The sequence below is a fragment of the Pleurodeles waltl genome, chromosome 2_1 (assembly GCF_031143425.1).
Source record: "Pleurodeles waltl isolate 20211129_DDA chromosome 2_1, aPleWal1.hap1.20221129, whole genome shotgun sequence".
Taxonomy (NCBI): Eukaryota; Metazoa; Chordata; class Amphibia; order Caudata; family Salamandridae; genus Pleurodeles; species Pleurodeles waltl.
In genome coordinates, this window is record NC_090438.1 from 873091513 (window position 1) to 873163601 (window position 72089).

Below are 72089 nucleotides of genomic sequence, written 5' to 3' on the forward strand. Positions count from 1 at the left end.
CACTTTTGATAGTGACGCTTCTGGACTGAACTAGCTTCAAACACAAACAATATATTACATCTGTTTGGTTTGCCAGAGAAACCATCAGAACCTTCATCACATAAATCGAGCACTAGCAGCAGCCACAGTTTTGGGATAACTGGTGTTTTTATTTTACTGGTCATAGCGTGTTAAGTTTTCCCATTTTAGAAATAAAGCGTGGCATGGCATTTCACAACAAAACAGTCAATGAAATTGACTAAAGGGAAGAATTAATGTATGGTTTTATATTAGTATTACGAGTTATATGTGTTAAGGTTTTGCAAATTAATCATTAGGTTTTAGTTAGCATGAGTCGAGGCCTAGCTGCACGGTTTTACATTAAATGTGTTTTTCTAACGTACAGTGTGCTGACTTGCTGAAGGACATTTACTCGTACTTTTCCAAAAACCCAGAGGATGTATGTAACCGTAATGGATCCGTTCTCATGAAATTCGGCTTGCTCAAGGAAACATTTTTGCCGAATGCAACAGTGTAGACTTGTAAAGGTACAAGGTCGCCTAGCCCGGTATAGACAATGGGAATACTGACTGGAGATGCGAGATGACCACATGAACATGAAATCATACCAGACATTCTGCCCAATGAAGACGTCAATCATAAGAACCAATAAAATACGTGAGAACTGTTATGGGGTGACAATTTTGGGGAACACAACTGGTAAACCATTGGAGGGAGATAATGGTGAGTCAAATGTATCCAATAAGAAATTAGGGGACTGTACACCAGAAAAGGGATAAAATACCTTGACACGAGGAGCTAAGAAAGAAGACAGCAAGAGATTATGAGCTAATTACCTAGTCACTTTGTCACTTTGCTGTTTGATTAGTAGAACTATCCTTACCTTATACCCGTGTACTTATCCTCCTTATGAGGGAAGTACTACTTTGCCCCATCTTGCTGAACTTTGCTGAGTTTCCTGGCTGATGGCGAATCAACTGATGTCTGTTTGCCTTTCCTTTCTAGGTACCAACTGCTTCTTTAGACAAAGACCATAGTTAGAAGTTTACCTAAATTGATGTTGCTGAATTGTTTTGCATGAAGCCTAACATGCCAATGCTAATTCGTGATTAGTTAAGGAGTTCACGGGATGACAAAAATAGACAAATGACTGGATCTGTGCTTTGTTGAATAATGCGCTAATGATACTCTGCTAAGGTTAATCCATGTTGACGTCGTACTATGTTCTAATGTTCAGGACTTTTGCCTTGCTGAAATCTTATTTGAGTTGCCACGTTATAACTATGATGATGTGTTTTATGGTTTTGAGACTAATAAATCTGCTATTAGAGTGTAATCAATAGGGAATAAATCTCAATAACTTGCTAAATCTGGTGTGGTTTTTCATGACTGAAATGTCATGGTATGTTTCAACTCTTTGTATATGTTATTGATTACTTTGATTGACTTGCTATTGTGATTATTGATGAAGTTACTGATCTATTGATTGACATGTTGAGAAGCTATCTCGTCCTAAGGAGACTTTGAACAGGGTCGAAAGATTCATCGGCATAAAACAAGTCCTAGAGTGAGTAAATTAGCTAGATTGGGACGCATTAACAGTTTTGGTAGCAGAGTTCGGTTTTGGCCCTTTGGGGGCCCTAGGACGAGGGACCATTGTTTAGAATTGTTTTTCGAGATAATGCAAATTGGGGATAAGATGTGTTTCTAAATTCCCCATGACTTTCACGGAATCTCGGAGCTTGCCTAGGTGAGTTGGGTATGTTCTCGGCGTTCTAGTGACAGTATGTGTGGTGTAGAATTTGCGCTTGCTCAGCTTATGCATACTGCTGGTGATTTGTGAGGTTTGTGAGAGTTAGGCCAGGTAATGTTTCAGTAGGAGTGTGCGTACTCCGCAGTATGAGAGTAGAGAAGTCGTTGAACTTCATGTGATTGTGGCGCTTTGTGCTAAAAAATTGTCCACGTGGTTGTTGGTGATATATGGACCCGTCGTGGTCTAAGACTACGGAGTATATTGATAAGTGTATGAGATACTTGGTTTATGTTGTAATTTGTGCGGTTTAATAGGTCAATCGGGTGTGGTTGACAAGTCGAGTTTGAGTCAAAAGTGTGTGAGTGCAAACTTCGATGGAGATTTGGCAAGTTCTAAAGTGCACTAGAATGAACCATTGACAAGTCGAGAGTAGAATTTGCGGGTCGAATTCTGCTTGCGAGTGCGGGATCTGAGAAGGAGAGAGTAGCGGCTGAGGCTTCAAGTTAAATCTGTAAAGTTCTGAAGCAATTGTGTTACCCTTCCTGTAGTAAACCGGCAAATTTGGGTTTTATTGTAAAAGGTGCTCGCAATATATTGCATTAGTTTTGTGTGAATTTAGTGTGAGGGCGACAAGCCGCAAGACTTTGTCAGCTGCATAGTGTGTGAGTGTGACGTCATTGGAGCCGCGCTGGGATAGGTCTGTTGCCGAGAGGGGTTGTGTACAGATTGGCAGCCGTCCGTGAGAGGCAATTGGTTGAGAAGGGAGGTGAAGAGTGTTCTGGGAATTAAAGTCACTTTCTGATTAGATTCTAAAATAAAATAAGAGATGCAAAAATGAAGTTTTATCAAGGCATTAAAGAGTGCTTTGAGGGGAGATACGTACATTAGAGCGAGTGTGGGGGAGCCTACACCACCAAAGGATACTCCGGCTTATACCGGAATGGAGGAGAAGGGAGTCACGCCATGTCTTTGGCTAAAGCAGTGGTGCAAATTGACAGAAAAGGTGGGATGTTTGGCGTTTTCAGAGTACGGAATGTTCAATATAAGGATTTTGGAAAATTTGCGAAGGGTGTAGAGTGAGCAAAAATCACCTCCAAGACCAGCTCAGTTTGAGGCATTAGCGATTTGGGAATTAATGGCCATACGACAGAGACAGCAGAAATTCATAAAAAGGATGAAGAAAGCTGAAAAGACTCTAGCAGAGGCTAGATGGGATAATGAGACTAAAATGTGGAGAAGGGGAATAGTAGACGGAATAAGGATGTTTCTGGCTATAACACAAGAAGCCGACTCGCAGGGAAAGAAAGCCACTTGTAAAATAGACAAAGGCCATAGTAAGCAGAAAGAAACTCAGAAGTCTTGGACAGATGTAGAGGATTCAGATGACAATGAGTTTCTAAATCAGTTACTACATGACCGACCGCCTCTGTATGCCATGAATAGTGACAGACCGAGTACTAGTGCAGTTCCTGATGGTCGGACACAAAATCAGGGAAACATGGATAGAATACAGACAGCCAATACAGTTTCGATACAGAATGGTATCAGTGTATCTACTGCACCAGGCACACAGATACAGTTGCAGCCACCGCCAATTCAGAGGCTCTACCCTGATGTCCCAGTACTAGAGATGACTACGAGCTTAATGGTGCCGCCTGCTCCGGTATATACTAGATAGAAGTTAGTGCAAATTGAGCCAACTCCACACTGCTGACCCAGCCGCAGCAACAGGTGGTTCTGGGTTATACCTCAGTAGCGGTAACGCAGTCAGCAGCTACAGCACCCATGATGAGCCAAGATATGGGAGTTAATGCTCCACAGGGTTTGGGAACTGGACAGACACCAGCTGCTATATCATTGCCAATTACTGTTGGTCCACCGGTACCGCTGTATGCGCAAGCAAAGCCTAGTGTATGTGACCAAGGGATAATGACTCAAGAAGCGATAAGAGGAGGGTTCATCGGAAGTTCCCAAGGAATGTTGCAGAGAGAGCAGACAGCAGAAGGGTCTTGGTCATCGTTAGACACTAGCCCGATTGGGGTTCCTTTAGAGACAATGAGGCAAGCAGGGTTAGGTACATTAACCCCACAGGTAATGAGTACAAACACAACACAGACATCAATGATGCAGAATGGAAATGTCTCGTTGCAGGGTTTAACTGCGCAATAATTGAACGAGTAGTTAGACAGACTCAACACTCCACAGAATGCTTCAGTAACTACAGAGCGACCAGAAAGAGAGGAATATCTGAATTTTGTGAGACTGGGGGTGGAAGCTAAAGAGTTGGTAGAAGGAACTATGGGGGTGAATAGGTTAGAATCATACACTGAAGCAGAAATGAGGTTTCTGTGTTCCAAATTAACCAAGGAGGTGAGCAGGGTGCATCAGAGGTTGGCGAATGCAGCAGACAAATACGGCATAGACTTCGACAATACTAAGCACTGGAAGAGAAGTTATAGGTTAGACTTTGAACCTAAAGATTTTGATCACCTGAGATCCACCGGAATGAAGGCACACCTCAAAGAGATATTACAGAGTGCTCAAATTTGGGGAGCACTAGAGAAGTGGGAAGGCAGATGGGCGAAGAAGAGAGAAAAGCGACTGCCCAGAACCGAAGCAAGCGAAAGCTGCACCAGACACAGGGACAATAAAGATATTACCTATGAGAGAAACAGCTGGAGGGGTTTTAGTCCATGTACCGTGGCCTAGAAGTGACATTCTGTCATTCACTAATGATTATCCCAGGTTGAGGGAAAAGCCAATAGATTGGTACCAGCAGACAGACAGGTTTGTTAAACTTGCAAAGTGTCTTTGGGAAGACTTGAATACATTATTCGAGATTATAGTCCCAGCAGACTTATGGCTTGAGTGCAAGAGGGGTGTGGATTGGCCGACAGAAGAGCCGACAAGGGACAAGGTTACTGGAGCACTGTCTCCTGATGTGATGAGGTATTACCATAAGGTGATTGAATTTTTAAAGCAGAAGGTGTCGCTGAAAGTTACTGATTGGCAAAAGATTGATCAAATGTCGCAGGAGGGAAAGGAGTTGATACATGCTTATTATGAGAGGTTGTTAAAGGCGTTCAAACATTACAGTGGTACAGAGGTCATAGAGCCGAAAGACATGAATCACCTTGTGTTCAGATTTGTCAAAGGGTTAAGACCAGAGTTTGGCCAGATGATTAAGAATCATTTGATCTGTTGGCAAGCGAAGCCGATTGATGAGGTATTGCAGTATGCGAAATACTGTAGTGATGAGATTGAGTTAAACCAGAAAAAGCTGAAAGAGAAGGTGATGGTGATGCAAATTAAAGCAGCTCAGGCAGGAATGCAGGGAAATGGAGAACAGCAGATGGTACAACAGCAACAGCAAGGGAATGGGATGTTTCAGGCACAACCGAGAGGCCGAGGTCGAGGAGGTTTTGTGAGCCGTGGTCCAGACTTGAATACAGTTGTGGTTCAAAATGATGTGCAAGGGATGAAAAAGATGATACCATGTCATGCGTGCCGGGGCGTAGGACACTGGAAGCGGGAATGTCCAATGATGGCACAGGATGGTGTTGTTCAACAAAGCAATGATGTCAGTACACTTCAAAATATGAGAGGTCCCAGAATAAGGGGTCAAAATCCGAACTTCCAGAATAACATGGTTCAGATGCAGGGTCTCCAGCCCATGCAACAAATGCAAATGCTGCATATACAACCAGCACAAATGCAGCAAGTACAACAGCAGGTTCACATGGTACCTAGACAGCAAATGCAGTTGCCATTAGCTCCGATGGGACAGCAACAGATGATGCTTCCTCAACAGGTCACAGGTCAAACGGTGATTGAAAATGACACAGTACAACAGTTCCCACTGCGTGGTGAGAATGGAATAAATGATGAATGGCCGGATGATTGTTCAGATAGTGAGGAGTGTAGGCCTGCAGCATCCCTAGAAGTAGATCAGAGGGGACCCTATGTACAGGGAAAGTTGTTGGGTCATAAGGTTTCATTCCTGGTTGACACAGGGGCTACACACTCTACAGTCAGAAGTGCAGAGGTTCTGAAGTTGCCATTATCAGGACGCACAATAAAGGTGGTAGGTGTAGCGAATCAGCTCTTGACGAACCCGATTACAGATCCGGTCCAAGTTGAGATCGGTACCTTCCAAGGATTACATAGGTTTGTAGTCTGTGATTCAAGTCCTGTATCCCTACTGGGAAGAGACTTGCTGTGTAAGACGAGGTGTTCGATTACCTGTTCCAATGAGGGAATCAGGTGCAGACAAATAGTGAAGATGAAGGGGATGATGGTCAGATCTCAGAGGCAGAGATGGAAACTACAGATGAGGAGTACCCATTGATAAGCTTCTTCCCAATGTTCACAATGACTGACTTACCTGTAGAATTACAGGGAACAGTGACGGAGAAAGTGTGGGACTTGACAGGAAAGGAAGTGGGATTGATAAAAAGGAGTAGAACCAGTAAAGGTAGAGGTGAAGCCAAATGCAGTGTTTCCCCAAATACTGCAGTACCACATGGCACAAGATGTCCTTATTCAAGTGACACATATAATTGCGGACTTTGTGAAGCAAGGGGTTCTGAAAGAAGTGATGAGCAGCCCATGTAATTCACCAATAATGGGTCTGAAAAAGCCTTGTGGGAAAGTTCGAATTGTTCAAGACCTGAGAAACGTTAATGAGATTGTGCTGAAGTGTTGTCTCATAGTGCCAAATCCAGCCATGATTATGTTTCAGGTTCTGTGTGATGCAGAGTGGTTCACAGTTGTGGACCTGTCTCAAGCGTTCTTTTCGGTGCCTCTTCATGAGGATAGCCAATTTCTTTTCAGTTTCAAATTCCTGGACAAGGTTTACAGTTGGTGTAGAATTCCTCAAGGGTTTTCAGAATCACCTTCCATTTTCAATCAGATATTGAAGAAGGATTTGGAATCAGTGGAATTGCCTTTTAGCTCAACTTTAATACAGTACATTGATGACTTGTTGATTGCGTCCAAAACAAAAGATGACTGCAGGTATGATACTATTGTTTTGCTGAATCACTTGGGAAAGAATGGACATTTAGGGGGTTATTCTATCTTTGGAGGAGTGTTAATCCGTCCCAAAAGTGACGGTAAAGTGACGGATATAACACCAGCCGTATTACGAGTTCCATAGGATATAATGGACTCGTAATTAGGCTGGTGGTAAATCCGTCACTTTTCCGTCACTTTTGGGACGGATTAACACCTCCTCCAAAGTTAGAATAACCCCCAAAGTGTCCCCAAAGAAGATACAGTACTGTCAGAAAGAGGTGAAGTACTTAGGCCATCTGATTGAGAAAGGGACAAGGAAAATATCCAAAGAAAGAGTAACAGCCATACTACAGATGAATCCCCCGACATGCAAAAGGGACGTTAGAATATTTTTGGGAATGGTGGGCTACTGTCGCCAGTGGGTTCCCAACTTCTCGATCATCTCTAAACCCTTGGTGAGGTTAACTGTCAAAGAGATTCAGGATGGCCCGGGTGCCATAACCCTGTCCGAGAAAGAGATGAAGTCATTCATGGAATTGAGGGAGAGTATGTGTAGGGCACCAGCTTTAGGTATGCCTGATTATACAAAGCCTTTTGTACTGTTTTGTCATGAACGTGATGCTTGTTCTTTGCCTGTCCTGACACAGGTCCATGGAGGTGCAAACCGTCCAGTAGCATATTTTTCAGCTACCTTGGACCCAGTTGCAGCAGCCTTACTGGGTGGTTTGCGTGCAGTTGCAGCAGTTGGTCAAAGCCTCACTCAGTGTGAAGGTATAGTGATGGGACATCCCTTAACAGTAATGGTCCCACATTCAGTTGAAATATTACTTAACAAAGACTCAACATATGACGAATGCACGTTTGACTAAGTATGAAACAATTATACTGGGGTCGCCAAATGTATGTCTAAAAAGATGTACTGTGTTGAACCCGGCAACTTTACTTCCCAATGAAAATGCAAATATTGATGATACTGAAGAAGTAGAACATGATTGTCTTGAGGTAACCGATCTGTGCACCAAACCGAGACCTGACATTAAAGGCACCCAGTTAGAAGAAAACGATTATATTATCATTATTGATGGTTCATGCCTGAGAGACTCAGTAGGAGTGCTGAGAGCCCGATATGCCGTGTGTACAATTTTTGGTATCCTAGAAGCAGGCTGACTCAAAAGAGTATACTCTGCTCAAGTGGCTGAATTGGTTGCTCTTACCAGGGCATGCCATGCTGCCGAACATTTGAAAGTCACTAACTACACTGACAGTAGATACGGATTTGGAATTGTCCATGATTTTGGCCAGCTATGGTCACAGAGGGGTTTCCTGACCTCTTCTGGATCTCCAGTGAAAAATGGTAAAAGAATTAAGGAATTGTTGCATGCGATTCAGTTACCTCTTGAAATTGCCGTGGTGAAAAGCAATGCTCATGTTAAGTCACAAGACTTTGGGGTTCATTCTGACCCCGGCGGTCCGAGACCGCCGGGGCCAGGGTCGGCAGGAGCACCGCCGACAGACCGGCGGTGCCCCGCAGGGCATTCTGACCGCGGCGGTTCGGCCGCGGTCAGATGCGGGAAACCGGCGGTCTCCTGCCAGGAACAGGATGGCGGTAGGGGGTGCCGCGGGGCCCCTGGGGGCCCCTGCAGTGCCCATGCCTATGGCATGGGCACTGCAGGGGCCCCCGTAAGAGGGCCCCACAAAGTATTTCAGTGTCTGCTATGCAGACACTGAAATACGCGACGGGTGCCACTGCTCCCGTCGCACCTTCCCACTACGCCGGCTCAATTCTGAGCCGGGGTCCTCGTGGGAAGGTTGATTTGCCCTGGGCTGGCGGGCGGCCTTTTGGCGGCCGCCCGCCAGCCCAGGGCAAATCCCAAAATACCCTCAGCGGTCTTTCGACCGCAGAGCGGTATTTTGGTGGGGGAACTTCGGCGGGCGGCCTCCGCCGCCCGCCGAAGTTAGAATCACCCCCTTTGTGTCAATGGGAAATGGATATGCAGATCAAGTCGCTAGGTTTTGTGCATTGAACTGTGTATCATTCCAAGATCAGTGGGAATTATTACCTGAAACTGAAAATGAAACGTGCTCAAGTTTCGCATTAAGGGTGGTTGACACACTAGATGAGTTGAAATTGTTGCATGGACGTGCCAGCAGAGAGGAGAAACGTTCTTGGCTCAAAATGCAATGTGTACAAAGGCCTGATGAACTGTGGGTTTCAGATGAGGGGAAAATGGTTCTGTCAAATAGCCTTCTGTCACAATTTGCAAGGTTTTACAATGGTCAAGCACATGTTGAGAGAGACGCAATGATCAGGTTGTTCAAAATCGATTGGGTCAATCCAAAATTCAGACAAGCTGCAGAAGTTAGCTGTCACAGGTGCATCATCTGTCAGCACATGAATGCAGGGAAAGGGACCTTGGTGAATTTGAGCCACATTGGGAGAGCAGGAGGTCCATTTAGCAGAATGCAGATGGATTTTATTGAGATGCCTGTATGTGGAGGACTGAGGTAAGTGTTGGTGATTGTGTGAATATTCAGTCACTGGATTGAAGCTTACCCTACACGTAGAAATGACAGTCTCACAGTAGCGAAGCGGCTGCTTAGGGAACTGATACCACGTTTCGGGTTTCTGATCTCTTTAGAATCAGATAGGGGAAGTCACTTCAACAATGAGGTGATTAAGCTCTTGTGTGCTGCACTGAACATTGAACAGAAGTTGCACTGTAGTTACTGTCCTGAAGCGTGAGGATTAGTGGAGCAGATGAATAGTACCTTGAAGTCGAGAATGGCAAAAATGTGCGCAGCTACAAATTTGAAATGGCCAGATGGGTTGCCCTTAGTGCTGATGTCAACGAGAAACACACCCGACTAGAAAACACGACTGTCTCCTCATTAAATTCATATGGGCCGAGCTATGAGATTGCCCGCAGTGCCTGTAAATGCTCTTGTGAATATCACGGATGACATGGTGTTGGACTACTGCAAGGGTCTGGCTGACGTGGTCCGCTCTTTCTCTCACCAGGTGGAAGCAACCACACTGCCACCGATAAACGATCCAGGTCACACTCTAAAGGCCGGTGAGTGGGTTGTTGTCAAGAAGCACGTGAGGAAGTCGTGTTGGAGCCACGTTGGAAGGGGCCGTATCAAGTGATACTGACAACTACTACTGCTGTGAAATGCGCAGGACTTCCAAATTGGATCCATGCCAGTCACACAAAGAAAGTGACGTGTCCAACTAATGAGGAACTTGAGTTGTCGAAAATAACTGCCGCATGAAAGGAAGTCTCTGGGCCGGAGAGTAATCAAAGGGGAACTGAGACTGGAGAAGAGCCCGTTGAGGACGGCTTAGTCACTCAACCAGTAAACAGTATCCAGCAGGGTGACAGTGAGCCTATCTCAACTGAAGCACCTGGAGAACCGACACGAAGAGAGGTTCTCCCATAAGCAGACGGATACAGGTTTGAAGTTGAACCTCTGACAGACCCAGAAGGCTAAGGAGTTGAGGTGGAAGGAAGTCAAAGTATTCTGGCTCCTCCTGAGCTGTTTGCAGAGCCATCAAGAGAAAACACCATAGCACAAGAGGAGGGCGTTGACCAGCAACCTGAAACTTCAAACAATAAAAGGACACTGAAAGGAGATAAATGGCCAGAGTTGCAAGCTGCAAAGGAGAAAGTGGTCATTAATGAAACACTATAGGAAGAAGTCGATACAACAAGGAAGGAAGATTTGAGTGAAGGAGAGTTACAGGGTGATCGTAAACTGAAAAGAAAGAGAGTTGCAAACAGAAGGTACACAGGTCCTGAATGGGCGTATGCAACATCAGCTGAATGGCAACAAGAGTTTTTGGCATTCTGTTTTGATCGTGAGATTCCTGTTCAATACTACAGTACCTGAAGTTACCCACAGAAAAGAGAGTTTGTATTAAAGTTTAAAATAAAGCTGAAAATCTGAGAGAAAAAGAGACTGATAAATTACCGGATGTGACACTGTTAACCTGAATTGACTTTGAAAACCGATTGTGACAAGCTGCTAACCTGATTGACAAGGATCCTGGGAATGAGTGAAAAGCTGTAAATACTTGCCAAAACAGAGACGTTGCACAAAAAAAAAAAAGAAAAGAGCTTTAGATCTTCCTCAGTTGATTGTTTGCTTTATATTATTCTGCTCTCCGATTCTTTACAGATCATGAGTAACATTAGAAATAACAGTAATAGGGGTAGGAGTCGTGCTTGTTTGAGTGTTGTTTTAGGTGTTGTATGTGCAGTAGTGATAATAGCTGTGATTGTGGGTATGCCGTTAGTAACTAAGAATGAGACTAACAATGCTTCAATTCCTGAGACTGCTACACTAACACCATGGGAGAGGTTTGAGCAAGATACAAAATATTTGAATGAGGGAACTAATACGAAAAGGGAACTATCTACTAATGTCTTCTATTGCTTGTTAAATGAGTATGTTGAGACAATGGATGTGAAGAATTGTTATGTGTGTACGAAAATTCCTTCGTCAGTACAAGAAGGGGTTACTTATCATAGTTTGCCGCTAACGTACGGGATAAGCTGTAGTTTGCTACTAACTAGATTCTATAATCAAGAGCATGTTCAGTACTTCTATTCTAATCTAGATGTAGTGTTTTCTTTTGTACCTATAATTGAGTTTCTGAGCAGAACAGCTAAAGAGCATAACATAAAAATAGTTAGGGGTTTCTTTGCGCCAACACTGACATTTGGGACAGCTTATGCACACCGCAATAATCTAACGTGCTTACTAACGCCTGTAGAGAGGAGCTTCTTAGATCACACTGATGATAGAAGAAAAGCATTGAAGGAGAAGCTAGAAAAAGGATTAGAAAAAGGAACATTTGCAAATGACTATGCTTATAGTGAAATAAAAGCACAGGGCATATTAGCTATAGATGCATTTCATGTAGGAAAGCTTTGTATATATAGGGCAAAATATGATCATGACACTTTATTTGTGGGAACTACTGAATGCAGACATGTGTTTTTGGTTCAGAGTAAATGGGTGTTCATGCTAAACGGACAGGATCCAGCGATCCCTGGGATCTACTATATATGTGGACTTAATGCTTATTACCATCTTCCTAAGGGATAGTATGGGACATGTTATTTGGGAATAGTTTTTCCAAAGATCTGTCAATTTGGTGACTTAAAGAGGATTCCTAAAGTGTCTGAATTACATCATGCTAGACGAATGAGAGACACGGCGGCTGCTGTCGTAGGTGACATATTTGGAGCAATAATTCCTTCAGTGGGAGTTATCTTGAACTCGATAAAGATTCGAAAGTTGTCTACTGTTGTGGATAAAATGCTGACAAACTTCACAGGGGCTATACTCCTGATGGATATTGAACTTGCTACGGAGAGGGCTTTTACTCTTTAAAACCGGCTTGCTTTAGACATTCTTTTAGCGAAAAGTTGCGGAGTCTGTAGAATGCTTAATGAGCGTCACTGTTGTGCATTCATTCCTGATAATAGTGATAAGATTAGAAGTATGCTTACTAACCTAACAAAAGAGAGTACAGATTTGAAGGAACTGAAAGAACCTGGAATTTGGGAAAAATTTGGAAAGGGATTTGTTAAAATGGGAGACTGGTTTAAAGATATTTGGAATGGGATATGGGGAAAAATAATACAGGAAATACTAATTGTCCTAGCCTGTTTATTCGGATTATGGTTATTATATAAAATTTGGAAAAGAATTAAGGGGAAATTGGCAAGATGTAATAAGAGAAAGGAAGAGAAGGAAGAGGAGAAAATGTTCAAAGAAATTTATGAAAATTCAAGAATGGGGAAGAAATTGAAATGCGCGAATTAAAGAAAATGAAAGGTTGTGAAGGGAAAGGTTTTATGTGATGACAAGTGTCATCAGAGGAGGGATTGTGAGAGCGTAGTTTTTACAATGAGAATTAACCTGAGATGTTTATGAACTACTGCGTAATAATGCTGCATAGAAAATGTATTAATGTACCTTACCAAACGTTTGCTCGAAAATGTGCTCACGGGGAGTGGCCACCAATGTATACGATGACTAATGAAATTGACTAAAGTGAAGAATTAATGTATTAATGTATGGTTTTATATTAGTATTACGAGTTATATGTGTTGAGGTTTTGCAAATTAATCATTAGGTTTTAGTTAGCATGAGTTGAGGCCTAGCTGCACGGTTTCATATTGAATGTGTTTTTCTAACGTACAGTGTGCTGACTTGCTGAAGGACATTTACTCGTACTTTTCTAAAAACCCAGAGGATGTATGTAACCGTAGTAGATCCATTCTCATGAAATTCGACTTGCTCAAGGAAACATTTTTGCCGAATGCAACAGTGTAGACTTGTAAAGGTACAAGGTTGCCTAAACCGGTATAGACAATGGGACTACTGACTGGAGATGCGAGAGGACCACATGGACATGAAATCTTACCGGACATTCTGCCCATTGAAGACGTCAATCACAAGAACAAATAAAATACGTGAGAACTGTTATGGGGTGACAATTTTGGGGAGCACAACTGGAAAACCATTGGAGGGAGATAATGGTGAGTCAAATGTATCCAATAAGAAATTAGGAAACTGTACACCAGAAAAGGGATAAAATACCTTGACACGAGGAGCTAAGAAAGAAGAGAGCGAGAGATTATGAGCTAATTACCTAGTCACTTTGTCACTTTGCTGTATGATTATTAGAACTATCCTAACCTTATACCCGTGTACTTTTCCTCCTTATGAGGGAAGTACCACTTTGCCCCGTCTTGCTGAACTTTGCTGAGTTTCCTGGCTGATGGCAAATCAACTGATGTCCTGAAGACGAAGACTGATTTTGTATGCTGACCCATTACGGAGGGTAATTATAAAATTGTCTGTCTGCCTTTCCTTTCTAGATACCAACTGCTTCTTTTGACAGAGACCATAGTTAGAAGTTTTCCTAAATTGATGTTGCTAAATTGTTTTGCATGAAGCCCAACATGCCAATGTTGATTCGTGGTTAGTTAAGGAGTTCATGGAATGACACAAATAGACAAATGACTGGATCTGTGCTTTGTTGAATAATGCGCTAATGATACTCTGCTAAGGTTAATCCATGTTGATGTCGTACTATGTTCTAATGTTCATGACTTTTGCCTTGCTGAAATCTTATTCAAGTTGCCACGTTATAACTATGATGATGTTTTAATGGTTTTGAGACTAATAAATCTGCTATTAGAGTGCAATCAATAGGGAAAAAATCATTAACTTGCTAAATCTGGTGTGGTTATTCATGACTGAAAGGTCATGGTATGTTTCAACTCTTTGTATATGTTATTGATTACTTTGATTGACTTGCTATTGTGATTATTGATGAAGTTACTGATCTATTGATTGACATGTTGAGAAGCTATCTCGTCCTCAGGAGACTTCGAACAGGGTCAAAAGATTCATCGGCATAAAACGAGTCCTAGAGTGAGTAAATGAGCTAGATTGGGATGCGTTAACACTGGACTGAACTAGCTTCAAACACAAACAATATATTATATCTGTTTGGTTTGCCAGGGAAACCATCAGAACCTGTATCACATAAATTGAGCACTAGCAGCAGCCACAGTTTTGGGATGACTGTTTTTTTTTATTTTACTGGTCATAGCGTGTTAAGTTTTCCCATTTTAGAAATAAAGCGTAGCATGGCATTTCACAACAAAACAGTCAAAGCAGAATGAAACAAAAAAACTGCAATGCAACAAAACAAATTTGCTTTACAATAATGCAGCACAAAAAGAGCAGAAGAAAAAACAATAGAACACATCACCAGTCCAACAAAATATTTGCATAGACTTGACAGTAACATATTACAATTTTCAGGATCCTGTTTTCATAATACGATTTCTGAAGGTCTTTGAAGTTAGCATTGTCTTAACTTAAAACCAAAGCCCATATTTATACTTTTTTAGTGCTGCATTTGCGTCATGCTTTGACGCAAAAACGGCGCAAACTTGCAAAACACAATTGTATTTTGTAAGTTTAGGCCGTTTTTGCGTCAAAAAGCGACGCAAACGCAGCGCTAAAAAAGTATAAATATGTGCCCAAGAACGTGAAATATCGCCAGATTGTTTGTGATTTGGCCATGGGTGACAGGTAGTTCATGATGTTTTTAAAAGGAAGTCAATGGTGTTTCCGATTGTTTTCCAAAATCTTTACAGGGTTTTTGTAATATGTAGGGTGACCTTTATTTGCACTTAAACTAGGAAAGGAGCTCATTGATTGCGGTAGCTTTCAATAGTGCAGCGGAACCCGGGCTCAGAGAAAGGTAGTGTCAATTACACCATTATTATAGTTTTTAACTGCAAAAATAGTAGGACAGGGCCCAAATTCCCTGCTAGCATTGTGGCCCATTGTCATTACAAAAGACCACGAGGAAACCAATGTACAGCAAGCACAATCATTTCTCCAATGTAGTGGATAAAATATGCATTTGAATTTAAGAAAGGACTATTTTTACATCTAAAATCATGCTAATGGGCTTGGCAGTCAAGAGACTGCATAGTCTGTGCTGCGCAGAGGACCATTGTTTTGTTTTAGATTGTCTTTTTTCAAGTTTCAAAATGAGTCACAGAAACATCTTTCTGATTTTTCCTGCCGCCTGGTAAAGGGGGACCAGGCTAAGGAAACATGACATGTTCATTTCTTTGACAAAGATTACAACAAGAGAAGAAAATAGCATAGGCATTCTGATCTCCAAAGGATGTTAACAGACAGAGCAACAGTAAAGCAGGAATCCATTTTTATGTCAAAGGGTGTAATGAAAAAACAAAAATAACATCAAAAGTGCTCAAAACAACAAGAATTCTTGCTGAAATACTTCTTGGGATTATACACTGCAGCAACTTGTCAAACCGATTCAAACACAGCGATTTAACGTTCGAATACTTCAATTGTTGTTTTATCTTGGCCAGTAGGAATTACTTGGGCCTACCAAGTCCTGTACAACGTTGCCTTGATAATTTAATATTTTTCAGACTAGATCTTTCATTACTATTTTTTTTAAATGTCACTGTATTTCAGATATAATTGGGTGATGTTAAAAAAGTCATTGACTAGTTCACTCTTTTCCTTATCGAGAATGCAGTTTTCGATAAAAGGAACAATGTTAAAGCCTGGAACCAGACCAGACAACCAGCCAGAAAATATGATCATTTTCTTAACAGGATACCCCCTTCAGTGCTTTAACAAACATCCTATTAAGGAGCATATTTACATAGAACTGGTGCAGCACCAAAATTGGCAGCACCACTCTGCATTAGTTCTGAAGCGCAGGGATGTGTTGTATTTACAAAAACTCAGCACACCCCTGTGTTCCCCCTAGGGCTGGAGCTAAATTTAGCTGCCTAAAGCCAATGCAGGCATCTTGCACCATACAGCAAGGGTGTCTGCATGGAAGGGAATGATTGATTATTTGCAGGAAGGTGTCCCCTCTTGAGCGTTAACAATCTACAATGGCGATTTGACACTCCTACATGTGCTACAGAATGCAGCACACCTAGAAGTAGAAAATTGTCATTATTGCATGATTGTTTGTGCGCAGGAAGGGACACACATAGAAAAAACAAAAACGAGGAGAAACAAAAGTATTTCTACTTCGTGCACCATGCTAATGCCACCCCTGTGGTGGCATTAGTAATTGGCGCTGCCTGAGATTTACGTTTCCTTGTAAATCTGGGCTGTGTCAAAAAGCAATGGATGTTGCGTGGGTACACCCACAGGCACACCCATTGCACGCCCCTCTGCCACAGAAACCTGAGTCAGGGGAATATATACAAGGCAGCGTTAAGCCACAAAAAGTGGCTTAGCGCCACCTTGCTAATGTGGTGCAGTGCACTGTGCCACCGGAACTTCGCTAAAAGTGACGCTCCAGTGGCACTAGGGCCATGCAGACATGCTCCTAAGTATACAATGGAAATAAATGCAATTATGAACTCTTTTGAAACTATTAATCAGGTGATGACCAATTACATTAGACATAAGACTCTTCAAAATCAGAATGCACACTGTCACTACTAAACAATGCTAGCATTACTAAATAACCTCATTACAATTTAGCTGGAACAAGGTGAGGTATTTACTGTATGTGGTAAATACCATTGATCAGAGTGAGCTATTTACCATGTGTTGCAAATGTTTTGCCTTTTTTAGTGTGGCTTTTTTCCACCTGATTTAATTAGGCTTCACCTGCACAGACCTGCCAACTAAAAACCAAAAATCTCTCTGTGAAAAGAGGGTGGGGCCTTGACGGTTTCAAAGAGGTGGGGCTCCATGCAAAGAAGTACCAGGGGCAGTTTTTGGCCATTCTCATGCCAAACCCCCTTCTCCAAAAAAAGAGGCTGGTGCTGAAGTTGTGTGGTGCTTTCAAAACCCTTAAAGGGCACTCGCTGTTCAAAGCCTTGAAAGTCGACCTTTGAATGCACTTTATGCAGCAGTGTCTAGCTCATTTTCGTGCCACCATATACTAGCAGCTCCACACCAAATGAACGTGTGAAAGGAGCCTGTATTGTGTGAGACATAGTGACACCATGTGCTTGATTGTCTGCTGCCAGAATCTATCAGGGTGAGCGTGTGATAATACCCACATGTAAGAAAATACCTCTTTTCAAAAGGTCATTACTTGAACTGATGCTGTTTATTTTTGGACTCTGTGCACTGAGAACCTGCTTACCAGCTCCATGGCATGTGCCCTGACCCCTAAAAACTTGCTTAAACTCCTTGATTGGAATATTTAACTCAATTAAGAGTCTGTATAATATGGTAACTATGTGTCCAGGGGGTTGTAAGTTAAATGGCAATAGATGACTGCATCATTAATTGAAGCACCACTAAATTGACCATGTAAAGCATGATGCTAGGCCTGCCTTGCAGCCTAGTTGAGCAGTTTTAATTCTTCCTTTTTCGACCTGCCAATATTACCCTTCTGCCATGCCTAATCCTCCCTTTTAAATCGTAGTGAGTCGCTCCTAAGGTAGGCTTTACCAGTTCTAAGGCAAGGAAAATAATATGCAGCTTTGCCTTCTGGACATGACATATGCAGACTTGATCGAGAAAATCGTGTAGGTGGGGGTATTGCGATTGTATTTAAAAGACAGATACATAACCAACCTCCTGCTGATCCCTGACTGTGAGAATGTTAAGTTTACTATTTTTTCATCCCAGTAGTGTACCTTTCTTGGGGTGCTGTTGTACAGACCCCTAGGAACTTCTACTAGGTTTGTCGAGGCTCTACCAAACTTTTTGGCCAGTCTGGCTTCTGAAAAAACTAACATCACAATTCTAGGTGACTTCAACATACATTTAGAAGATATCAACATTTCAACTACCAGTAGGCTACTGCAGGACTTAGAAAAAATCCAGTTAACTCAAAAAGTAGGTAGTCCAACCCATGATAAAGGTAATTTGCTTAACCCTCTCCTTAGCAATGACCAATGACTCAGGTGAATTAGCCAGGCCCTAAGCCCTGGACAGATCATTTCCTCAATCCTTTCAATGTGCATAATCAAGCAGAAAGAGCTGGGAAAAGGTCTGTGTATAGAATGGACCATAGATGGCCCAAATCTCAGATCAAGGAATGGATGATGGCCATGGTTTCCTCCACACTGACGTTAGGGTGCAACCCAGACATCACTTACAGGCAGTTGGAGGAACGGGTTACACAGGTGCTGGATATTAGCATTACAGTTAATAAGATAAAATAAGGAATGAATTCTAAGTCTTCACACTCGTTTTAACACTCAGCTTGCCACCCTTAAAAAAGACTGTAAGAAACTAGAGAGGAAATGGAGAAGAACCTACAAAGATCATTTGAAAATATCCCACAGGACAGCCATCAGGCATTTTCATACAGAAATTAAAACCATTAATGCGCCTAAGAAAATGCTAAAGCTTGTAAAGTTGCTCACCGCTTCAGAAAATGGGATCCCACACTTCCCCAGATTCCTGTGTAGTTCAATGCAATAAGCTGACTGCATTTTTTCCAGAAAACATTTTTCATGACTCACTACCATCCAACTTCTTGCATTCTTCAACTGAGATAGACAGTATTGTGCCTACGTTCTCCCATTCTAGATTGCTTTTCTCCACTTCCATATCTGAGAAAGGAGTACTTGCATTAGTCAGCAGGGTTAAATTAGGGCCCCTATTAGACCCTGCAGCACCACACATATTGGTTCAAGGAATGCAAGCCATTCTCCCCATCCTTAAGGATAAACTTAATCTCTCTCATCTGACAGATGCTGTACCCAAGAAGTGAAAACATGCAGTTGTAAAGTCTCCGTTAAAAAAAATCCCACCTGGACCCTACCTCTCCAGGGAACTACAGACCGATTTCCTGCTACCCTGTGTCAGCAAGATTCTTAAAAAGCACGTTAATCAATCCCTCTCACTATTCTGGAAGACAATTAGTGTTTGCATGTCAATCAGATAGGTTTCTGTGCCCAACATAGCATGGAAATATCCCTCCTAACAGTAAACTAAGAACTAAAAGCAATGCTAGATAAGGGAGGAGAAACTGCAATCATTTTGCTGGATCTAAGTGCAGGTTTTGATACAGTGGATCATTTGATTCTTACTAATAGACTGACAGAGGCTGGATTGCAGAATTCTGCACTCAAGTGGATCACCTTCTTTTTTAGGGAAAGATCCTTTCAAATTTGTAAAAATGTATGCTTTTCCAAAGTCCTGCCCATGAAGTGTGGTGTCTCGCAGGGATCTGCCCTTTGCCGCATGCTGTTTAATTTGTTCATAAACCCCTTAGCAGACATTGTGGGGGAGTCTGGATTATCACTAATTTCCTATGCTGATGATACCTAATAGGTATCAATCAGTCAATCAATAAACTTTATTTCAGCTGAAGGTCATAAGAGTCAAAATAAATACATTATACTGTAGAAACATTTTAAAAGTCATATCCCGGAGAAGTTTAAGAGGGAACACATGAAACATCTGTAAAATCAGTGCATGCATACAAATTAATAACTAAAAGTATAGCTCCATATGGCGGCAGGGAACCTGATGTGCTAACATCACAATATGACATATGCAGAGTAAACATCATGCTAAGAGGAGCCAGGATCAAGTAATAATAAATCAAACAAGTTAAAATACATAGTTAAATAAACTATATACAACTATAACATTTAGGATCACATCCTTGTTTCAATTTGACATGGACACATGCAGCCTAATTACAATACATCAATAAAACAACAATGTTATACTGCTGTTTGCTTGAAATCAAAGCTCCAAATGGGAATGAAAGACTTAATGGACTTAATGGACTGGAGTCATAATGCACCAATACCCATACTTAATGATGTGCTATGGAAGAGTTACAATCATATGATATCGTGGGTCAATATAAAGTATGAATGCAATAGGCAGGAGAAAAATAAAAAAAGAGAAACAATTCAATATCACACCAGGGTTAATTGAACCAAGTAGACACAGACCAAACAAGTGAAGTTCATAATTTTAAGTACATGAGAACATAAACCTTGTTACCGGGCCCGTCATCTACTCCTACCAACCTATTCGTTATTTTAAATTGCCTTACTTCACTTGCAAAGTAAAGCCTGACCGCCTGTGACTAAATGATTTTGAGCCTATTTTAAACTAACTGACTAGTATAAATGCTAATGGCAAATTTAATACTGAATTTCTTGAGGCCCTAAAGCAATGCACAGGTGATAGTGCAAGCATTTTAGTCACTCTGATACTGTTCTTTATATAGGGAAGAAATGCGTTACAGCTAATAAACTTAATTGCCCATCTCCTAAAACAGTATTGGTTTTAGAATGAAATTGTGGAACCAAAACTACCAAAAGAAAATGTGTGTTAAAAATGTCAGCTAAAAAACAAATTTAATATTAGTGTACCCCTATTGCTTTCTCCACCAACTTATTGGTATGAACTCTCCAAGCCTACATTAAAAATCTGGCAGCAGCAGGAACAATGTATTCTGTTGTGTCATATTTCAGTATTCTGCTTATTGTCCCAGCACCCAGCACCAAAACCTATGACCGACCCACCCCCCAGAATCCACCCAGACCATCCACAGCTGGACCACGCTCACCATGGAGGAAACAGAAAGCATCATGAACAGAACACACTCAGGAGCCCCCACGGACGCTTTCCCACACCACATGTATGTCAGAGCCAGCACAACCATCACCGAGCTCCGGGAACACGATAGACCACTCCATCAACACTGTCACCTTCCCTGAGAATGGAAGTACACCGAAGTACACACTCTCCTGAAGAAACCCTCGGCCGACACAACAGAACTAAAGAACCTCTGGCCCATTTTCCTGTTACCTTACCTGGCAAAAGTACTGGAGAAAGCCATCAACACACAACCAATAAATTTCATCAAGGTCAACCACTCTATGGACAGCTCCCAGTCTGGGTTCCACAGCAACCCCAGCACGGAGACAGTTCTTCTTGCAGCCACTGACGATATCTGATCATATCTAGATTGCGGCCACACCACACCACTCATACTCCTCGACCTCTCAGCGGCCTTCGACATACAAAATGCACCAGACTCCATGAAGTAGGAATCTGCGGAACAGTTCTGAAACGGATCCACTTCTTCTACTCCAGAAGGACTCAGAGGGTCAGGCTACACATCTAAACCTACAGGAATCAGCTGATGAGTTCTCCCAGAATCCTCTCTGAGTCCATCTCTTTTCAACATATACATGACTCCACTCGCAGCCATTGTCAGAAGCCATGGAATGAACATTGTGTCATAAGCCGATAACACACAACTCATTTCTCTCACCGAAGACCCGGACACAGCCAAAAGGAATTTCCATTCAGGAATGGAAGCTCTCACCACCTGAATGAGTAAAGCTGCCTCACGCCTCACATTCAGCTCTGACAAGACAGAGATCATCATTTTCAAAAACACCACCTCAGCATCGGATGACTCCTGGTGGCAAACATCTCTCAGCACCCCGCCTTCACTGACTGAGCATGCCTGCAACCCAGGCATCATCCTCGACTCCTCCCTATCTGTGACCCGACAGGTATACTCAGTCACCTCCTCCTGCCTGCACACCCTTTGAAAACTCCAGAAAATGTTCAAATGGATCGCAGCAGACTGCCACAGGACAGTCACCCATGCCTTAGTCACAAGCAAGCTTGAGCACGGCAATGCTCTCTACACTGGCACCAGGACGAGAAATATTAAAATGTTGCAACTCAACCAGAACGCCTCCACCAGAATTGTCCTAAACCTCCCACACCAAGAACATTCTCCCCGCACCTGAGGAATCTCCACTCGCTCCCTATAGAAAAATAAATCACCTTCAAGCTACTCACCCACACATACAAAGCCATACACAACATCAGGCTGGCCTACCTGAACCACTATGTCTCCTTCCACACCCCCGCCAGATCCCCCTGCTCCACTCAACTGGCTCTGGCCACTATCCCTCACATTTGAAAAAACGCTGCCGGAGGACAGTCCTTCACCTACATTGCAGCAAAAAGCTCGAACAACCTGCATCTATACTTCAGACAAAGCTCATCACTATCTTCAGGAAGAACCTCAAGACGTGGTTCTTTGGGTGAGGTTCCACCCTTCCCACCCCAGTGCCTTGGGACCCTCATGGGTGAGTAGCCATGCTCTATAAAAACTGATTGATTGATTGTTTGAGTTGGGATATACCCACTAGTTTGCAAGCTGGGAAAATCCACCTAATTTGTGGAATTAAATAAGTTGGACAGAAAACAAAAAAGGATAATCTGTATCTGCATTGACCAGTCAGAATGGTCAATCTGAGTTAGAATCACCTTGCTTAGCCCATTTGATCGTAAAAGAATTTATGGGCAGGGTTCAGAATCTATAGTTCATATACAATGTTCTCACTATAGGGGGTTATACTATCCAAGTATATTTCAAATCCATAGTACCATTTATGTAACAAGAATTTGCCACTTAGTTTGCCCTCTTCTGACCCATGCCATAGTAGACACATCTTGTGTCCCAATATGCTTGTTTCACTTTGGTGAGGATACTTTTATTTAAATCAGTGGGTGATTCCCAGACTTCTGTCATCCCAATTTCCTCACTTAAAAGTTTAATTCTTTTCAACCAAGGGGTCCAGATGTATTTATTGATTCCGATAGACTCTGTCAGAGCTTTCCTATTTTGGCCTTATTCGTCCGTGGTCAACAAACACACCCAACAAGCCAGTACTTTGAAAGAATAATGTGGTCAATTCTTTGTGAGGAAAAGTCTATACGAAGAGGAATAAGAGGTGTGCCCTGTGGGAGGCTAAACAGTGACCTTAAGAATTTGTTTTCACTGGCAACCAATACAGGTGCATCCACCCATCCTCAAAGTTCAGCCCCATAGCAGGCACCAGCTATAGCTGTCATCCTGTACACTTCAAGAGTAGGTAAAATGGCACCACTGAAGGTAGCCTTGCACTTCCTTGCTATTACAGAGGATCTTTGGTGAAGAGCCAATCTGCTCTTGTCAACTTGGGGACCCCAGGATAAGTTGGCAGTAAGTCTAATGTCCAAGTAATCGAAGTATTTGACTTGCTCCAAGGGCGCTCCATCCTGCCACATCTTGTCTCTGAAGGATTTATGGGGGGTTTGCAAAGCCATCCAACAATGCTAGCATCCATGAACTAAGGAGCGTATCAGCTGTGAGTTTTGGCAGACTCATGCCTGCAACTCTATGGGGATTGTGTATGCATTGGGCTAGCCAGTTCAACGCTCCATTTGTATACAAGCTAAAGAGTGTAGGAGCTAACATGCAGCCTTGATGAGCCCCCGGTTATTTGGGAACCTGGGGGTTAGGTCCTCCCCCGTTATTCCACCTTAGCTGGGCATAGGTATTGGAATGCAGGAACTGGATAATTTTCTGTAGGCTTTCCCTTGGTACCAGGTGAAACGCTGACCTTAAGTCACTAAAGGTAACATAGACATGTTCCCACCTGATATTTATGTACTTCCCACATATCAGTGTAAAGCATAGGACTTGGTCCACGGTGCTAACCTTTTTCCCAAAACCACTGAGTGATATCCATGGCACCTGGGAAATCGTCCAGGCTTCCTCAGTTAGCCCCTTGCCTACAAAAAGTGGCCAGATGGATAGAAAATTGTCACCTGATATTAAATGGGGAAACAACTGAGCTTACGATCCAAGGGAACAGGCTAGATCTGCAGCTCTCAATTAGCTGGGCATAATGCAGTGAAAACCATCAGTCCCTATCTCTCCCATAAAAAGCCACGGAAGGTGACTGGATAAATTACTGTCCATGGACAAACAGTCCAAAAAGCTTGCTGCCACTTCTTTTGGTGTTCTCAGAGCCCTATGTAAATTTTGGAACTCATCCCAGCTTCATGGCAAAGAATGGTGCTCCAATCCCTGGTCTTATCTAGGTTGGACTACAAGAACTTGTTGCACTTAAGATCACCAAAATACGTCATTAAAAGCCTTCAAGTGGTGCAGAATGCAGCAGCTAGAACCCTATTTATGCTCCTGAGATCTGCCTTAATAAAGGAGGCCTCATTACACTAGCTCCTAGCTACTCAAGATTAAAATTCAAAACATTATCATTGGCTCTTAAATTGCTTCGCTGCAAAGGTCTCAGAAGATCAAGTTGCTGCAACTCCCCTACACCCCTGCTAGGACTCTAATGTCTGCCTAGGGTCACCCATTGAAGGTACCCAGAATTTGCCGATCCGAATGGTGTGGAAGTTCATTTTCATACTTAGTACCCAAACTCTGGAATTTGCTTCTGTCTGCTCTGAGATGTCTGGACAGTGAGCCTCACTTTAGGAAATTACTTAAAGCCTGGCATTTTCCCCATAAATTTTTGCCTGCATTTGTTCCCGGTTGTTTCTCATTCAGCTCCTCACCATAGCACTGGGAATCCTTAGGATATGTATGTGCATTATAAATGCATTAAAAGAATGAAATATAAGTAGGACATCTGAATTAAATGTTTCTACATGTCATCACAATGTATCTCTATAGGAAGGCTGTTTGTGCCATAGAAAATACTAGACTACTTGATTTCACGTAATAAAGCTAAATTCATGATGCATAACCAAGAAAAATACTACATGCACTCATTTTGATAGTTAAATAAAATCAAACTTAATGCAAAAGTTGATTTTTACCTATTTAGGAAATAGTGTGATTAGAAAGCCCCTATTTTTCTGCCTAAAACCTCAAGTAGCCTTTTCAGAGTTAATCCGCATCTGTCACCTAGCAGCCTGCTGACCTACTGCTAGTAGGTGTGAATGGCTCCCAGAAAAGGCAACAAAAGGTGCTTGGGTGGGAGAAGATGTGACCTACCCCTGACAAGATGGCCTGGGGGAAATGACTACCAATGGCATACGCTTCAAAGGGGCATCCTGTGTCATAGGCAGATATAACTCACACCTATCCTTGCCCCTTACATTGACCGGATAGTCAAGATTCCACCAATCCAAGGGGGAAACCTGTTTCTGACCAAATTTGCAAGGGGAGTTTCTCCTTTCCTTAGATGCACCTCAGGGATGTGCACAGAGCACTGCCATTTTGTATTTTGATTAAACAGTGCACTGCAGGATTCTTTAGTTTCAAACCCTCTGGAAATCATATGGGTAGGTAAGCCCCTGGGAACTCTTTCTCTATTGGTCAGGGAGTCCCCGCTACCTACAAGGTAGTATGAGACATAAATGTGGCACCCGCTGTACCTTCCTCAGAACATATCTGAGCTTGTAGAAGACAGAAGCAGGGTGCAAGTGTGACAATTATGCCCAGATGTGGGTCCCGTGCCCAGTGTGCCACTGGAACCAAGTTATACTTGGCTGTGGATCTCTAATCAGGATGAAACCCATCCTAAGTTGCTTGTGTTCCACTTTAGGAAGGACCTGGCTAGTTAGTTCAGGGTGAACTTCTCTTATTGGAGCAGGGACAAGACTAATTTGTGTATGGCTAGGTCCAAATTGAAGTGGTGGGATGGGCACAAATGGGGTGCTCCTTCAGTGATTGCCAGTGTCTGAAAGATGCAAGTACATGATGAAATGAAATTCCATCAAACTTATTTTCTAATTCTCATTCATACCGGACCGCAAATGTTGGCAAGTGGTGACTTTCGCAACAGGAAATCATACTTCGGTGGTCGTGGGTCTAAAATATTTTTGTAGCAGTGCCTGAAATCCATGGCAGCTGTACACATTAAAAATACAGTTCTAATGGACCACTATCTTTTAAAGTCAGTTCTCACACAACAATCACTAGATCATGCCTTGAAGTGAGCACATCTTTCAGCCACTGGTGCCATAACATGCACGTTTACCTGTGTGCCATTTTCAGACAAAAGTATGCCATTTACATTGTACAAACTGAGCTAGAGACTCTGCATATACTGCTCATGCTCTAACCAATGTTCTGTTTTCACAGCGTGACTCCATGAAAAATAAGCGCACAGCTCTGTTCTACAAACAGTGTGTTAGGGATGAGGAAACCATGGAGCTGTATCATACAATCTGTGTGTAGGTACCAAAGGGGATAAGACAGCTGTTTTAACACAATATGATTATCTTTGTTAACATGCACTACCTGTGACAGAGCTTTATGAAGAAAAAAGTTTGTCTTCTTAACTTATTTGTGACCAACATATTAATATCCTTTTCATTTAGAATGTCACCAGAATCATCAATGCGCCATGTGAGGGGGTGGGAGGGAATGGTTCTTTCTTTATTTATGAAAATAATATTAATACTTTTATTTCTGCAGAGGGGGACTGTGGTAGAATTTCAGAATGCTGTTGGTAAGAATATCATCTGATAAAAAATATTGTTTCTTAAATATTCTTTATACAAATAATGCCCCATTAAGTGTCATTTTTGTATTTTGAACTCTAATGATCTGATATTTTTTAAAACAATATTTAGGCTACAATGTTTAATGATATTTTGGTTACAATATTCTGGAACTAGACCCTGTGCAAATTGTCTAGTCCTGGGATTAGTTGCACTATGCACAGCTTCCACAGCAAAGAGACCAGGCATCACTCCAGGTGCCGGTGTGACAGACAAGAACACAACAATTGAAAATAATTTGACAAATGGTGCATTTGAAAGCAAATGAATTTAGTGAGAAAGCAAGGTTTATAAAGCAGTGCAAATGTATAGCCTTGAAATATTAAACACATTAAAAACTGCCCCATATCTTACTGCAATAATAAGTTCAACAGGTATTTTAATGTGAAAATTGTTCAACGTGACAACTTCCGACCAGTTAAGGTGTGTTCCTGTGCAGTGTCTTGTATTGCACGCCGCATCAACTTTAGAAGAAAATGTTCTAACTAGGCATCGGGAAGCACCCACAGCTGCTGGCTGCAATCAGTCATACAGAAATATGTGCAGACAGGTTTTTAAGTGGGGGCTCTCCACAAGGGACATGTAAAATACATTTCTGTGATTCCCTTAGGGTGCCACCAACCTGTATTTTTGTTTCTTTCTGAGATGTTGCATCCAAAAGTATAACAAAACAACTGATATACACCTAATCTTGACAGTCCTCTTGGCTTTGTCAATGGTTGTTATATGTTTCAAATAAATGAGTAACAACAATGATTTCTTATAAATAATTAACATTGGAAAAGTTTTAATTCTGAAATTGTGAGACTATGATGGCTTCTGACTCCTACTTCAAAGCGAGGCAGGACAGGCATCCTGGGACAGACAGCCTAGAGGTAAATACATTGATTTGTTTAGAGATACAATCATATCTCTAAACAAATGAATCTTTTAATATTTTTTTTTCCAATGTTGATGTGCAGGAATTTCAGAGGGGCAGAGCCTCTTAGCCCTAGAGGAGAAACTGCCCCTGGTAAACCCCATCTCCTTAAAGTGGAAAATAGACAAGGTAGGCAAAAGCTCTGGACAACATCAAATTACAACCACTTTTCCATTGTCACCATAATGATGGCAGAGAGTGAACCGCTCAACAACATTCACTTACCAGATACACCATCAACAACATTCTAAAGCCTATGTGTGCTCATTTTAACCTTTAACAAGTCAAATTATTTTCTGGGTGTTCTGGTGCAAATCTGTTAGGGTAGCTAGAATGATCAGAAAATTATAATCACCTTTGTAACGTTCAGTGGTAGTCATCTTTTGCTGGTCATTCAGTGCATTTTACAGAGTAAATACAATATTTAACATGTGGGACCGGATCACACAACATTTTTTGACTGGCTGTAATTCATATCCTTTGTGGTGGATAAAGCGGTGCTTAGTGCAAACACCTTTTACCACTATAATATGACAGCATATTTATGAGTGTGGAAATGTGTAATATGAATATTTATGCATATTTGTTGTGCGCTAAATCCACCTGCTGATGATGTAAAGTAGTAATTTTTGTGTTGTTGTGTACTGCAGTAACACATATTGGTTTTATATTGTTATTTCCTTTTTAGCTGTTGTTTTGTGTGTTGTTATGCTTTTGTTGTGTTATTTTTTGATTTGTAGTATGTTATTTTTGTGCTATGCAACGAGAATATTTAAAATTTTGAAGATGTAATCAAATCCTGCAACATTTCCAGCTAAAAGCAGCACATTCCTTTAAGCTGCTTTGACAAACAACAATTTACCACTGCCTAAAGTGGTGAAAAGGCACTGGTCCACCTAATGAAGACACCAATCCGTTTAAAACTGTGGCAGAGAGCATGTATTAACTGAGCACCTGGGCCCATATTTAATCTTTTTGATGCAAAATTGCGCAAAAGCAGTTTGGCGTCAAAATGTATAGCACCGGCTTGAGTCATTCCAGAGTCCCAGCTGGGCGCCATATTTATAGAATGCCAAAAGCTGATGCAAAGGATGGGCTAGCGTTAAAAAAAATGACTTTAGCCGGGTGGAGGTGGTGGTATGGGAGAAGGAGGTTTTGCACCAAAAAAGTATGTTAGGCTGGTTAGAGGCAGGAAAAATGCCTCTAACCAACCTAGAGTGATTTTCTGATGCAAAACCATCCATACCAGATGAATCCTGTCTTAGTAAACACAGGAGTCATGTCCACCACCCCAGTGGCCATCAAGGGGGCCCCAAGTTGGGCCAGCGATGGCACTTTAATTGTAAAAAAAAATACTTACCTATACTTAACCTACTTACCTGGGTAACATCAAAATATAAATATGGAGTTAGTTTTGCACCAAATTGGCATGAAAAAAGTATGCAAATTTAGCGCAAATGGAGTGTAAATATGCCCCTTGGAGTGCTAATGGTATGTGACACAGCCCACAAACATTTTACTTTCTCTGGACAACATTTCTTTTACAGCAAAGAGCAAATACCAACCATTTTGATTTGAAAGGTAAGGCGAGTAGAGAGTTGCATTTGTTCGTCATTTGAATATAGGTAAATGCTCATATGAAACAAAAACATAATTTTCTCTTTTTTGATAATGAAACGTGACATTCATATGGTGCTATTATGTGAAGCAATTTAGGGAAAACCTTTTTGAATGTAATTGATGATCAATGTAGACTGCTCCTCATTTCAATACATTAGTTAAGCGTGCTAGCATCTGAACTTCTCACCTTCGTGTCACATACATGCAAAGATCTCAACCCTTAAGAAGCCACTCACAAACGCATTAATAAGTAAGGGAAGTAGTACTTTTAGAGTCGTTTTTTAAAAATCAATTTACATGTTTTTGTGAATAGGCCTGAAACGTCCGACTCCCTATTAGTAAAAGTGAAAAAAGCCCACAATCCTTGCTTTTTGTTGTATTGTTGTGATTTTATTTATGGTTATTATTAAAGCACATGGACACTCCTATACAGAATGTCCTGCAACTGCAAAAATCTGAGCTACTCATGGAAACGGAGAGCTCATATGAGATAGAAATCAGATGAGTTAGAGAAGGTTTCTGCATTTAAGAATATTGGATTCAGATGTCCAATTAAGGAAAATTGTTTTACAAAGATTTGTACCTTACCCCTGCAAAGACCACTGTAGGACTTGGTTTTAGGTTTTTTTTCACCTCTAGTTCCAGTTTGACAGATAATCTGACAGATAATCTGGTGTACCATATAGTAATGAATTTAGCACACTTTTCTAAAAAGAAAATGAACTGAGACATGAAAGTGAGATATAAAACCTAATCCAGGTGTGGAGAATTTTGAATTTCCAAGGGTTAAATCGTTTGAAAGTATTCACCATCTACCTTTGTGTGTCTTCTAGAATTAGAGTAAGATCAAAAGAGGTATAAGCAGAGTTGTTAGAAGGTGAACAATGAACTGATTATTGTCAACATCGTTGGAGATTTTGGACATTCAGCTTCTGTATTTATCTTTCTTTCTCTATTTCTTTCTTTCTTCTTACCACCAAAAAGGTATCATGTCATGTAAACAGTACACGTTTTAGTATCTAAAGAATATATCTGCAAGTGTCTTGTTTCAACAGAGGAAGAGGGGAACAGCCAAGTCTTTAATGTTTTCATACATTTTGAGAGAGAAGATTTAGACTGAAGAGAGAGCAGGAGTGTGTTCCAATTAACATCAGTCTGCAACAGAGAAAAGCAGTTGAGTGTCAGAATATAGACTAGAAACAATTAGGGCACCAAAATATAAAGGTCTACAATGTATCAAGACAGTAAGTATTTATAGTTAAGTATATTGTCAAGGTAAATATATGTGAAATTAAGTATATTAATCCTATACTTACCTAAATATACTTACATGCTGTATATTTTAGTTCTCAATAGTTAGGCCTTGATATTTTTTTTTTTTAATAGTTTATTCGGAAAATAAAGAAAATTCATTACAAAAACAATAAGGAGCAGAGGATTCAACTAAAGAAGAAAAGAAAAAACATATTCCAGTTCATAGCAATTCAGATCTACCTTACATATTTTTCCAAAAAGCCATTAATGTGTCCGAGCCCAATCTCCGAAGAGCCCCCATATCACCTGCCCCTTTCTTCTTCCCCACCTCCCATTGCGCTCATGCAGGGCTACTTCCAGATGATAGATAGATAAAAGTTTACACCTGCCACTGCTGACAAGAGGGGGGCCATCGATCTAGCCATGCAGATGCTCTGCATAACCGGTATACCGCCATTGCCATAAGTAGAAAAGCCCTATGCGTTTCCCCCCCTTTCTCTAAAATCCCTAAAACCAAAATGTCAGGAGTAAGCTCTACATCATGTCCTACCACCCCCTTTAACACCTTCTGGTCCTCTTCTTTCACCGATGTCAGTTTCCCACAAGTAGCAAAGCATGATATCTGCTCCAGATACTCCACATCTCAGGCAGTGGGTTCCCTCCAGCCTTCCCCATTTAGCTATTTGAGTGGGGGTCCTCATTACAACTTTGGCGGGCGGCAACTCCTGCCCGCCAAGGTGTAACCACTGTGCGGCCGCCAATGCGGCTGCACTCCTGCGGTGGCCATTTGGACCCATCACCGGCCCAGCGGGGATGACGGCCGCAACATGGAAGCCAGCAGGCTGTGCGACAGGTGCAGTTGCATCCGTTGCGTTTTTCACTGTCTGCTATGCAGACAGTGAAAAGCTCCATGGAGCCGTGGCAGGGGGCCCACGACTCCCCTTTCTGCCAGCCTTTTCATGGAGGTTCCTACCGCCATGAGAAGGCTGGCGGGAGGGGGACTCGTAATCCCCTGCACCGCCTGGACCAATGTGGCGGGAAACCTCCGGTCCTGGCGGTGCGACCGCGGCATCCCATGGGAAGCAACACCAGCCTGTTGGCAGTGCTTCCGTCGAAACGCCAGGGTTGTAATGAGGGCCATATTGTCTTATAATGCTGTGCCTGTAATGCTGAAGACAATAACATAGTATATCCAAGCTCCAGGGATTCCTAGAACTTGATACCACCCTTATTAAGATCGCTTTCCCACTTCTTGCTGTATTTCTCAAGATCATTAGATTGTTTTGACATAAGCATTGAATATATAGATCTTATTGATAAACGGGTATTTTCTATTACATTCTCCAAAAGAGGATTCTTTGCAAACCCCTGTACCCCCCCAGTTTTTTTAATCAAAAAATCTCTTATCTGCAAGTACTTGAAAAAATCCCTCCGCTCCAGTCCAAACTGCTCCCGGAGATCCTCAAATGACCTGAGCCCGGACCCCTCATAAAAATCTCCAAGTCTTCATACGCCCGGAAGGGCCTATTTAGAAAAATAATAATCTTTGAATATCACAGGCAGGGAAGGATTATTATCTATCAACGTATAGCAATTAAACCTCCTAAGTCCTGCAGTTTTCTGCTATGATAACCGGGTTCCATGAAGGCCAACAATCACCCATTAGCTATCGGACCAATCAATAGTTTATAAATAATTGGGCAGTATTCTGCCCCTGTCTTACCATATTTCCCCACCATCAATGGGTGCATATCTTGGAAAGCCGCTGCCATCTTATACAGTTTCAGGTTCGGGATAGACCACCCCCCTTCTCTCTGGGTAGAGACATTAATTTGTTCGCCCTTCTGCACTTCCCGTATGCCCATATAAATCTCATTACTAACTGATCCATCTCCCTATACCATGATTTTTTGAAAACCAGTAGGATTTCCAGAAAGAGATACAGCCCCTTGGGTAAAAAAAAAACATTTTGACCATATTGCATCTCCCCATTATAGACATATGCAGAATATTCCACCTTTTTAAGTCCTGCTTAACTTTTCCTAAAATCGGGTCCAGATTAATACTAACTATCTCTTCCACCCTCTGGGAAATATCAATACCTAAATACACAGCATGGTCCACCTTGCGTGTATCTTGTGAGATCACATTTTTATTCAGCAATAGCTGGGTTTTCTCTTTATTTGATAAATACCTGGAAAACTTCCCAAATTTGCTCGTCTCCTTCTCTATTTCTCTCAGTGCAAGATCTGGGTTGGCGGTTATGATGGCTACATCATCAGCATATGCCAGAACCTTCGTGTCCCATCCAAACCTATGAACTTGCAAAATATCAGCATTCCCTTCTTGCTGTCTAAGCAGGGGATCGATACATATTGCAAACAGCAATGGAGAACATGGACAACCCTGCCTAGTGCCTCGCCCAATTTAAATACAATCAGATTGCCCTCCCATTAACTGTATCCGTGCAACAGGAGATTTATTATTAGCTTTGATTTTCGACAGAAATTTTCCCCAGAGGCCGTAGATTTCCAATATCTGAAAGAGGTAATCCCAGTTGACCCGATCAAAAGCCTTCTCCGAATCCAGCAGCCCAGCTGCCATAGGCTCTTCCGCCACCTCTCTCGAATCAAAAAGCGTAATGAGCCTTCTAATGTGATCAGTGGTGTCTTTTCTGGGACTAAACCTATGCTGGTTTGGTACTACTAACTTATCAATAACCATACAAAGCCGAGCTGCAAAAATTTTAGAATACATTTTTACATCGCTATTTATTAATGTGATTGGTCGAGCCCGGATTCTGCAGTATCTTCCCCTTCTACAAGAACACTACTATATCGGCCGAAGCCCAAGATGGAGGGGCTTTACTATCATTTTGCACCTGGGTAAATAGTTCCATCATCAAGGGTAGCAATAGTACTCTAAAGCATTTATAAAATTCTTGAGGAATTGCGTCAGGGACGGCAGCTTTTCCCATAGAGAGTCCCCGTATTGCCTCTTCCAGCTCCCCAATTCTAATTCGATCCCCTTGAGCCTCCTGTTCTTTTTCCGGGAGTTTACTGATCTCAATAGTACTTAAGAACCCAAGCATTGCTTCCTCAACTAGAGAGGGGGCCGATTTGTAAAGCTCGGCATAATACCTCCGAAACACCTCTCTAATCCCGTCAGTATCTACTATGATCCATCCTTGCTGATCTTTAATTTCCCTGATGACCCCGGCCGCCGCCTTGTGGTGTGCGCGTACTGCCAAGAGACAACCAGACTTTTCGCTAAATTCATAACTTTCAGAGCGCTTGACGAGGTATTTTTCCGCTACTTTTTTTGCTGAGATTTCATTAATTGCTGCCTTCACAATAGCAATCTGCTCCGGGGCATTATTTGTATCTCCCCCCTTCTCAATAACCAAAATCAGCTGGTTTTCTGCTTCTGTGAGCTTTAAATATACCTCTTTAATCAGAGCTTGAACATACTTCTGTCTTCTGAAGCTAAAACTCATAGTTTCGCCCCATATCCCAGCTTTAAAGATGTCCCAGACAATCTCCACCGGGACAGTCCCCTGATTAATTTTCAGAAATTCTTTTATCCATTTTTTCATATGACTATAATATTGTAAATCATTGAGAAGCCCTCTCTCAAAAGTCCTTACAAATGTATTTTGTAAGTTCACGCCTTCCTTTGCATCAAAACGCGGTGCAAATGTGGCACTAAAAAGTGTAAATATGGGCCTCAATTTGCATTACAGTGAATTTGATTTAGTTAAATATGTTTAAGTTTACTCACTACATATAAATCTAAAAGAGTACTTACATGTTTGTGGGAAACTCCGAAAAAAGAATTAAACTCTGGTTATTTTCCATAGAGGAGTTGCAGCAGCCTTGGAGATATTTTGTGACTAAAAGGAGACCATTATGAATGTCCTCTTCTGCTGCCCAGCTTTTTTGTAACTGAAACCTCCTTTAGTAAGACGTGTAATACTTAGCTGTCTTCTGAACAAATACATTTGTTTTAACTTAGACTGCACATGAGATGACATTCTGCTATTAAGAATCTTTCTTAAATTTATGTTACCTCTTAATAGGACAGTGCTGTCATTCAAACAACTTTTATCTGAATGAGCAACAATATTTGACACAGATTTTACTAATGTTGTCTGTTCTTCTTGTGATTTTCTTTTGTTGGACAAACTTGAAGAATAATGTACATTTATTACTCTTTCTGACTGTCAGGACCGGAAACTCTTCCTTGATTGTTGCTATTGTATATATATACTTTTTTTTATAAATACTTCACATGGAAAAACAACATGGTATAACCCATGCATGCAGAGCCAAGAATACATTTATAAACATTGAGGAAGGTGGAGGAAGGTGGAGGGGCACCTTGACCCACTCAATTCTTTGCCTCTTTTGAGTCATGGTCAATGTAACTCCAAACTCTCAACAGCAAATCCCAATTTGTGAATCGATCTCTTACTCTCTCTCCCTCTATCTCTCTCTCTCTTTGAATATTTAAATATTTTAAAACATTCACTGATAAAAACAAACGTTAAAGGAACATTGTAGCTAGGTGAAAATATCTGTTAAAACATGTTCTTTGTAAACTACCAAAACCACAGAAATTCACCAGTTTTAGTCATCCCAAGTAACAATAATTTGTGCCCTAAAGTAAAAATAACTGACCTCCCGACTAGCACAGTGTTGTAATGAATAATTTCAGATGTCACAGGGATGTTATCAATTATAACATAGAATGTTCTGAGTGATGTAAAATATGAGGTAATTAGCAGTGCATGACGAGGGTGTGAGCTAAGGTGGATACATATTTTATTCAATATAACCAATTCCAACACAGCGTTGGTCAATTTTGCTCGCACCAGTGTCAATTAAATCCAAGTCAGATCCTCAGCACTCAAACCCCCAGGGATCCACTGCTTAACATTAACCAGTACTAGACTAGGAGTGCTCAATTATAGAGAAATGCTTCCCCAATGGGTAGTGGGAGTCCAAATCGAGAGAAAAAATCCACTTATATAAGAAAAAATATTTGTTATCCAGTTCATCAAATTCATCAGCCAAGTATGTTTTATATATTTTAAATCCTTTAAAGGGAAATAGTGCCAAAAAGTATAAAATGCCAATGATAGTCAATAGTTGCTGCAGCCTGGGATCAAAGTATGAGTTGAGGATGAACGGCATGGTTCTTATGCACCAAGTAGATAAACTTCTGAGTTTCAGTCCAAATGAAGACTTTGTTGTTTTTCTGAAAAAAAAACTTTCCTCAATGCACACAAAGCTGAACTACTACCCAGTGCCATGGAACTGATGGAAGCAAATGCAAAGCCAGTTGGTCCAGCTGAAGCTCCGGAGCTTTTAGAGGCTGTTGGTTGAAATTGTTTCTAAGTCACAACACAAAAAGGGACTTTGGGCATGATTTGGATTTTGGCGGTAACGGTCCCACCATCAACTCTTCGACTGAAAACCTGTCCACGTCTGTGGCAGTCAACCATCCGTATTTAGATGTTGATGGTCCCGTAGATGAAAGCCCGCATTTGAACCACCTTCTCCTCCAAGAACAAACAAATGTGTCAATAGCGCAATAGGGAAAAATGGCTGATGGCAGAACCCCAGACACCCTTCCCACTGTGCAGATTTGGATGTGCCTTATAGGCTTGAAAAAAGTGGTGGTCAGACCTCCATATTTGAGTTGGTGGAATGAGGGGGTGAAAACTCACCTATTTTCCATTCCACTCCTGTCTTCAACTGGACATGACTGAACAACACCTGCCATCGCTGCTGCACTGACCCACAGAGAAAACACTACTCCCCCATGTTGCTGGTCTCCAAGCTAGGGACGCAGCATAGCAAGTGTACGTTGGGTGGACACTTCACAGGAGGTCAGGGCCAATGTAGACATATACATGTCATAGTAATGTTTTTTAATCATTTGACATGCAAACGTTAGGGACACGAGTGGGTTAGATATGAATGGGGACACACTGTTACACAACACATATCGCACACATGCATAACTGTCATTGTGGTGCCAGTATTAATTGGCAAATGAAAGCTGGCACCACAATGACGGCACCTTGACACCTATCAAGTGTGTCCATGTGTGCACATTGCCGGGGGACCTATAGCTATCATGTTGTGCTGCGGGTTGTGTGTGCAAGTCAGTAGGTTTGTGAGTATGTATGCGTGGATTGATTAGTTGAGGTGGATGGAGCGGGAGTCAGTGATATGGTTGTGTCTGTATGTGTGTCACTTGCATGTGAGACCAATGTTGTTGTTCATGTTGTGCTCCTGTGACACATTCAGGTGAGTGTGGTTGTTGGGCAGCAGATGTTATCATGATGTGTGTAGTTGTGCGTGTATGTAGCCTGTGTAGCTTAGTGTGTAGTTGTGTTGGTTGTTGTGGTTGTGTGGTGTGTGGGTGCAGTGTCAATGATCTGTGTAAGTTGTGGCATGGATGTATGTCAATGTGTGTTTTTGGCAGGAACAGGTTGTGTTGTGTAGTGTGTAGTGTGTAGTGAGGGAGTACACCTATAGTTAACTGACAGTGTGTCACTTACCTCTCTTCCATAGCCCCTTCAATTATATGAAGTCTTTTGAGTCCGATTGACATCTCCTTCCATCAGCAATCTATCGCCAGTCAATCTGCTTGCAGAGCTGTAACATCTAAATATGGCAGGCGGAAGACAGCAGACTTGACGGTCTTCTTGGGTCCACGGCTGATGTGTCTTGGGTGTGCCACCACCAAGATCTAAATCAGGCCCTTTGTCTTTTTCAGAGATGCAGAATCTCTACACAGGAAAAAGTTGAGCTTTATAGAAACATATTTTCAAGTTTCTACCTTCTGTTAGTGCCCAAAAAACACAGGATTACACTAATAAACTCTAGGACCTCTGTGCTTAGGGGGCCCTTGGAAATTCTGAGGGTGCCAAACAGAGGCCGCCAGCAAGGTCCAATTCAAGTTTCAGTTGTCATTTGTCCAATCCAAGTTTCAGTTGTCACTTTTCCAGGAAAAGGCCTTTTGAAGCTTGTTTTAACCCTGTAACCACACAAGTGGTCAGACATCTGATTCTTGGAGTCTACAGCATTGTCCTGAGTATAAAAGGGAGCAGATACAGTCCTTTAATGCTCCTCTCAGGCCATAAACAGGAGGTCCAGTCATCTTTTATTCATCCACAGGTGGAGTGTTCTGTGGAGATGCATTGGGGAGCCATTTTAATGCCTTGCACCAGCTTTACTATAGATGGTCCCAAAATACCACGTTCTAGGCCAAGGTGGCCGAAATTTCAGCCAAACTAACCTTGAGCTCTGAACGCACGGGTGGGTAGAATAGGGGTGTCACCATTGAAAACCCATAATGAACAATATAAACTGGTTTGAAGCAGGCCCTGTACCCACAACAAGCCATAATACATAAGTCTTGGAAGACAAAAGCAGAGTACCATAGCGGTAGGCAGGGCATACACAAGAATTGTCAAAGCATTCTGTTTGATCCCTTTCATATGCACCAACGTTTTGCAGGTGACCCAGACAGAACTGTCAGGCAGGTTTTGACACTGTGGTGCAAAGATGATGGCAGGCCCACACCCTTCTGATGAGCTCAGAGGAGTCCTCCCTTTCCATTCAGGTCAACCTGTCAATCACAGTGACCTATTGTGTAGCTCCTTGGAAGAATTTCACACCTTTTTCACCACTCATTCAGACCAAGTGCAGGCTGGAAGTTGCTTGAAAGCTAATGCAATTAGCCCCAATTAACTTCAGCAATGGAAAAGGTAACTTTTTTAAAAGTCCTTAGCACTGTCTGAACATGGTATGATTACTTTTCTTCATGTTGTACTTTTAAATTCCATGCACTTTATAATTTGGGATATAAGGCCTACATAGGGAGGGCTTACTAATATTGAAACAGTAGACTTTTACCTGTCAAATAGGGTTGTTTTGACAGGTGACACTGCAGATTTTACACATCAGCAATCAGTCTGCAACAGTAGCCCTGAGCCTTGCTTTTCTTTATCACAATAGTGGATGGCGCAATATGCCAAGGATGCCAAGGCAATTGTATGTATCCCTTGTTGAATCACCTTGCGCTTGCCCTTTCCAGACTTCTGTCTCAGAATTACTGAGGATGCAGTGTCTACTTTAAACTGGATTTGTGTTGCATGCAGGAGAACTGATTTCCATACGGCACTCCCACACACACTGCTATACCTCAGAGGCCAAGTTTAGTTTGCTTAAGAATGTCTTCTTCAAAATGCCCTGGCACAAGGGATATTTTGGGCCAATTTGCAATAAGGCAAATAGGAACTACTGAGAAAAGTGTGTAGGGTTGCCACAGCACTTTTACCTCATTAATTATGGAGTGCCCAGAAGTCACCCCCACCTGCTAGCTTATGTTGAGCACAAAAGTGGCATCTCAAGGCACCTTCTTCTCACTGCTGAACTGGTGAAAGGATACCAGGTGGATTGAACCTACTGCACTTGGCATTCATGTGAAAAGGATATGAGGAGGTTGGATCTTCTTCCACTTGAATTTCAAGGATAGAAATGTCTCCAAGGATCATAACGCTGATTCCATGGTTAGCTTCCAAAAATTTCTGTGAAAAATCTCAGCTGACCAGTGACAAATGGACTAGGTCTGGATTAGGTTCGGATTTCAGTTTTGTCTTATATGGAGAAGAGTTTTTCCTCAGAAAAAGTCACTTTTCAGATCAGGACTTTTCAAAGGTCCCTACTTCCAGGCCATGGTGTGGCCAATATACTTGCTGTATCTGACTTGTGCTACATCACTGTTGGCCTCAAATCACACCTAGGTCCTGGGCTACCATTACCATCAACTACCACTGGCACTTTTTAACATTATTTCCTCTTAGATATTTAAAATAATTTCATATCTCCAGTTTCTCCTATTGAGTTTTTTTTTTTTTTTACATTTTGACCTCATTTAGTTCTTAAAATTGTACTCTAATTTTTAAATCAGTGGCTGAGTTGTGCCAATACCCCTGGTACTGGTCAGCTGACATCGGACAACAAGAAAACCAGCTCCCCCAGAGCTGAAAAAGGATCAGAAGGAAGCTCCAGTTGAGTGACTTCAGGAACACCCTGGACCTCCCGCCAGAGTGCCCCTGTTATCCTGTAAGCAGCCTTCAATAAGACTTACCAACAGCTCTAAAGGACTCTGTTGCGCTCAGCAACTGGATCAACATTTCGCTCTGCACCTGGCCATCCTGTGCCCTGCAACGAGGGACCAGCTGTGCCTCAAGGTTCCCTCACCCCTTGTGACCTCGATAGGCATCACCTTTAAACCTGCAAGAAAAGTCCTTTTCCAAGTGGTCCCACTCAGTGGCCCTGCACTAGCTCAAAGAGACATTTCATTTCAGTGCTGCTCCCGCCGGAACCAGGAGCTGCCTGAACTACTCCAGCTGGCACAGTGTGCCCACTGACAACCTCCACCAACCTGAAAAAGTAGAACTTGGTAAACCAACTGTGTGATTTTATATGCATTTTTAAAAATGACTGCTCATTGATTCCTATGATGTGTAATTACGCACAGAAAGACTGAATTTACTAAAATTTCAAAAATCCATATCTTAAAAAGTAGTCTATATTAATTTATATAAAAATCTGAAGTATTATTTATAAATTGGTCTTGAGTTATTCCTTTGATTTTGTGAGATTCATGATTGATACTGTGAGTACAACAAATGCTTTGCACTTCTCCAAGATTAGCCTAACTGATCGACCAAGCTACCTCAAAAATTAGAGCATTAGGTGATTTAGTTTTGCCTTTGAAAAACAAGTGTGGTTGCCTGCACCCCTGCACAGTGTGTCTAGATTTGCGTACTACATAGAGGGCCAGACTCCTGTAAAATACCAACACCATGTCTACCAAAAGAGCACATCCCATAATCTAGACAGAGGTCAGTACAACTGTCCCTTGACAGGGAACCTTCCACTTTCCATGGTCAAGTTTCTGTAGGCATGCTACTCACCAATGTCTGACTTGATACACATGCACAGTGACCTGCAATAAGATAACAGTGACTGTTACATAGAAGTCAAATAGTATCATTACCAAAACAATAAGAAGGTTGAGTGAATGGATTGCACAGTAAGACATGTTCCAAAGGCACATGATCACATGCATAACACTATTGGACCCAGATAACATGGCAAACAGGTCTATTATGTAGAACACTGTCATCCTACTATCCTGACAGCCTGGGCATGGGACTCATATTCCACCAAAATATGTCACACAGTACCGGATCAATCAATGTCCACTTCACATGTCAGTCAAGATAAACCCACCTGCCAGCAACACAATTCAGAAATGAGCACATGAGGATGGCAATGCGAAGAGATCTGGATGGAAATCATAGTAAACAAGGAGGTTAGGCAGGTAAAGGTGAACATGACCTAGAAACATATGTTCCACATGCAATGGTTTATCAGAATGTGCATTTTGACTGCTTCTAACAAAATAGATTATCGCGAGCATCACAACTCCATGTCCTAATTTCCTAAAAAAGCTGAGCTGTATACTGCTAAACAACAAATAACATGTCTGATGGTCACTCACGGCCCTTCTGAAACATTATTGACCCCCACACTACCCCACATTACAGTCACATTACAGACCATCGTATACTTACCCTCAGGTGAAGTACTGATTGATGAGATCTGCCTCTCTGGGTACAGTTGTGTCATCAGCTGTGAGATAACGCTGTCTGCATGACAAAGGAATCACAGACTAAACCTGGGTATTGTGCACATACATGGGAAATGTAGAGGTCCACCAAATGGACTACTTGTACATTTAAGGAGTGGAAGTCCTTCCTGATCTAATAGACCTGTTCATTGCCATGTGGGGGAACCAAGGCTACATAGGTACCATCAATGGCTCCACATGTGTGATGCATGCCAAAACATAAAAATCATCCTTCATATGGTAAAAATCCTTACATTGTGGAAATCGGATGTAGCTGTCTAGGTGTTTTGACAATGGAAACAGTACAGCCTTCAAGATCAGACTGAAATTCAGCACTGACATGACTTGTACAATGAGTGGTATGCTATTAGGATGACAAATGCAGGCATCAAATGTGGACCCAACTGATGACTGAGATCTTTGATAGTCTACCTATCCTATCCAGGCGGTAGATCTGAATCACATGCCGTTCCTCCATGGTCAGCAGGTCTGCTAGTGGATGGTACACAAGAGGTTGTCTGCCTCTTCTCATTCCAGGTTAACTCTGAGAGAGAAAATAAGGAGGTAGACTCTGTCACTCATTGTGTCAATTGTAAGTGTCAACACATATGTCTTATATAATGGTGTGACATGCCATATGATACAATTGAAACATGGTACACAGAATATACCAATGCTAATAATTCCATATCAATAATATGTCATCCCCTTGCCTCAACTATGACATGGAAATATAAACGGATGCCTCAGCGAGTCTCTGTGATACTGACATCTAACTAGGCATGTCATTAGGAAGCCACAAAAACTATCTTGCCCACTGCCAAGAGTGTGCTGACTGTGCCACCAAAGAATTCTGATTTTTAGCTAGACAACATATCAACATGCCCCTTCATTCTGGACATTCATACATGTTTGGTCAAGCCAGCACTGGATATAATGTGGTGGAGATGTTTCACAACTTGGGATGCATCATGAAATTAGCTTTTCCGACCATCTAAGGGCTTCAAAATGGTGATTGCCTGACCTACCCTACTGGACAAAAGGAACCACCTGCGACCTCCGGCGGAAGTCGTCATGGCGTTAGGCGTATGCTACCATGGCGGACATTGCCATTGGAACATATTGCTGCCTGTGGTGGTTTTCACCCAATGGCAGTGTCCACTGGTGGTGACAGTCGTGTACCAGGAGGACGTGACCACCATCTCCTGATGAATGTCTCTCTTGACTGCTGACACTGCTGTCAGCAAGACCTTCACAACATGAGCTGCTGTGTACTGCCTCTGGGTGCAATCATGACATAGCCTACAGGTGATACAGCTCTGCCTTCTCACCAGAGGAGCTGGAGAAGCTTGTTGGGCAGGTCCTACCCCTGTATGAGCAGCTCTCTGGTGCACCAGAGGAGCAGGTTAGAGCACCATGTGTACATATATTTCTGTAGCTCGACAAAGCTTTGATTTGTTTAGCCTAGGTTTATGGGCAATATGTGAGAATGTGTCCTTAAAGCTCTGAGGGTACTATCAATGTGCTTAAATAAATGTGTTCCATTGCATGTCCCTACGTGAAGTGACAGGTGTACAGTTTGAGACAATGTGGAGAGTATGCAATGAGTATTTCCTGACCCACCTTGTGACTGTTGCACATGGGTAGCTGAGCTGTAATGCCAGCTATTTCCAGGTGAATTCCATTATCAGATGTGCTTGATGTGTGGACATATGTAATATAATGACAGCAGGAAGTGTTGATGCATGTTGTTTGCTGGTTTCTTACCATACTTTAGTTCTCACTGTGTCTGCTCATACTTCTGTAGCCACATCTGGCATTGTTGTAGTGTTGTACTGAAGCCAATTGATGACATTCTATGGTCCTAAGCTCTGCACAATGAGACCCCTTGTCAATTGTCTATGGGATACATGAGGTTTTCTGATGCACCTAACTTCTTGGGACATGGTAGTTTGTGTTTATCAGTGTACTCGGCCTGCAGAGAAAGTTGGCTTTCAATTGCCACTTTCTTGAAATATTGCCATCTGGACTGCTATTGTATGACTTCAGCACTGCAAGTGTGAGCCTGTAGCCACACCCTTTATCCATATACAGCCTGTGATGATAAAGTATCATACCTTACAACTTAGGTTCCTTGACTTCAGCCTATGCCCACTGTCTGCATTTGACTTGTTGATCTGACTTGTCATTAGCTCTGCCTGTTTCTGTGTGCTACTTGTGAACATGATTTTCTTTTTTGTCTATGTCATCCATACAGGTCAATGGCCATCGGAAGAAGGGGATTTGGAGTGCCATCACCAAGAAGGTGCTGAACCTTGCGGTCCACAGCTGGTGGAGCACCCACTGTCAGAAGAGGTGGGAGGACATGAGACGCTGGGCTTGGAAGACTGCAGAGGCCCAGCTGGGCATGTCCTCCCAACGAGGATGGGATGCCCCCTTAATGGCCTGCGTTTTGGCGGTGGTCTACCCTGAGTTAGAAGGGCATTTGAAGGTAGCACAGAAGCCACAAGTGGGTAATTACATACCAAAGACATATTTTCCCCTTTAACAGGTGATTGAGTGAGGGACAGGATGTTAGCGCTCTGACAATGTGGTAAGTGTAATGTGTCACAGAACTTCTATAATCACATTGATGTACATAGTGTCATACATTGGCAACCGGTGTGACATGATACTCAACTATGGGGACCCCCTCAATCCTATAGCCCAGAAAGGAGCACATATGACAGTGTCTTTTTAGGATTCCAGTGATCTGCTTTTAGTACCCTGGTGGGTGTTAGTTCCCACCAACCGATCACACCTCCCTAATTCCATGGCAGAAAGGTAGGTTGGTTCTTGCTCTCTGTCCTCTGCTGTGTATCAGGGGATATGCCTATGTGTGAATAGAGGTCAGGTGATCTCCAGTGTCTAATGGTGTCTGATGTGTCACATCATTATGTGATGCAGTGGTGTCCATCAGACGTGTCACATGAAATACATAGCTAACATCTTCACACCTGTTACAAGGTATTTCCCTTTGGTAAGTGAGTAATGTACTATGACATGTGTGATGTTCCATCAAAGTTGGCAATATGCATGTTGGTTACCAAGGTCTACATTGACACATATGTTGGTATCAGATGTGAGCATGTGATTGCCATGCTGATACCCTAATAGCATTCCCTTGACACATACCTTGTCCATGGTATGCTTGTGTAGATATGATACATTGGCAATGGTTGTCCACTCACAGCAATGGTCCAGACATCATGTGTAATTTTGAAGACAGATTTCATGCCTTACTGTTGAATATTATCATGTGTACTTGCTGTAGTTATGTAGATATGACAAATGAGGCCAGGGTGTTTGGAAACTTCCTGATTGACAAGAAACATATGTGATGCAGTTGTGGTAATTCTTAAACACCTGTGTTTAGGTTGGCAAGTGTGACCTCACTGTTGGCATGTATCATGGTTGTTATACCAGTTATGTTGGCATCACTTATGCCTTTCCTCTGGGAATCCACCACAGAGAGATGCCAGGCTTCCCATGTCTGATATGTGGGCAGTGATATTGCTTCTCATACTGTGATATATCGATTTACTTATGTTGATGTTAGAAAGGTATGTTTCCCTTCTTCCTGTACAGCACTGTAGTCTAATCAATAAATACACAATAAAGTAAACTGCTAATTTTATGTGTGACATTGATGTGAGCTTACCTGGTTCTTACATGACCGTTAATGTTTGTCTTTAGGAGACATTGTTCATACATTCCTTGGACCTGAGTCCATTGTTACTCCTTGTTACATCACAATTGGTGTATTTGTGTTTGTCATGTTTACTACTTCCTTGACCGACATTTGGCAGGTGTGCCATGTTGATATGTCATATGATGGTATGTGTCCATTGTGATTTGGTTGAATGTATGTCACTCGATGTAGGTATGGTATGTTTGAACCAGGCTTGCCTGCCTTTACTTGGCAACATATGTTATTGCCTGGTACATGACATCTGAGTGATGTATTTGTGTAGTAAGGATTGTTACCTTGCACTGGGAATCCATTGCGTTTCTACTGCTTGACTAGGTTGTTGCGATTAGGGCACCTGTATTAAGTGGAATAGTCAACTAGTCATAGTATGGTCAGTGTGATTTGTCTACTTCATTAATGGAATTTTAGGTTTCAGTTACCTTGCTTTGCTTGTGAGTGACAGTTGAGAAATTGAGGGACATGCACAGTATTGTGTTGTTACATGATGTCGGCACTTAACTGGAACTTCCTTTGGGGGGTCCGTTGACATGATGGTATGTGATTTTTGTCCATTTTGAAATGGAAGTGTTGTCATGTGTCTGGGATGCCCCTACTTTACCATCTATTTTCAGCATCAGCACTGGCAGGCAAAGGAGATGGGCCACAGCTGAGTGGGGAAGCTTCTGGCCACAGGATCTCCAGTCACAATACCACAGACACCAAGGATCCAGTGGCCCAAAGGGCGAGGGGAGTGCCACAGGGAAGACCGGATCTGCAGCATCTTCACCTGAGTCTTCCTCCAGAGGCCACTCCCTAGTGGTGGCGGACCCATCGGGAACCACTCCTGTACCATCTATGTCCACCACCCACAGTTCTGTCACTGCCTTGCCTGTAGCTCCAGACCCAGTTGGCCATGCATGCTTATCCAAGAGGGTGAATGTCTTCTTTGCTGCACACACTTATGCTCCAGCCCCTGCTTCCCCTCAGTGAGGAGACTATTGACCTCCTGAGGTCTATCTCTGTGGGTCAGGCAGTCATCATGAATGCCAGATCCAACAGAGCAATACGTTCCTGGAGAGCATTTATGGTGCAATCTCTGGCCTACAGAGATCATTTCAGGTTCTGGCCTCCACACTGATGGTAGCCAGTCACCCCTTGTCTACCGTCCCTCCTCCACCTTCCTCTTGTCAGTCAAAATCCCCCTTCTCCGATCCGACCAAAGCATACAAACAGACAAGCATGCAGCCATCTCAACATCCAAGGATAGCGAAGACAAACATAAGCACCACAGAACACACACTGGTACACACACAAACAACATCCACCTGCAGACACAGCAACAGTCACAACATTCCCTGACACTCCCACCACCTCTAGCATCACAGACACAACACCTGGGACACCTACAGAAATCACACCAACATTCACTGATCCAGCAACTACACCTACCCCACCCTGCAGACAGCACCCCAGTAGACCCTCAGATATCCACCCCAATCAACACACGTGCAGACAACACAACCACTGAAATGCCTACATGCAGAACATCCACCCTACCTGCACAACCCCGAGTCCAAGACATATAAACAACCTCACTCACCCACCCAACAGACACCAACCACACACAAGCACACCTCCCACAAACACACACCCAAGATACCTACTCAGAAATATCATACAACCACTCTCACCCTCCACATCCTAACCCCCTTCTGGTGACCGTCCCCTTGTGTCAAAAAAGTGTTCATTTTCAACCTTAATCTTTTCCCTACTCTCCCCCATGACACCCCCAAAAAACTGTTTCCCTGCCCTAGGCCATCCCTTCCACCTCCAAGGCCTCCCTTGCCCTGTGCCAGCAACCATGCCCCTCTCCCCACCAGAAAGAGGTCCACCCCTTCAAAAAAGGTCTCCCACCCAAACCAAAACCCAACCCTCCGAAGCACAAGCCCAAACCCCACTTTTCCTCTCCCCCAAATACTCCCTAAGCTGCCTGCCTGCCCCTTGATGCCCCTACCGGTAGAGGATACAGGGCAGCCAGGAATCAAGTTGTGGCACTATATTGTGCCTTTGGTGCAAAAAAACATTTTTATATATGGACTGTTCAATGGTCTTCTATATTTGTGCACAAAACTAGTACAATATAACCAACCGTCTTTGTCCTGCTTTTTCTTTTGTCAGTTTGAATTGTTCCTGCCTGACATTGGTTGTGTGCCAAGACTTTGTTATGTGTGCTGCTTGCTGCTTTATGTATCCTTTGAGCAGTATGTGAGGTTGTGTGCAGTGCAGTTGTCGTCCAGGGGTAGGATGTGTGTTGTGTAATAGGTATGTGTATGTAGCTGAAAGATTGGTGTCATGGTACTGTGTTGTGCTTGTCGTGATACATGTTTGATGTTGTGCTATGTCTCTGTGTGTTTTGACTGTTTGAGTCTGCATGTGTTGTGCATGGCATAATAGGTTTGATGTACTGTGTGTGTGTGTGATGTGTGTGTCAATTGCTAGGTTGTATGATGGTGTTGTTTTGTGTATTCCATCATACATGGTTGTACATTGTGTTGTAAGTGTGTCAGGTCTGTGGCCAGTTTTGGTTGTGAGTGTGTTACATGTGTTTGTATGTGTGCAGTTGTTGTGTAGGTGCTACGAGTTTGTATGTTTATTGGGGATCTGTGAGGCTGGGCCTGAACTGTGTTGCCATGAGTGAATGTGTGGCATTGATGTGTGGTGTGTGTGTGCACTGCATTGTGCGTGATGTGTATGTATGGGTGTCCTTGATGCAGTGTGTGAGTGTGTGTTGTGTCTTTGCTGTTACATGTGTGTGCCTCCCTTTGAACCTCTCTCCCTATGGTATGTAATATAACTGTACATATTTGAACATTTCACATATGTAACAGTGAGTGTGTGTACTTACGGTTGTTGTTGTTTTCGTCAGCAATGTCTACGTTGTCTTTCGGTGAGCAGGAATAGCGGGTTGGCATCTAGTTGTGATTCAATGGCAGCTCCGGATGTGTATGGCATCCTGGAGGTGAGTGTCTCCTGTTATACTATTGGTTTTGGCCTGGTGCTCCGTGGTGGCTGGACCACGGTCGTCACATTGGCGGTGTGCAACCTCCTAATAGGTCCGGCAGCAACATAGTCTCTGCCAGACTGTTTGTGTCTCCCTTCGACCGCGGCGGTCTGTCCTGCCTGGCGATGCCAGAGGTGCATTGGAGGTCTTCTGCACCACCATCAAACTCATAATTTGGAGGTTTTCTCAGACAGTCTGTTGGTGGTCGGCCCGCCAACATGGCAGTCACAGGACCGCCAAACTCATAATGAGGCCCTATGTCTGGCACAGGTGTAATGTGGCACAACGGGATACAAAGTGGCGCAATGCCACCATTGCACCACTATGTAAATATGTTGAAGGAGAATGTCCTCCTTAATGCCACATTAGTATAAAAAAATGACGCCAGTGTGGCGCTAAGAGGTGCGAGGGACTTGCAAATCTGGCCCTATTTTTTCCTATAGTACTTAACTTTCAATATTTTATCCCTCCAAATTCTATCCTTAAAATTCTTATATGACCATATTTTGGGGGTCCACAGTAGTACAATTGGTCACCAACTAACCCTGATATCTAAATATTGAGAAAAATTAGCAGATGACTGCCCTGGATCCACAGTATGCTGAGCTCCCTTTCTTTCCCTGCTTTACAATCCGACCTGGTGAACGCACACTTAACAGAAATCCTACACATAACGTATTATGGACCATTTTGTGTCAGAAAGTTCACTGATGAATCCTATTGTGTTAAATTCACTGCTCCTTCTGATGAGCCATTGAGCACGTCACTCTGTGACCAACAGAGTAAACTCAAATTGAACACATATAGGTTTCTGTTTACTCTTGTTTGCAGAGCCAAAAAGTCACTGAAAAACTACAAAGGAATATATAACAGAGGCTGAGGAGAAAAGTTAGACATAGTAATTCAGTGATTATTGTCGCTACGGGCCACCAGCTCTGTGATGAAATCACAACAGCATGTCAATTGGCAATATGTGGGGATCTGAGAGGGCCAAAACATGGCCATCTGTGATATTGACACATTCACAACATGAACCTTTTATAATGAAAACCTAACCTGGAAAGGTTCAGGTCTTGTGTACGTTTCGAAGTACAAGCCAGGCAGCGGAATAATGCAAAATAGAAAGCAATCCTGGAAAAATACAAACCTGTTTTTGTCTTTGCAAGACATTCTGTTAATTTCAGTTTGGTTCACTAGCATGGCTATTCCAATGACAGAGCAAAAAATAGACTTTTAAAGTAGTAAATACAACAAGAAACTCAAGTAAAAGCCAGTAAAATCCACAAACACTATTCTGTCTTATGCACAAACTTATTATTTATGACATCGAAACTTTGCAGCTTACATGCTATGATTTTCAGTTAGCATGCAGGGGGCATTTTCAGTAAAATGTGAAAAATAAAACACTAATTATACATCAAAGATTGTATTCCCAAACAGGAGTGAGATTAAATGAAATTGGGCGAAAAGGAATCCATGGTACTGAATGTTATGGTCTACACACATAAGCCCAGATTTACAAAACAGTCACCAAATCCAAAAATAATGCACTGCCTTGCATGAAAGGGAGGGCGCAGGAGAGCGCCACGGGTGCGTGAGTCTAGCATAGGTTTTGTACTGGAAGGATCACCTTCCAGTACAAAATAATATGCATAGATGTAATTTAAAACTTTTCCTACTTTGTACGTGTACTGCACAGTGCATTACACAATCAAAGTCGGAAAAGATAGGAGAAATAAAAACATTTCACCTTTTAATGCCCCCTTTGAAACTGTGTTTTCTTTTGATGCAAAACTCTATCCACTGTTGTTAGTAGATAGGGTTTTGCATCAAAAAACATGAGTGGTCGCATGGGAACATCCATATGCCACCCATGTAACCCCCACTTTGAGCTAAGTGATGTAAGGAAGTGCTTTGCAGTTCTTTGAGTTACTTTTAGGGTACTTTCCAGTGCAAAACAGGTTTTACACTGGAAGGTAAGATCCAGATTTACTAGATTATCATGCAGCAGAGCAGGCAAAAAATATGGGCTGTGCTGCGTGAGAAAGTGAGAGCAGGAGAGTGCCATATTTACAGAAATATGGCACTCTCCTCACCTCCCCCTAGTGCTGGTGCAGAAATCTGCTTACATGCGCCACACACCATAGTGCAAGGGTGTCTGTGTGAGTCTAGTATAGGTTTTGTACTGGAAGGTTGGCCTTCCAGTACAAAATACTCTGCTTATACACACGTTAAAGCTTTTCCCACTTTATATGTGTGCTGTACAGTGCAGCATGCATGCAAAGTCAGAAAAGAAAGGAGAAAGAAAAGTATTTCTCCATGGTAGCACCTAGTTTGAATGGGAGCTATTTTTTGACAAAAAACCTGTTTCCTTTTTTTAGTAAATAAGGTTCTGCATCAAAAACCTTGGGTAGTTCCATGGGAAACGCCATGCACCACTCATGGAATGCCCACCTGGCACTGAGTAATGCAAAGCAGCGCTGTGCCCTGCTTTGTGTTACCTTTAAGTGATTTTCCAGTGTAAAACAAGTTTTGCGCTGGAAAGTAAATAGATGAAAAAGATTTTGCAATGATTTGCATCACTATTGTGATGTAAACACAGTGTAACAGCTTGGTGGATATACGCCTCAATTATGTAAAAATACATTTTGTGCTGGTTTACGTCACTTTTGTGACACTAACCCAGTGCAAAATGTTTGTAAATCTACCCCATAGTTCTATCCTCGTGAGCCTGGTCAGGTCGTGAGCATATTCCATCTTTGCTCAAAACAAGCACACTGCCATAAGGTAACTTTACAAGAGCAGATGGCACAATAATGAACTGCAGTCGCATTTAGTAACTAGTGGGTTTGGGCCACTGACTCATGGAAGTCAGTAGGTCAATGATGGATGCTCTCTGACTGTACATTTTGGAACCCACTTGATTTCTCTATATCAAATATAGTGTATTTCAGCTGGCATTCCTCCTTCCCTTGTCCTACTGTTCGTTCTATCTTCTAAAACGCAGCACTGTTGAGAATAATAGATAGAGGATGACACAACACATAAGATGTTTTACTTGCAATGTTAATGGCTTGGGGAATAAGCAATATTATGGTGTTTGCTGAAATGCTTAACCTCATTCAACTCAGAGGTAATTCTTCTCCAAGACCCACCTTAATTTTAATACATCCAAAATTATGATTCCCTTGAGGTACTCACAGACATATTTTGCATCCACAGTGGCAGTGTTACAGGGAGTGGCTATTTTACTCTCAAGTTGGCTGGACTGGCGATAAAAAAGATTTTGTGAGATAAGAAGGGCATGTGAATTTGAATAAGTGTCAATATGGCTGGTAATCTCCTGAAATACTATGATTCTATCTCTGATTATGTTAAGGCATTAGATCAAATGTATAACTTGACAACTCAGGCAGAAGGCCCCTTAGTTATGGGGTGATTTCAATTTCTTAGAATATCCCACGCTTGATGTGTTAAATCAAGCCAAGAGGCAGTTAAAACCTAAAACCACAAGAGTGATGGTGCTGCTTAAACAGAATCTTGCCTTGGTAGATCTCTAGCATTTTAGGTACTCCACCTTTTCACAATTTAACTGCTATTCCCACATGTTTGGGTCGGCTTCATGGCTGGACTATTTTTTTGGTAACCAAACTCCTGCAGCAAGGAAAGGTGGAGATATTAGCTAACCCGCTCTCAGACCACTCCATCGATCTTTTAGAGATAATTTTTAATACTGTAGAAAGTAGGAGGCCAAACTTGACTGAGCAACATGTGAGGATTCATTCAGGATTAGTTTAAGATCAGTCTTGAGTACGCCCCCCCTTTTATGGTCTAGGAGTCATTAAGGCTGCAGTTAGGGGACGAGTGACATCATATAAAGCTAGGTTCTCTCAGGTTTGCTCAGCCAAAATTCAGCAGCTTCAAACAACTCTTGATAATGCCTTGACTCAATTGGCATGCCACCCCCAATTTCTGTCACTTGTTTGAGTATAATTGCAAGAGCAAATAGAAAGAGCTAAGGGATTTTTTTTTCTATTAGAAAAGATTTCAGGCAGCAAAACATTTCAGCAAAAGCTTTATGAGGAGAGCCAGCATGTGGGGAATTATCTGGTATGGTTAACAAAAACCCAGAAGAGCAGGCAGTTAATCACCCAAGTGTGAGACCCTGCTACAGGAGTGATCACAGCATGAGGATAGCAGAGGTTTTTACCACCGCCATAGGCAGATTTATGGAGAGACCACAACAGTGCCACCGGGGGAACTTCAGTAGTATTTGGCTCAAATATAGTTACCTTGCCTCTCCAACAGCCAAAAAAGTGCACCAACTAAAAAGATGAGCCATCTGAAGCGGCTGGTGCCCTAAAGAATATGGCTATCGCAAAAGCTAGTGGGAGTGATATCATTCCTGCTGAAGTTTATAAGGACTTTACTGTCTAACAGACTTGTTTATTCAAATTAGGGATGGAGTGCAGTCCTTAAAAACTTTACAAAAGCAATCTGGGTCAGTTTTGGTAAAAAAGACAAAGACCCTACAGATCCTAATTCCACCCTATAAATTTGTTAAACAGGGACTACAAGCTATTTACGAAGGTTTGGGCAAATGGGATTGCACCGTGTGCCCAAGAAATGCCTTGTTACGATCAGAATGTTTTTTTTGCTAAATAGAACAATGGCTGCTAATACTTCTTGTTTGATCCAAAGTCTTGATTTCTTTCTGTGACTGAAGACAAGGCTATAGTATTAATGATGACTGCTGAAAAGGCATTTGAATTTGTTAACTGAAACACAATGTTTTCTAATATAGCAAAGTTCAGGTTTCCATCTTTAGTAAATAATACGCACATAGAGCTTTACAGTGGAGCAGAGGCCAAAATTATTTTTGGCACCATAGAGATGAAGGTAGTGACAATAAAACATGGTTCCCGACAGGGTTTCCCCGTCCCCTCTTCTGCTTACCTTTGTTATAGAACCCCTAGCAGTGAGAATCCATTTCAACCCCTTGATTCAGCCACCTATGGAAGGGATGATAAAAATTAAACTGTTCACCAATGACATCATTTTATATTTGAAGGCTGAGAGGGCAAATATTCAGAACGGGATTGACAAAATTCTGAGTTTTACAAGAGTGAACCGGACCAAAATCAAGCATCTTCTTTTTAAATTCCAGACGTGGGAACTCCCTCTCTGTGTGCAAAATGTTCCAAAACACCCTATTAAATATCTGGGAATTGATGTTACAAATGACTTTGCTGAGTTGTCCCAGCTTAACTACAAGGCTTTGTTTATTAAGATGAAAAAGCTGCGAGAACGTTGGTCTCGCTTGCCACTGACTCTCAATGGGTGGCTCTCCCTAGTTAAAATGTCCATTCTCCCTTTGTTTCTTTGTCTTTTTATAAATCTCCCCTTGAAAATTCCTGGTGCATATTTCAAGGTCTGGGCGGAGTTCGTGAAGTTCTGCTATACGGTGCTCCACGAAGTGCTAAAAAAACTGTGCTACGCGGAGTTTGGCGAGCAGCAGAGTTTGGGTAAGTCGTGCTGTTCACGCTGATTTTCTGTGCCAGGAGTTTCTCCCACGCAGCAAAGTCAGCATGAATAGTAATACACGGAGCACCAGAGGGTGCTAACTACTTTCTGCCACTCAAGTAGATTTTCTACTTGAGCGGCAGCTTCCTCAATATGTGAGGCAGCTTTCTCATTGGAGACTGAATGGACCATCTGCGACCGCCCACTTTCAGAAATCTTGCGTGCGCACGCCGACACAGCGATTTCTCCGCATGACAGAAAAAACTCAGTTCAGTGTCACTTTGCAGAGATTTTAGGAACTCTGCTGTCCAACCAGTGTACAGAATGGGCAAAACTCTGCTAACTCCCCTGGTGGGGCAGAATCTTTTGCCCACTTCTACATATTTCTAAGAATCAGATATGGTGATCAGGAGGTTTGTTTCAGCTAGTAAACAACCCAGAGTTCAGATGTCTATGCTACAGCTCGCAATAGTTCAGGGAGGCTTAGGGCTGCCACACTTTCAGATAATAATATCAAGCATAATATCAAGCTATTTTAATTCACAGTACGATTTTTGTTAGCAGCAGCATCCCTGGTTTATGATAATTTTTTGTTAACATGACTTTAGACAGTGGAGTCGCATTGCCAGTTTTTCTAAGAATTTGAAAACTTCCTAAAGAGATTAGTTTTATTTGTGTTGGTGACATATGCTGAGGGATTGTTTACTACGTGGGTTGTGCCGGATTGCCATGCTAATACCTCATTACAAGGTTGCGGAAATTGGGGGCTTGACCTTTTTAAGGGATACTTTGAAAAGAGTAGTAGGTGCTGGAATTTGGGAAGGTGGGAGATTTCTACAATGGTGCTCAGATAATTTCGTGGGCCTCTATTAGTCAGCAGTCTTCGCTTCAGAGTTCATTTCTTTGGTTTAGCTTTAGCCAGATTCCTAGATTCCTGAATGCGAATCATGGGTCCACAGGGGAGAATGTTCAAGTTCTGTTGGGATACATTTATGGCACAAAGCTATTAGGGGTCGGCAACTGGTATCATCTCCTTCATCAATCTCTAAACCAGAAACTACTATTGGAAGTGCTTCAGAGAATCTTTCAGGAAACTGGCTGCAAGTTTAATTCTAAAGTATGGTAGTTTTTGTGCATAGGTATTTAAGAGCTGCAAATTTTAAGAGAATGGCATTTTTATCAAGATAGCTAGTTTACTATATTCCAACAGGCTACATAAGATGTATCCTTCCTTCCCAAATCTTTGTTTTAGGTGTCAGGCCAGTGTCACAAGGGTGGGGCTCATACATTGCAGTGCCCCAGCCTGCAGCTATTGGAGTGAGGAAGAGGGCACACACCCAAGTTTAAGATCTGGCTCACAGAGCTACTGTAAGTAAAGGACACCTGTTTTTTTACACCAATTTTTTTTTTTTTTTTAATCTGCTTATTAATCTTAATGAAAAGTGTCAGTACAATTCTTCATTAATTCTGATATACTGTTTACACACATATATAAACGTATATAGTGCAGTTTGTATATTATTGTACTGCGGAATAACATATAACAATAAACTGTTAAACTACGTCACATTAATGTCCACTGTGTGGTTTAACGGATGCGTGTGGTGGGTTGATCTGCCCAGGTCTTGGGTAGGGAGGTGGCGCAATGTGTGTGTCAACAGATCGGGGGCGGCTTAGTTTCCAAATTTATACAACTGCTGTTCAGTTGGAAAAACTGGGCTGGATAATACTCTGGAGGTGGTGCTGTCGTGGTAGTGGGTATTTCCTCTGCAAAGGGAGCATAACATAAATAATGACCGTGCGTCTAGCACGTGTGAGCCCTGAGTAGTATGCAGTGAGTGTAATACCTGAGCTATCTATGGTGATGTGTGGGTAGATGCTAGGCAAGAAGGCATAACGGGTTCTATGTTGTGTGGTTTACTTGGGACTCATGGCAGATATGTGTCGCTATTAGCCTCAATGTCCACGACAAAGGTATCCCATATTTCAGTGCCTCCCTGGATCAGTCCCCTGTGTTGCAGCTGGCGTAGTGTCTGAGCCTCTGCATGTGAGCATCTTAGCAGATCGCGCAGCCAAGTGGTGTATACCGGGGCATGTGGGGCTTTCCAGTGCGTAGCTATCAAGCGTTTGAACACCACAAAAGCTAGGTCAATAAATTTATGAAGCTGTTTGTCACCTTTGCCACGTCAACATATTCCCAGCAAGCAAGATTCTGGTGTTGATTTCAGGTTATGCCCAGTAATGTCAGCCATGGTGTCGGTAATGTGATGCCAGGTCGTGTTCACAGGGGGGCAGCTCCAAACCATATGATAAAAATACGCTGCTGGGGTTGCACATCTAGGGCATACTGGGTCTGAATTTGGGTATATCCTTTTTACGCGGGACGGGGATAAGTAGGAGTGGTGTATATAATTAAACTGGGTGTAGTGCAGTCTAGAATTACGGGAGACATTTTTGACCATTGATAATGCAGCGGACCAGGTACTCTGGGGCAAATGGGAAGGGAGAGCCACATCCCAATGGGCCTTAGCATGTGGCAATTCAGGACAAGCTCCGGATAGGAGCAACTTATATAGTCTTGATATAATGTCTTTTGTATTACCCATTGTGAGAATCATGGTGAGTAGCTGCGATTCCTGTGGCTCAGTGTTACCATGCTCCCATATATTGTCGAGTAGGAGTTTGATTGCACAATATGTTAAGAAAGCTCCTGCGTGGGTCCCCTCTGATTCTATAAGTTTCCTAAAAGATCTTAATGTAGAGCCCGAGTAATATTCACCTACGCTTGATAGCCCTATGATGCACGTGTCATGGTGCATTGTTAGTATTTGGGCCCCCGGTAGTTGCGCCAGCGGCAACGAGGAAGAGTATGGGATTATGGAGCTTCTGCCATGGACGTATCTATGCCAGCACAATCTGGTGGCTACATCTAGTATGATAGGCCCTCTTTGTGGGTGACTGGGGCTGTCTAGTTGCCAAGTTAGAGTTGAGATCGGTGCTACTGATTCCTTTATCGCTTTACGTTCCTCTGAGGGGGTCTCGCTGAGCCATGGGGTCGGCCATTGTAGTTGGGCGGCAGCATAATATAATTCGAAATTTGCCATGCCCAACCCTCCCTCACCCTGTGGGTATTGTGTTATAGATAGTGCAACTCTGCGTCTGTCCCTACCTCAGAGTAAGTCAGTCATTAGGGAGTGCAAGGATTGGAAGAACGATCTTGGTAGGAATATCGGGAGCGCAGCAAAATAATATAAGAATCTCGGAAGGATAAGCACTTTGGCAATGGCCACCCGCCCCATAGGGGATAGGGGAAGCGACCCCCAGAAAGATAAGGAACTTCAGACAGAACTGAGGACTCAATTAATCCATAGGCCAGAGATGGATGCAAAGGTGTCCAGTATCAACATTACCCCAACTATAGAGGTGACATGATTGCGTATGAAAGATCAGGACGTCGTCTCCGTATAAAGAGATAATATGGTATGTGTTGAGTACTGGGATGACCCATAATTGGGTCTGGTTGCGAAGCTTGACCGCTAATGGTTCCATGGCTATCGCGAACAATAGAGGGGACAGTGGGCAACCCTGCCTAGTGCCTCTACCTATTGGGAATGAGTCAGAGATAACTTGTCCTGTTTTGACACGGGCAGTGGGTTTAGAATATAGGCCCTCATTACAACATTGGCGGAAAATCCCACTTACCGCCGTTCAGAAGACTGCCAACACAACGCTGCGGCTGCGGAATTCCTCAACAGCTATTACGACCCACAACTTGGAATCCGCCAAATTCCAGACACCCACACAAGTCCGCCACACCAAAGGTCAGTGATAAACTGGCGATAATAAAACAGACACCGTCACGCCAAGAGGAATACGCCCACACTATCACGACCCACAAATCCACGCGGCGGTCTTTCAACTGCGGTATTCCATTGGCGGTACACACCGCTGCGCTCAAAATACACACACATTTACAAAACACAACCACATTGGACAATTCGAAATACACACACCTGATACACATACACACACCACTCCCACACACCCAATCCAATATAAAACACACACCCACATCACCCACAAACCCTTACGACCAAAACTGAGAAAGAAGGCCAGAGAGAGACACCACCAGAAACAACACAAGCATCCCCAGTGTCCTCTCCAAGTGTGTCTGTGAGCCCTCCTCCCAGAGTACACAAAGGCAGGCACACACCCACCCAACAGCCATCCACCTCACAACAGCCTCCAGCCCATGCACCTTCACCCGAACTCAGCAAGCGTACACCTCCTACAACCACTACCTCTTCCTCCACTCCCAAACCCCCTCCATCTACCCGTCCCAGTGTGTCTAAAAATCTTTTCCTGGCTAATATTGACCTCTTCCATACACCTCCCCCCCATCCTTCCCCTAGGGCCAGGCTTTCCAGGTCCCAACCCAGGACCTCAGCCACCACATCACCAGGCACACTGGTGCCAGCAACTGCGGGCTATTGGAGTGCGCCAACCAACAGGGCTGCCAGTGTGCCACAGAGCGAGGGCAAGGACATTCCGCCACCTGCAAAAGTAAAAAAGTTGCCCACATTCCAGAAGGAGAAGCAGAAAACACCTGCCACCAAGGGCTCAGGGAAAACAAAAGGGGATGGTGGCAAGACAGCTGTGCCACCATCCAAGGTGGGGAAGGGCAGAAAATAAAGGGCAGGCCAGGAGAGGGCATGGTGGCACCGACAATTGGATCAGTGTCACACCTTCTGTCCTCGCCGACGCCAACCTGTACGGCAGAGAAGACCGCCACCTGCACCACCACCTGCACCGCCACCTGCACCGCCACCTTCACCGCCACCAGCACTGCTGTCATTGAGCCCACCACCAGCACTGCTGTCATTGAGCCCGCCACCAGCACTGCAGTCACTGAGCCCGCCACCAGCACCGCAGTCACTGAGCCCACCACCAGCACCGTAGTCACTGAGCCCGCCACCAGCACTGCTGCAAGCACCACCGCCACAGAGGCCTTCGCCAGCCCCGATGCCACAGAGGCCTTCGCCAGCCCCGATGCCACAGAGGCCGCCGCCAGCACCGCTGCCACAGAGCCCACCGACAGCACCGCCGCGACTGACTCCTCTGCAGGCACCGCCAGCGGCCCCTCAACATCCTGAGCCTGTGGCACCCCTGCAGACATGGCTGCCATCCCCAGTGGTAGGTTGTCCGACGCTGGTGGTGAGTTCCAGGAGCCTGGGCAGCTTCCATGATGCACGACTTTCACTGGAGAAAGGCATCCACTACCTCAGTCCTTGGCAGGATGAAGCACTCTGGGCACAATGCCCCCTCCAGAACCAGTGGAGAAAGGCATCCACTACCTCAGTCCTTGGCAGGATGAAGCACTCTGGGCACAATGCCCCCTCCAGAACCAGTAGTTAAAGGCATCCACTACCTCACTCCTTGGCAGGATGAAGCACTCTGGGCACAATGCCCCCTCCAGAACCAGTTTGAGAAAGGCATCCACTACCTCAGTCCTTGTCAGGATGAAGCACTCTGGGCACAATGCCCCCTCCAGAACTAGTGGAGTATTACATCCACTACCTCAGTCCTTGGCAGGATGAAGCACTCTGGGCACCAAGCCCCCTCCAGAACCAGTGGAGTATCACATCCACTACCTCAGTCCTTGGCAGGATGAAGCACTCTGGGCACCAAGCCCTTTCCAGAACCAGTGGAGTATCACATCCACTACCTCAGTCCTTGGCAGGATGAAGCACTCTGGGCACCAAGCCCCCTCCAGAACAAGTGAAGAAAGGCATCCACTTGAGAGACTGTGGCTTTGCACTCCCCAGGATAAAGCAGTGGGCAAATCACCCACTGGAGAGACTTGAGAGACTGTGGCTTTGCACTCCCCAGGATAAAGCAGTGGGCAAACCACCCACTGGAGAGACTTGAGAGACTGTGGCTTTGCACTCCTCAGGATACAGCAGTGGGCAAACCACCCACTGGAGAGACTTGAGAGACTTTGGCTTTGCACTTCCCAGGATAAAGCAGTGGGCAAACCACCCACTGGAGAGACTTGAAAGACTGTGGCTTTGCACTCCCCAGGATAAAGCAGTGGGCAAACCACCCACTGGAGAGACTTGAGAGACTGTGGCTTTGCACTCCTCAGGATACAGCAGTGGGCAAACCACCCACTGGAGAGACTTGAGAGACTGTGGTTTTGCACTCCCCAGGATACAGCAGTGGGCAAACCACCCACTGGAGAGACTTGAGAGACTGTGGCTTTGCACTCCCCAGGATAATTTAGTGGGCAAAGCACCCACTGGAGAGACTTGAAAGACTGTGGCTTTGCACTCCCCAGGATACAGCAGTGGGCATGGAACCCCCTCCTGGAGCAGTGGTGTCGTGTATTCATCAGGCTGAGGTGCCCCCCTTCCCCTCCCCCTGAGGTGCCTGTTTCATTTCGATCTGATACCCCTGTAGTGTTCTCTCCGTTTGAAGTCTGGTGTCATGTGTGGGCCTCGTCCATGCATTTTGGGGCACTGATCCACGGACGATATTTGAGTAATATCCGGACTTGTGTAGTTGGTGTACATATTTGTATATCTTGATTTTTGAAATTGCACTATCGGATTTTTATTGATTACATTTGTTTAAATCAATTCCTTTTGTCCTTGCGTTATTGAAGGGGGGGTGAGGGGGTGTATATGTAATGTTGTGCCATGTATTTGTGTGTATGTTGTAGAGGGTGAGGGTGGGGGTATTGCATGTGTGTGTTACTCTCTTTTCCCTCCCCCCTCCCCTGTGTTGTAGGTGCAGTACTCACCGTGGTGGTCGCCGCCGTCTTTGGTGTTCCTGATAGAGGAGCAGGAAAACCATCACAGGGAGTATCTGGAGTTCTGGCTCCATGGCGTCTTGGTTCCTTGTGGGGTGTGGAGAGGTGAGTGTTTTCCCTTTCAAGTCCTGTTTCCGCCGTGTTTTTGTTTGCTTTGGTTCCACCCCGGAAAAGGTGGCTGATTGCCGGGTTGTGATAGAGTGGGCGGTACATTGTCTTCCGCCCGTCTGTTGGCGGTGACCGCCGCGCTGTTTGTTTCTACCGCCGTGGTGGTTGGAGTGTTAAAGTGGCTGTCTATGTTGGCGGCTTCTGCCATGGTCGTGATTCCATTGTTTTTACCGCCGGCCTGTTGGCAGTCTTACTGCTGCTTTAACACCAACCGCCAGGGTTGTAATGAGGGCCATAGTGTTTTAATCCACCTAATGTATCCTGAACCAAATCCCATCTCTTTAAGTGCACGCACAAGGAAATCCCAACTCATCGTATCAAACGCCTTTTCTATGTCCAGTGACAGAGCCACAGTTTCCCTGCACTTGCCATTGTGCATTATACAAAGTAATCTTCTAATATTTAAGAAGGTGCTTCTCCCGGGTATAATCCCCGATTGATCTTCATGGGTCAAGCTTGGCAGGAAGGGGAGAAGTCTATTTGCTAAGATCTTCCCCAAAAGCTTGCAGTCAGAATTGAGCAAGGAAAGTGGGCGATATGATCGAACATCTAGGGGGTCGCAGCCCGATTTCGGGAGCACCACTATTAAAGCTTTGCACATTGAGTCTGGTAGTTGTACTCGATCATACGCTTCATTAAACACCCGAAGTAATGGCTGCAGAAGATGAGCTGCTTGGGAATTTAAATATTCTACTGGTAGCCCGTCTGAGCCAGGTGCTTTACTGCGTGCCATCTGTGACAGCACCAGGCGGATTTTATTCATATTGATTGGGCCATCCATTGCGTCTGCTTGCTCGATCAGCAGTCGGTTCTGGGAGATTGTCGACAAGAATTCGGCCATTTGCTGTACTGAGGAGGGAGGAGGGGGTGAGTATTAAGAACAGTAGTATTCATAAAAGGCGTCATTAATTTCCACTTGGGTATTGATTATATTCCCTGAAAGCAGTCGGATCGCTCCTTTGGGTAAAGGCTGCGACGGTTGGCGAACCAGCCACGCCAACAACAGTCCAGATTTATCTCCCTCCGCATATTGATGTGTCGTGTACTGTCTGAAATAGAGTTTATGCAATCTGGTGTCTGCCTCCCTGTGACTAGCCCTCAATAGTTTCAGCTCTTCCACTGACATCTCTTCTCTGGAGAACGCCACCTGCGCTTCGCGTAACTTAGTCTCTAATCCTTTCAACTCTTTGAGCAGCATCCGTCTTACCCCTACTGAAGCTGCTAAGCAATGGCCTCGCACCACCACCTTGTGGGCATCCCATTCGGTTGCACGAAATGCGGCTGTGTTATTATTCAAGGAAAAATAAGTGGTCAAGCACTGGGCAAGTTCTGCATGGAAGAGGGGGTCTGCAAGTACCTCTGTTTGCAGGCGCCATGTGGGAATTTGTGTATGTGAGTGACCCCAATCTAGTGTTGAACGTAACGGGCTGTAGTCTGATATGGTGCAAGCCAGATAGTCTGATGTGTGTATCTTGTGAATCACCGACGGTGATGCAAGAAGCATATTTATCCTAGTGTGTAGGCGATGCACTGGGGAGTAAAAGGAGTATTCGCGGTGTGTTGGGTGCCCTGATCTCCAAACATCCCTGAAGCTGTTTCTCGACACCCAAGCTGCTAGATCACATGAGGTGCGATTGGACGGGGCGGTGGGGAGTTGAGGGAAGGAGTGATCCATGTGGATATCTAAGACGCAGTTAAAGTCCCCGCCCCATATGCTGTCTACTGCTGGGTCACAAAAAGTCCCAGTTGATAGTGTGTGTAGGAAGTCGTATTGGTTGGTGTTGGGGGCATATAATGCTACCAGCGATAGGGGTGAACCATCTAGGATGCCCTCCAGCATCACACATCTACCATTAGGATCAATCTGTGTCCTAGCGATCACATATGGTACTCCTGGGGCAACCCAGATCACCACTCCCCGGGCAAAGGACGAGGATGTGGTCCCATATAACTGCCCCTTCCATTTTACTTGTGTGTTTTCTAGCGTGGCATCTGATAGGTGTGTCTCCTGTAGCATGGCTAGGTGTACCTGGTGTCTCTTGAGATAAGCATGTACCCGCTGCCGCTTATGCGGTGTTGCCATTCCCCTTATATTCCATGTAAGCATATTATAGCGTGGGATGTGTTTTTGTCATGTGAAGATGTAGAAGTTATCTGGTCGGGGATCTATCAGGACCCCCATCTCTTTTGTATCCGAGAAACACACACTGCTACCCAACGCAGATGTGTTTGCACCCCTGGCTCTGTCAACCTCACAATGTCTTGTAAGATAAATGTGGCATGTGATGCTGGTGATATAGACCCATGTAAACGTCATGGGGAAAACCCATTGAATAGTAAATAAACAAACAACAGTGTTAAACATAAGCATTGACTGTGTCTTAGCTGTTAAGATTCCGCCGACAGACAACTGGTGAAACTGGTCCATATGTAGCAGGACGTGTATAATGTTAATGAGGACTGGTTGTCTAAACTCCCAGCTCTCCAAGCGGTCGCCCTCGACCCGCCGCCCGAGACCCAAGCCGGAGGTGTCATAGAGGAGAGCCACGCTACTGGCCCTCTGTATCATTCAGCCTGGTGATTGGATTTCTGCTTGATCAATTCCTAGGGACTGTGGGCCCATCACAGCATGATTTACGTTAGTGTCAAGGCGGAAGGTATATATCAAATATCATCAGCTAAGCGCAGAGTGAGGGATGGGCCCTGGAGGGAATCCACCGAGTCAGAGCGAGTGTCTTGGTTTGGTTCAGCATTTGTCTGGCTGGACACAGTTGTGGGGGATTCAGTTACAAAGCACGACGTGGCCTGCAGCCGCCGAGAGCGCTCTTCAATCAATTGTTCTGGTGTGGGTTTAGTTCCTTGTCTTTTTCATTGTCTGCGTTTTGCCTTTGGGGAGGACCAACTTTCCACTGTGTTTTCAGCACCTGCAGATCAGGCCAGGCCCTTGGCCTGTAGCCAGGTCCAGGTGTCTTCCGGGGAGGTGAAAAAATGCACTTGAGAGTCATCTTGCACACGAAGCTTGGCCGGGAACAACAATGCATATTTGATACTATGCTCACTGAGTCGCTCATTTACCTGATAAAAAGAGCTGCGTTTCCTTTGTACCTCAATGGTGAAGTCTGGATAGGCTGTGATCGTTGCATTTTCATAGCACACAGGTCCTGTTTTGTGAAATAACTGCAATATGAGGTCTCTGTCTCGGTAATTAAGTACCCGTGCTATCAAGGGATGAGGATGCGCACCAGGTGATGGGGGCCTGCCAGGTATTCTATGGGCGCGTTCTATTGAGAAGAACTTCGGGATCTTATCCTTTAAAACAGTTTCCGTGAGCCATCGCTCCACGAACAGCTCTGTACTGGGGCCTTCAACGCGTTCCGGAAACCCCACCAGACGGATATTATTGTGCCTTGACCTTCCTTCCGCATCTTCTGCTCTGCGCCTTAGGACATCTACCTCCATTGCAAGCTGTCTCATCTGTACTTGAAGTTCTTTCACCTCCGAGGGTAGCCCCGCCTAGTCTTTTCCCAGGTCAACCACCCGATCTGACATAGCATGTTGGTCTGCCCAGAGTTTGCTAACGTCCGCCGCCACTGTTCCTATTTTTGCTTCTAGGGTGGTCCTGGTGTCCATGATGCCCTGTAGTACCTTTTCAAACTGCAAAGTATGGTTGTGTAAGGTAAGTTCCATCTTCTGTAGCACTTGATATGTCACATCTTGATCTCCTGGAGGGGTAGCGGATGAGTCCATGGTCCCCGTGGGCACCCGCGGAGTCTTCGGCTTGCCCATTTGTAGCTTCCACCAACAGAGAGAGTCTGTGGGTATTAAGTACTCAACCAGTTCCTTCCCAAGCGAGACTACATGGCGGGGATAGCGGGGATAGAGCAAGGAAGAGAGTCTCTGGTGCTCGTATTAGTCTATCCGACTTGTTTTATTGGTGGTGCACACTCGTTCTTTGTGCACCTTGTTTCCAGGTCACGTATCCTTTTGGTGAGAGCCTAATCAAACCCAGGGGGGTAGTGCCGCTGGGTCTTGGCGGGGATGGCGTTTGGCTCTGAACTGGCTAGTTATCTGCTATGCGTCGCTGGTGGATAAAGGCAGCTTTATTACATGTCGGGCTGTATCATCATTCCATACAAAGTGAGAGGCAATTCGATCCTGATTGTGGAGCGGAGTTCGTAGTGCTTACTGCGGCTCGGTCTGTGCCGCCGACTAAGCTCCTCCAATGGGCTGCTCTCACTCCCAGTTATCTGCGGTCGCATCCAGCCTCAGTCGGGATAGGGCCTGAGTCCCGGTTCTTCCCTGCTTCCTGCAGGGCAGCACACAACAGCATCGCCTTATCCGTTACACTACTGCAGCTTCAGTCCCTTGTTGCACGGGCTGTGCGAAGCTAGGCTGCAAGCCCCGTTTTCCAAGTCCTCAGGAGGGGCTTCCCCACTCCTTCGCCTCACCCCTCTCTGGGCCCTCCAGTCGCCGGGGTGAGAAAAACAAAAAGGAGAGACTGGGGGGAAAAGGGGTACTAAACCCCACCTCCAGACCGACCTCCGGGGTGGGCACAAGTCTTCCAATTGGGGCCCAGGGGGTCTCCCAAGTTGTTTCAAATGCCCCGTTTGATCGCGCCACAGGCCCCTGCTTAGTGGAAAGCTATCCGATCCAGGTCAAGGATCGGACAGCGGTGCGTGTGCTGCGGATTGATTCGTGCCGCTGAGCAGGCTCACTTCCAATTCTATTTTCCAGCGCTGACATCCGCGGTCGCGCCTAGGCCCGTTAGATGAATGTGTCTGTACTCACCCCCTTGTGGCTGCTGTGATGCCCTCAAGCACCCATCCAACTCCGGATGCGCCACCGCCAGGATCTGGAACATCAGGGGGGTCATGGTGCGACGGGCACCCCTCGCACGTTGGGAGGCCATCCCCAGCTGGGCCTCTGCCATCTTCTTGCTCCAGCTGCGAATGTCCTCCCATCTTTTCCGGCAGTGGGTGCTCCATCTGTGGTGGACACCCAGGGTCCGGACTTCCTTGGCGATGGTACGCCAAATATCCTTCTTCTGGTGGGCGCTGACTTAGAGGAATAGTACATGGGAAAAGGTAAATCTTTCACCGTCCAGACCGTCATAGTCATTGGCCCACGTTCCCACCCTTGCCCTGATGCACAGACACTCACTGTCCACTCATGCAGGGCTCAGTCCCCCCCATGTCTCTTCCATCCACACAACTCCAAACAGCCATTGCCCATGCAGTATGCTCACAGTGTACTCACCTGTTTGTCTGGAGGGCCGTAGAGTAGCGTGTACTGGGGAGGACCCCGATCACCAACTTCTCCAACTCCTCCGAAGTGAAGGCAGGGGCCCTTTCCCCAGACACATGAGCCATCGTCGATTCCAGACTGAGGTCACAGCAGCACTTGCAGTGTAGGTCCTCTCCTGTTGAAGGTCAGGCATCAAGTGAGTGAACAGAGAGAAAATACTGGTCACGTCCGCGGCAGTGCGTACCGTCACTGCTGGCGTACATCCTCATTGGCTCCTCGGACCCATAGGGTCCAATGTTAACCAATGCAGGATTGCGCCGCGGTCTTCGACCGCCTACCGTGATGGTGTAGAACGCCAGCGCAGTTACCTCATATCCCCTTGTCCCACCTTAGAGGTCAGATAGCCGCCATTTCAGGGGGCCACATGGCAAGAATAATAACTGCGTCACACCTATGTAGGCCTTGCATACACACAGTAAAAGGCACATTGCGGATAATGAATGTGTGCTAATGACAATTTGTGTTACCTCAGTGTTGGCTGACTCTCTACTCGCTGTTCTCGTCCATAGGGCATGTCCGCTCGGGCAGGTGATGAAATGGCGGCATCCTCCAGTGTACAGACTGCTGGTGGACCTGTTGACAATGGAAGAGAGACACGTAATAGTCACCTACAGACTTGATCGTGCAACAATCCATGAACTGTGTGCCCAGTTGGAGCCAGACCACAGGGATCCCCCCTCTAGTGCAGGTCCTGTCAGTACTCCATTTCCTGGCAAGTGAGTCTTTTCAAACAACAGTGGCCATTGCATCAGGGATGTCCCAGCCAATGTTCTCTAACGTAGTGTCCAGAGTGTTGTTTGCCCTCCTGAAACACATTTGCAGCTACATTGTTTTCCCTCAAGTGGAGGATTTGCCTACAGTGAAAGGTGACGTCAATGCCCTGGGCCATATCCCCAACATCATAGGTGCCATTGATGGGACACATGTGGCCTTGGTACTCCCCCCCCCGCAGCAGTGAACAGGTGTACAGAAACAGGAAGAGCTACCATTCAATGAATGTGCAGATGGTGTGTTTGGCTGACCAGTACATCTCCCATGTGAATACCAAGTTTCCTGGCTCAGTGCATGACGCTTACATTCTGAGGAATAGCAGCATCCCTTATGTGATGGGGCAACTCCAGAGGCACCATGTGTGGCTAATAGATGAGGACAAGGACCCTATACACTGTGAATAGTTGTCTGGGTCTGGGGTTGTCCCTAAGGGTTAGTGTGTGTCTAACAGTTGTCCCTCAACATTTGCAGGTCACTCTGGGTACCCCAACCTGTCATGGCTACTGACCCCAGTGAGAAATCCCAGGACAAGGGCAGAGGAACGCTACAATGAGGCACATGGGTGAACCTAGGAGAATGATCGAAAGGACCTTCGGGCTCCTGAAGGCCAGGTTCCGGTGCCTCCATATGATAGGTGGTTCTCTCTACTACTCACCAAAGAAGGTGTGCCAGATCATCGTGGCCTGATGTATGCTGCACAACCTAGCTTTGCAACGACAGGTGCCTTTTCTGCAGGAGGATGGTCCAGCTGGAGGTCTTGTGGCAGCTGTGGAGCCTGTGGACAGTGAAGAAGAGGAGGCAGAAGAGGATATCCACAACAGAAACAATGTTATCCAGCAATACTTCCAGTGAGACACAGGTAAGAAGATATCACTGCCTCACACATCTCATAATATTGTTTGAACTATCATACGTCTGTCACTTTCACCCAGTATATGGACCCTGACTTGTCACTTTTCCTTTCCATTTCACAGATGTGGGTCCCACTGTGCGACCTCTGCTATATTTCCTCATGGACTAGAGCTGTGTTACATCGGTATGTTGACAATAAAATTGACATTGCTATATTCCATAGTTATTGTAAATACACATTTGTGAAAGCACAGACTGGCTCCAGATTGTTTCGTGATTGATATGTTTATTTGTGTGCAAATAAGTGGAGGGGGTTGAAAAATGGTCAGGGGTGATGGTGGAGGAATGTCCATGGCAGAGCCCAGTCTATTTGTTTCACAGGTGCATTGTCCAAAGGGGCATAGGAAGTGAAGTTAGGGCAGTTTAAGGATGGACAGGGTGACAAAGTGGGACAGAAGGATGACATTCAGGGGGGTCTCATTTTCCTGGCGGGGTTCTTGGCAATGTTCTCTTTCTTGTTCTTGGATCTCAGGGACCGTTTGCGGGGTGGTTCTCCATCTGCAGGGGGTGGGGTGCTGGTGTCGTGGTCCTGTGGCGGTGCCTCCTGTCCACTAGCGCCGGCAGAGGTGGTGGGCTGTTCATCATCCAGGCTAGTGTCAGGGGCCCCTTGTTGTGCCACAGTGTCCCTCCTAGTGTTGACAAGGTCCTGCAGCACCCCTACAATGGTGACCAGAGTGGTGTTGATGGACTTGAGTTCCTCCCTGATCCCCAGATAGTGTTGCTCCTGCAGCCGCTGGGTCTCCTGAAAGTTGACCAGTACCGTTGCCATCGTCTCCTGGGAATGATGGTACACTCCCATGATGTTGGAGAGGGCCTCGTGGAGAGTGCCTCCAGTCCACTAGCAGCAGTGGAGGTGGGGAGCTGTTTATCGGTTTGGTTAGTATCAGGGGCCCGTTGGTGTGCCACTGCCTCCCTCATAGTGTTGGTCATGTCTGCCAGCACCCCTGCAATGGAGACCAGGGTAGTGTTGATGTCCTTCAAGTCCTCCCTGATCCCCAGGTACTGTTCCCCTCCCGCAGCCGCATGTTCTCATGCAACTTGTCCAGTATCTGGCCCAGCATATTCTGGGAATGTTGGTGTGCTCCCAGGATCGCAGTGAGTGCCTCCTGGAGAGACGGTTCCCTGGGCCTGTCCTCCCCCTGTCACCTCGCAGTCCTCCCAGTTCCCCTGTTTTCCTGTGCCTCTGTCCCCTGAACCGTGTGCCCACTGCCACTGCCCCCAGGTCCCTGATTTTCTTGGGGTGGTGGGTTTGCCTGGGTTCCCTGCAGTGGTGGTCACACTGCTGCTTGATGTGTCCTGGGGACAGAGGGATGGGCCTGCTGGGTGGGTGCTGTGCTGGTATTTCCTGAGGGGGGAGGCTCTGTGGTAGCTTGTGCCAGTGTCAGGGAAACCGACTGTCCCGAGGTCTCAGATGGGCCGGGCTGGTCATCTTGATCCAGTTGTACAGAGCTGCTGTCATCAATGTGGGCCTCTTCTGTGGGGGGAGTGGACATGTCTGGAACCTCCTGTCCGGTGACGTTGGGTAGTGGTCCTGCAGGGATGTAAAGGCATGATTATTGCATCTGTGTATGCCATCTTGTGCAATGGGTGAGTGACTCTGTACTCCAGTTCTTGCATTCATGTCTAGGTCCTTGTGTGATATTTGGTTTGGGGTCTGTGTGGGTATCTGTAGTGGACATGCTTTGGTGATGGGTGTCCATGCTTTGGTGTTGCATGCAGGGCTTGGTGTTGTGAAGGGTGGTTTGTGATAGTGGGACATATGTGAGGTGTTGGAGTGATGGGGGTGAGGGTGAGGGTGGGGGTATGTGATGGCATGTAGGTAGGGTGGGGTATATAATAGTTAAGAATTGACTTACCAGAGTCCATTCCTCCTGCTACTCCTGCGAGGCCCTCAGGATGCAGTATTGCCAAGACTTGCTCCTCCCATGTTGTTAGTTGCGGGGGAGGAGGTAGGGGTACACCGCCAGTCCTCTGTACTGCAATCTGGTGTCTTGAGACCACAGAATGCACCTTCCCCCATAGGTCGTTCAACCTCTTCCTGATGTCATCCCTAGTTCTTGGATGCTGTCCCACTGCGTTGACCCTGTCGAGGATTCTGCGCCATAGCTCCGTCTTCCTAGCAATGGAGGTGTGCTGCACCTGTGATCCGAATAGCTGTGGCTCTACCCAGACGATTTCCTCCACCATGACCCTGAGCTCCTCCTCTGAGAACCTGGGGTGTTGTGGTGCAATGATGTGGTGTGGGTGATGTGTGGGGTGGTATGTGTTGTGATGTGTGAGGGGATGTGTTTGTGTGTGTTGTCTGAGGTACGTGGATGTTGTGTGAGTGATGATGTTGTGTGTCTGTGGATGCTAGTGTTGTGTCTGGTGGTGTCTCCCTCTGTCCTTCTTTCAAAATTTTGGTAGTAAGGGTTTGTGGGTGATATGGGTGTGTGTTTTATATTGGATTGGGTGTGTAGGAGTGGTGTGTGTATGTGTATCAGGCGTGTGTATTTCGAATTGTCCAATGTGGTTGTGTTTTGTAAATGGGTGTGTATTTTGAGCGCAGCGGTGTGTACCGCCAATGGAATACCGCGGTTGAAAGACTGCTGCGTGGATCGGTGGGTTGTGATAGTGTGGGCATATTCCTGTTTGCGTGACTGTGGAGGTTTTGTTATCGCCAGTTTAATACTGACCTTTGGTGTGGGTGTCTGGATTTTGGCAGATTCCGAGCGGTGGGTCATAATAGCTGTAGCGGAATTCCGCCGCCACCGCAGCGGTGTGCTGGCGGTCTTCTGCACGGCAGTAAGCAGGATTTACCGCCAATGTTGTAATGAGGGCCATAATGTTATTTGGTAATGAATACTTACACCAAAATAACCATTGTGCATGTCATCGATTTGTGTCATGCACTGGTATGTTCCCATCAATGTCTAACACAGATGTTCCACAGACAAATGTATGTCACAACTATTGTTTTACACATCACTGTGACATGTATATGACTGCAGAGGTCCAGATTTCATGAGCAGTGACCAAACAACATCCATAGGTATTGCTTACCTTTGAGTCTGGCAACAGTGGGTCATGTGTCCTCCATGGTTCAGTGTCAGTAGCAATGGCAAGTGTGGTACAGTTGTGTCCAGTGCAAAATGAAAGCAGAAACATGAAGAAAGGTAAGCTTTTGCCTCCTTTCCCCTCCAATCTGCCAATACAGGTATGAGGTAACACTGCCATGGTTGTCTTGGGAGGGGAAGGCACACCCCAATCTGCGAGGTGAGAAGAGTGGCTGGAGTCCCCCCACCAGCTACTATTTCCATTGGTGCCTTCAGCATGGCTCTAGATTCCTGCCAGACTCAGAGGGACTCGGGCATTCTTTTGTCTATGGTCCCGCCAACATTTAAATCCGATAAATGGACCATCAAGGCATAAAACTCAGGCTGTGAGTGTGATGTGGGGGCGTCTCAGCCCATTGAGAGTTTGTATTGCCATATATTAACAATAAGTTGTTCTACTGTGTTTGTGGAAAATTATATTTAGGAATAAATAATATATTATCTACGCTTGTTAATTGACTCACTTCTAACACTGCTGGTACATTAACACAAATAAAAAAATAATTATTTGCCATGCATGCGATAATTATGCAAACCTTCTCAATGCTAGATATATTCCTTGAGAAGGAAGGTGGTATTTGCAGGGTTTTGAAGGTGAGAGAGTGCTGCACCTACATCCCAGACAACAGAAAGCAAATTGGGGATTATCTTCCTGCATAACTAATGTTTCTTGTAAATTGAAAGCCTTGGAAGAGTATGGATTGTGGTAATCAATAGGTTCCTGGGTTGGTGAGCTTGTAAGGGGTTTTAGTAAGGTTGGTAAGTGGTTTGAGCTTCAGTGGGACCGTAGTAAGTGTTATTTTAACATCTATGATTATTGTGTTGATTTGTGAAATTGTTTTGTTCCTCTTGTTTTAATTTTTCTGAGTTCATAGTTCAAAAATGTGGGTGTAAAGAGGAAAGAAAGAAGGTTGAACTGGAGATCGAGATGCCAGAGATCAAGTATGAATTCAACTGAAGGTGATGGAAGAATAGAAACGCAAGAAGCAAAAAGTGATCAGAGTGTAAAATATTTTATTGAGTGTTTTTAGTTATGATGGAATCATAAAAAGGTAAAGTTGGATGAACTTTTGTGAATTGATTGGAATTTTACATTATTAACCTGTGGAGGAGGGCCATATACCCAGCCCCTCACTGCTTTAATATACAAATTACAAAAAAATATGCATCACCTTCCACAGGCCCTGGCTCGCCCTGGGAGATTTATATGAAAAAGGAAGCCCATTTCTATCCACATTTTGGTCTACCAATCAGAACAAAAAAAGACCCCTCAGAAATTCATAAGGTTTGATTTTTTAATTCAAACCCAACTTTAAATATAGCTCTATTTTTTAACTTTCAGTTCCTGAAAACGGCTGAACAGATTTGCAGCAATCACAATAAGCACACCTTTTGGGTGAAAATCTATTTCTTTGCCAAATTTGGTGTAGTTATTAGCAAATTACCCTAAGGCTTTCCAGGAATTTGGAGTGGGTGAACTTTCTTTTTGGAAAGGTTCATAAAGATTCATCAAACAACAATTTGTCAAAAGTGTTTAGTGAAAGAAAAAAAGCTCTTTCTGTGG